This window comes from Cupressus sempervirens, chromosome 9, assembly GCF_028749045.1.
Source record: "Cupressus sempervirens isolate cs-2001-9-10 chromosome 9, ASM2874904v1, whole genome shotgun sequence".
Taxonomy (NCBI): Eukaryota; Viridiplantae; Streptophyta; class Pinopsida; order Cupressales; family Cupressaceae; genus Cupressus; species Cupressus sempervirens.
In genome coordinates, this window is record NC_143126.1 from 45,835,934 (window position 1) to 45,908,022 (window position 72,089).

Below are 72,089 nucleotides of genomic sequence, written 5' to 3' on the forward strand. Positions count from 1 at the left end.
TTCTAGCCCATGACACTCATATGAATTTGTAATGATGAATATAGGTGAAATCTCCATATCCTTTGGTAATGCAACTTTGTAATCATTCACAAAATCAAACTTCCTCATAATATTACAAGGTCCAAAATTCCTCATCTTCAATTAGTTATAAGTTCCCACTAGAAACATCCCTTTCTTCTTGTCAACCGTAACTTTGTCTCCTATAGAGAAATTCTTATTTTTCCTAGTTATGCCAACATTCTCTTCTTCTTATTTATCACCTCCAATTGATGTTTAATATCCTTAAGTAAATCTTTCATGTGATTTACAAATTCCTCATCTTTAATACTTCTTTCATAATCTAATTTAAGATCCCTCAACTTTGGAGCTCCCTTAGGACTTATACTAGTAACTATCTCAATAGGTTTCATCCTTACACTCTTACTCACTGAACTATTATATGCAAATTTTTCTTATGCCAAAATCAAACTCCTTAAAAATTTACTAAAACTTGTGTTTTCTACCTCTATGTTTCCATCATTCTATGAATGAAAAGTAGAACTTAACTTCAAATTACTATCTAACTTTCTCCAAAGTGTCCTTCAAAATTACCTAGCAAACTTACTATCTCTATTTGAAACTATATTTCTCAAAAACTTGTATAATCTTACAACCTCCTTATTAAAGGACAAGTCAACTAGATGTACTAAATTCAATGGCTTCATACAAGGAACAAATTGTGACATTTTAGAAAATGTATCCACCACTACAAATATAGAATCATTACCTCTTTGTGTCTTTAGTCACCAGAGAATGAAATCCATTCTAATATCTTCCCAAGGTCTAGCAGGTATGAGTAGTGGTTTATGAAATCCAATATTCTAACTTCTACCCTTAGTGACTTGACAAATTCTATATATTTTGAACAAATTTAATGGAATCCCTATATATTTGTAGCCAATAATATCTTTTTCCAATCAAACTTACTATTTTGTCAATACCAAAGTATCTGAGAAGTCCTCCACTATGCTTCTCCTTAGTCAAAGTATCCCGCATTGATCTTCTACGAATGCATAATTGAACTCTAAATAACATATCATCCTAAATTAAATAATTCAATCATTTTCTTCACTTAACTCATACCAATTCCATACAAGCTTTCTATGTATTTGCAAAATCAAGATTTTCCTTATATGTGTAGACACCTAAATTTGATTACACCGCTTCGGTAATCTTATTTAGTTACCTCTAAAGGCATCATTAATTAAATTCTTATTTAATTAATCCTTTGCCATCCCTAGCTGATTAATTTAATTAATCATCTATAGTCCTAATTGATAAATCAAATAACCTATCATTTATCAATTAAATCCTATTCTTCTATCTAATTCCAAAAATCCCCATTTATTAAATAAATCTATTTGATAAATAAAATCCTCAAATCTAAAAACCCCTAACTTATCCCTAATCCTCCATTTAGCCTAATCCACCCCATCCACCTATGCTAACCAAGCTTATCCATTAACTCACCCACCCTCATTAATGCCATCCACTTGCACATCTCTAACATCCCTAATCTAATCCTAAACCCAAGCCTAATCCACCCCCTAATGTTGTCACATTCCCTACGCAATTTTAAGACTTTCCTAAACCAAACCAAAGTCTCCCCTCAAACATCCAACCACCAAGTCATGAGTGCTCTTACAAACCATAAAATACTCTTACAAGCCCACTCATGACTCTTACATCCATCTTCCACACTCTTCCCTCTTCCACACTCATTCCTCTTACATCTCTCTTACATACTCAACCCCACTCATCATGCTTTTAACAAACCCTTTACCCTACCCTCTCACACTCATCCTCCTTGTGACAAGTTTCACCTTCCCATTGGTGCTAAACAAGCACAATCCATGTGCTCTCCTTTGAGTGCATCCTAGCCCTCCTTAAGCCTTCATCTCTTCTTGCATCTTAGCCCTCCATCCCTCAAGCCTTTAGCCTATAAATTGAATCCCCTCCCAAGCCATTTTAATAACAATCCTTGAGCTAAAGTTATCATGCCCTTTTGAGAGCCAAAATCCATACCCATACCCTTATAATGCCAAATTGAGAGCTCACAAAGCTACCAATTTTCTATTACCCATCTCCACCATTGAAGCAACTTTGAGCATCTTGAGCATACATCCACATCAAAGGACACATCTACAAAAATCAAGAAAGCAATGAAGTGCTTCATCTTTTGAGGTTTGCATCTCTTGTTTGTTTTCTTTGTCTAAGCATATATGTGAACTTAGTTTTGGTTTGTGAATGTTTTCTTTAATGTTAATGTTCCTTGCACACTAAGATCTAGTTCTACATTTTGGCACGCCTAGTGGGACCCCGCTATGGGTCATTTTTTTCATCCATTTCAATCTACATGTTGCTTTTAAAAACTAATAATCTAATGGTTTGTTATTGTTTGAGTTGTTGCAAAGTGTGTTTGCTTGTTTTTGTAGGTTGAAGGACGCACTAAAGAGAAAGATATACCCTTTAAAATCCAAAATAATAACCAAAAAAATATAAAACTTTGGAAAAAACCCACGTCCGTCGGTTCACCTCGCGCAGTGTCATCTTCGCGTATTGTTGTCTTTGCAGACTGGCGTCTCCGCCTATCGTCTCCGCAGAATGTCATCTGCGAAAGATCAACTTTCATCTTCACCCACTCAAAATTTCGTTTGCGAGTTTCGACCTCTCCACCTATTTTCTGGTAGTCTGCTCCAAAACCTAAACTATCATCTGCGAATTTTGACATCTGCGCAGATCAGCGTCTATGAGTTTGAGCGTCTCCGTCTGGCTTCTATCGTTTGTGCTACTTCAAAAGTTCAAACTATTTTCTCCATCGCCGCTAGCAATCAACTGTCGTCTCTACCACCGCAATCCGTCAAATTGTCGTCTTCGATGCTGCCAGTTGCCTTCTTCATCAGACTATCGTCTGCAGATTTTGACGTCTGCACAAATCAGCATCTCCGCAGATTGGTGTCTCTGCCTGTTTTATTATTTTCTCGAATTTATCACCTAATTTTTGGCTCTCTTGGCCAAGTCATTATCTTTGCATGTTTTCAAAATCCTAACAAATGAACCTGTATGTTTAAAAAACATTATTATAAAATTTTTTTTTTTTTTTTAAAAGAGTATAAATCAAAATTTGGCTTTTAGTGGATTCATAGGAAATAGACCATTCTAAGCATTTTTACGCACATCAAAAATAACAAAAAAAGTTTAATTTTTTTTTTCATAGTTAAACTTTCATTTTGGAAGATTTTGGGTGACTAATCAATTTGCTTTTTTTTTTGTTTTATTGCAAGTTGGAGCAACAGATTTAATCATGTTTTTTAGGTTTTTCGTCGAATGAACTTCCATGTTTAAACACATTTTCTTTTGAATGTTTGTTGCTTAAAACACACTCTTGAATGCAATGGATTAAAATCAATCTTTCTTGGAATACATGCTTAAAACAAACAAACTCAATCTTGAATGCATAAGATCAATTAACTATTGCAATATCTCACATTGCAATTTTTGGGCATGAAAAGAATATAAATCCACATTTTTGTAATCTTCTAAGTTATAAAAACAAATAAAAACGCTTTGAGTGAGTTTGTCATTGGACTCACCCTCTTTAATCACCCATCAATTTAACCATTGGTTGCAATCTCAGCGCCATCTATGGGGATGGGTCCACCTAAGAGGGTGTTAAGTGCTCCACAAAAATCAAACTCTACTTGCTTGTGTTTTTATTAGTCTTTCTAAGTTAGAAAAATTTTTGAATGCACATTAGGTTCACTAACACTTCATTTGGGCACTAAAATTGAACAACCAATTGACATGGAGGGCCTCTGGGCGCGCGCTTGACAATCGAGTTTTACACACCTTTTTTTTGAGCTTAAAACAAACTCACACTCAGTCTTGAATGCCTAATAATCAATGAACATTGCATGGTTTTGACACATTTTCAATGACGCTCACATTTCTTATGTTGATGATCTCTCGACTTCCATTATGCTGACGATGCTGTCAAATTAGAATGAACATTGTATGCCATAATCACAAGTGTCTTCAATCATAGCTTATAAAATCTAAATCATCAATTGGAATGAACATGTGTCTTTTTAAACCCAAGATCATGTATGTGGTCTTGTTTTACACTTTTTAGGAGGCCTGCTTGGGGATTTCATCACCCCTTGGGATGACCTCAACTCCAGCATTCTGACGGAGTATAAAAATTGAGAGGTGAATCCAAATACACCTCTCTTGGAATCAAGATTTTGTCACTTGGGCTAAGCCTCAAAGAACTTTATACCCTTGGGAAGTGAAAGAGGAGAAGTGGGTTACCGCTCCTCTTGGTTGTGTGACATCTTTTTGGTTTCATCTACGAATTTGGGCCTCACGTACCTTGTGTATATCGAGGACTCCCTAGCTAAACCAAATTTCATCCTTGCAGAAAGCTTCTAAGGATGTTGGTGTGTTTGATGTGCTTGCTCCAAAAAAATTTCTGCTTGTTTGTTCATAGCTTTTGAAAGAATGTTTGCCAACTTTGGTCAAAATCCCAGAAAAGCAGAAATCTCCTAGCTCAAGGCATACTTAGCATAGTCACTACCTCATGAGAAAATCATCCAAGCTCCCCTGCCACAACTGAATCTACCTAGTTCTTTGCTTTAGAACAATCTCAAATCCAAATTCCATCCAAATCACACCCCCCCCCAGCCAACTAGAAACCCAATCCAAAATCACACCCAAGCCTTTAAAGAGTTTTTGTCACTCTGCTAGAATTTGCTATCCAATCAATCCTACCAATCAACCAATCTCACCAAGGTTATCCCTCTGATAGAGCATTGTCTAGGGTAACCCAGCTTTGTCACTTGTATCCCTCATCACCTTGAGCTAAACGTTGGGATCCACAAGTGGTCAATCTTGTGTCATGCCCATAGGATCATTAGTCTATCCTTAAGTTGACACAATCTCCACCAATCCTACACATAGGAAAGCAAAACTCTCACCTTTTGATAGCATGCCCTTGAAGTCTTCCATCCACAAGAAAGCCAAAAATCTCCAGCCAATCCTCCTTAGGTCTGTCATACAGCTTTGACTCTCCCTAAGAAATCTTTCATCAGCCAATCCAAAATCTCAGCTTAATCCAAATCCAATCATGAGCTTCCATGTTCATCCATATGCAAGACCCCATCCCCATAAAACTCATTGTCAAAGCATGAAGTACCAATCCTATCATGATGTGTTTGATCGTATCGTCCTTGCTCTTGCCACCTCCTATTCCAATGATGATGAAAATCTTGTTGACTATGAAGGGTATCTTGAGAGCCTTAGAAACATTCCACCAACCATCCCCCTAAATGCAAGAGTTGTTCCAAACTATCTAGTCATGCCATCTGATATCCCAGGTTCTCCTCCATCACCCAATCAACCAAGCTTCCAATCTTCCACCCCCACCACACTAGTTATTCCTGTCAATCCACTTCCACCTCTGACACATGAGTCTCAAAGGAATCTCCTCGAGGAAATACAAGAAAAGTCGCCTCCAGCAGTCAATAAGCTATGTCATCTAATCCAACCATGTGAAGTAGTCAGCGATGAAGCTTCCCCATCTATAATATCACCTCCATCTCCCATTGCTATCATCCCCCTACCATCCATCAAATTGCTTAAAATCCTTCCACTTCCCACAAGCATCAAAATCCCACCACCTATCAAATCCCTCCAAATCCTATTCGCATCACCCCAGAGCATTTGCCAAATCTCCCATAATGACCCTTATGCATCCATCTTCTACTCACCCATCTCCACTACCGAATCTCCCCTCTATCCCTTCGCTGCCTTCGAAGAATCCATCCCTTCACCTACTATCACACCATCCACTCCAAACCAATCCTATCCGGATCCTACCCAAAAGCATGTTGACTTCCCCCAAAGCATAAACGAAGATATAATCGTATCATGTCTTCCATCCATAGTGCACTCACCATCCCCTCCATCTCCAAAACCTCAAACCATACCTCCTCTACTGCAGGATATCTTTTCATCCCATCAGCTAAATCAAGATCCTATCCTACCATCTCCTCCACTCCATGCTTCCATCTTACCACCTATCCAAGCTATTCCACCATATAAAATCTACCCTCTTGGTTCACTTACATTCATCCATGGTGGCCTCCTCTCACCAAAAGAATTAACAACAATATCTCCCAGTCACAGTACATCTGAGAAAGCACTTCCACCATTTTTCGCAAGCAAAAAGTATCCTCAGCTAGTTCAAATGCTCAATCGATGGCATTATCAAGGTCAAGGTTTAGGACCACAAGAACAAGGAATCAGAAAGCCTATTATTGCACAACAGAATCTAGGTTTTCATGGTCTTGGATATGTATCCAAAGGCTCACCATCTAAAGGTATTGGTACACCACACCCCCAACCCAAGCCTATCTCCAAGCCCACCATGCCGGCCTCCCATCACTCCTTCAAGAAATCTTATGCCATCCCCCCTCCACCATCCTTGCAACCCAAAACAACCTACCATATCCCCCCTTCATCCACTAAATCCATTTTGGGTCCCTATGTCCCAAAATCTACCATCCTCCATCCTCTTATCAGCCATCATAAAAATCCTATTCCATCCATTCCTACGCAAGATCAACAAAGGCACATCATCCGTCATCATCCCCCTACACGCTCTTCCATATCCTCTCCATCTCACAAAGCTTCTCCTAACCATCTTCCCAAAGCTTACCACAGTAATGCAAATGCCAACTTCAAAATGCATAAAGCTAAAAATCCACATCCTAGGCAATCATATGTCTATTTTAAAAGACATACTCCAAAAAGGCAAAATCCAATCAAAGAATGAAAAATAATGCAAAAGCCTATGAAACGAAAAATCCAAAACCATGTGGATCCCAAAGAAAAAAGTTGAAACCCAATGCATAATGGCATCCACCATTGCTAATCCTCCATCCAGTGACTCATGTCCCCCATCTCCTAACTCCATCTTGGGTGCCTATATCCCTAAGCGCACTTCCACAAATCCTCCATCAATCCTGCATCTACCATCTATCCCCCATATGCTCTTTTCACACCTATCCCAACATGTGCCAATGTTGATCCTACAAGCATCCCCATCTCATGCTCCTTTCCAACCTTTTCATCCCTCTATCTCCTACCATCAATCCCATCTAATCCAATCTATTGCAAAAATCACACTTCCGGTGTACCAACAGCTAGCAATAAAATTGAACCTTCCAACAGCTAGTGAAAAATTCCAAAAAAGCCAAAAATAGTTGAAGAAAGTGAAAATCATTCCAGCTAATTCCAAAGTCAAAAAGTCAAAAAAAAAATAAATAAATAAAGCATTCACTGGTAAAAACTTGGCAATTCAAGCACCTTGGACAAGTACCATGATGAAAACTTGGCAAACAAGCATCATGTGTAATCCAACCATCCCTAGCTTAGCCTATCACCCTCATGCTTTTGGTCATCTCTTGACATCCAACTCCATCTTCCAATCTATCCACCTATCCTCCACCCTCCAGCTTCCATCTCACACCATCCACTTATCTCTTGTAGCTTTAGCCAACCATCCCAGCTATCATCCATCTCCCTAGCGCCTTCAGCTTTTCCATCCTAGCTTCAATCCTATCACATCCATCATAAGACCTCCTTCTGCATGTCATCTTCTAACTGGGGGCATTTTATTTCTTGGAGATCTTGTCTTGTCCATCCTCCCTTGTCATTGGTATCTAGCTCTAGGCTATCCTCATGCAAACCCAATGTCATATCTCTATATCCATCATAATCCTAGCTATCTACCATCTTATCCAGCCATCTCATCCTACTCCTCTAGCTATCCTTGGTCACAAAATCTCTCATCATCATTGGGATGCATCCTCCCCAAATCCATATCTTTTGCTATCCCCTCATCCTTAGCTTCTGCATCTTGCACCAACATCAAACCATCCTGCTATCCTATCATCCTGAGCTTTTCCCTACTTGTAACTATCTTGGTTAGCTTCAGCTTGTAAATATCTTGGTCTGTCAGCTTGTACATCCTCTTTATCTTAGTACCATTGTATCTATCCAGCGTTCATGTCAGTTTTTCCTTGATCAACATCTTGCACACATCGCACATCTTGGTTAGCCATTCCAATGCATCCTTTAGCTAGATCTCCTGTCACCAAAGTGTTATCCTTCTTAGTTCAGCTTGCCAAATGCATCACTCATCCAGATCCATTGGCATAGGTGCTCTCCAATAGATCCTTGTAGGATATAGCTTTCCTCATGTCTGATCTTGGTTCGTTAGTACCTCGTCCTACCCATCTCGTTGGCAAATGGTTCTCTTTTGGATTTTTGCCTTTATTTTATTTGGAATCTTCCCTTTTGGGTCTTGAAATATCTTTTCCAAGCAATCTCCTTGTTCCCTCCTCAAGGTTGCCACGATCTTCCGTATCATGGTATGCTTCAAATGGGGCAATTAGAGCATAAGGTCTTGATCATGTCTTTTGCTTGTTTTCTTTTTCTGCTTGTGGGTTACCTAGTGTCATTTCCACGCTACTTCATCTGGGATTCATGTGTGATACTGGGGCAATCCTTGCATGTTTATTTTGAGTCAATTTGTCAGTCCTTTGGATGGTTGGTGAAAAGGCCTTGATGTTCTTGGTAACCTTGGCAATTAACCAATAGTCCTATAGCAAATATAGTGCTCAACTACATGGTGGTACTTCTCTTTGAAGTATCCCCCTGCTCAAAAAGCTTCAATGGAATACCTTCATCTCCATTATCCCCCATCCATATTCTTCATCTATCGCTCCTACCCCAGCTTATGCATCAATATCTCTTTGAATCACTCCTCATGCTTAGCTTTAGGGATCCACAATCCTAGTCTTAGGGATCCGCCAATCAAATCAATCCACCAAGCCTCATCTTTCGAGATCCACAATCCTAGTCCTAGGGATCTCTGAAACCCATCTTCCACCAATCTGACTCTTTGAAATCCTGTTGCATCAGCTTTATCATTCCATCATCCATCTCCCTACAATGGATTCCTTTTATAGCGCTCCGCTCCTCCATCCTCCCCCCAATCCTGGAAAGTCTTAAGCTTGCTTTACTCTTGTGCCTCTAATTCTCCTTTATCATTCTCCCATATTGAGAGTTTGAGCTAATTCAGCCCCTTCTCTTTGCCAACCTGTGTCTCAGCTCATCTCAATTTCTTGTACTTTTCAAGAAGTCGTCGAGCCTCATTTCTCCCTGCTGCCTTCTTGAGGGGGCATCATCTAAGTCTAGTCTCTCCTCTTCTTATTCGAGACTAAGGCAACCTTGTTGCTAAAACATCTTCCTCATGTTGTCTTCACTCGAACTTCTTTAAAATAGTGTTGTCTCAACACTATGTCAAAGAGGGGCAAAATGTAGACAACTAAATTTGATTACACCGCTTCGGTAATCCTATTTAGTTATCTCTAAAGGCATCATTAATTAAATTCTTATTTAATTAATCCTTTTCCATCCCTAGCTGATTAATTTAATTAATCATCTATAGTCCTAATTGATAAATCAAATAACTTATCATTTATCAATTAAATCCTATTCTTCTATCTAATTCCAAAAATCCCCATTTATTAAATAAATCTATTTGATAAATAAAATCCTCAAATCTAAAAACCCCTAACTTATCCCTAATCCTCCATTTAGCCTAATCCACCCCATCCACCCATACTAACCAAGCTTAGCCATTAACTCACCCACCCTCATTAATGCCATCCACTTGCACATCTCTAACATCCCTAATCTAATCCTAAACCCAAGCCTAATCCACCCCCTAATGTTGTCACATTCCCTAAGCAAGTTTAAGACTTTCCTAAACCAAACCAAAGTCTCCCCTCAAACATCCCAACCACCAAGTCATGAGTGCTCTTACAAACCATAAAAGACTCTTACAAGCCCACTCATGACTCTTACATCCATCTTCCACACTCTTCCCTCTTCCACACTCATTCCTCTTACATCTCTCTTACATACTCAACCCCACTCATCATGCCTTTAACCAACCCTTTACCCTACCCTCTCACACTCATCCTCCTTGTGACAAGTGTCACCTTCCCATTGGTGCTAAACAAGCACAATCCATGTGCTCTCCTTTGAGTGCATCCTAGCCCTCCTTAAGCCTTCATCTCTTCTTGCATCTTAGCCCTCCATCCCTCAAGCCTTTAGCCTATAAATTGAATCCCCTCCCAAGCCATTTTAACAACAATCCTTGAGCTAAAGTTATCATGCCCTTTTGAGAGCCAAAATCCATACCCATACCCTTATAATGCCAAATTGAGAGCTCACAAAGCTACCAATTTGCTATTACCCATCTCCACCATTGAAGCAACTTTGAGCATCTTGAGCATACATCCACATCAAAGGACGCATCTACAAAAATCAAGAAAGCAATGAAGTGCTTCATGTTTTGAGGTTTGCATCTCTTGTTTGTTTTTTATGTCTAAGCATATATGTGAACTTAGTTTTGGTTTGTGAATGCTTTCTTTAATGTTAATTTTCCTTGCACACTAAGATCTAGTTCTACAATATGCACTTCTAGCCTCATTTATGTTAACAAATTTATTTTTATACTTAAATCATTAGCTACTCTATTGGACTATTCACTTTACTACTTCAATAAAAAAGTATAACTCTGCAAGACCTCAATCCATCTCATGTGTCTTTGATTTGACCTTCCTTGACTACTCAAATACTACAATGCTTTATGATTAGTGTACAATACAAATTCCTTAGGTAAAAAAAATATCTTCATTTATTTTAATCTTGAACTATGGCACAAATTTCTTGATCATAAATCAATCTCTTCTTAGTATCATTTAACTTTTTACTATAAAATACAATAGGTCTATCTTATTTACTCAATACAACTCTAATCATATTCCCTCTTGCATCACAATCTACAAGAAATACTTTATTGAAGTTTGTTAAGGCCAAAACTAGTTGATCTACAATATTTTGATTTAATAATTCCAAACTTTGACTAGATTCATATGTCCATCTAAAATGTTTCCAATCATCCCTCATCATCTTGTCATAGGGTTACAAACTAAGACTAAGATTCTTGATAATTTTTATGTAGAAACTACCCAATCCATAAAATGATCTAGCTTCTCCAACATTCTCTAATTAGGCCATTCCAAAATCACTTTAACCTTTTCATGATTCATCTTCAAACCTTTCACTGAAATCACAAATCCTAGATACACTATGTCTTCCCTCATGAAATAACATTTCTTGATATTGATCAACAATTTTTCTTCCTTCAATCTTTCTAATACTTGTCTCATATTCATTAAATTTTCCTTTTTGTTCTTAGTAAAGATCATAAAGTCATCCAGGTATACAATCACTAATCTACCAAAAAAAATCTTCAACACTACATTCATCAACCTTGTAAAAATATTAGGGGCATTAGTTAAACCAAAACACACAATCAATCATTCATACAACCCTTCCTTAGTCTTAAATACAATCTTTCATTCATCTCCTTCTCTAATTCTGATCCAATGATAACCACTCTTCAAATTAATCTTGTCAAAATATTTGACTCTACTCAAATAATGAAGCATGTCATCCATTAAAGGTATAGGGAAGCTATGCCTTACAATAATCTTTTTTATAGATATGGAATAAATATTCATTCTCCATTCTCCCTTATTCTTAAGTGTCAATAATGAAGGTGTTGCACAAGGAGTCACAATTTATCTAATTAGGCCTTTCCTCAATAATTCTTGTACTTTCATATTTAATTTTTTACTCTCTACTAGTATCATCCATTGTGTTTCTTTTCTTAGTAAATGTGCTCCAAGATTTAGATATACACAATTACTAATTCTCCTAACAAGTGGTAATCTATCTGTTGGATACAATTATTAATTGTGTATTGTCTTTGATGTTACACAAATTTCATATCAATCATCAGACAGAGTCTACCGAGCTCAGATGATCAACAAAACAATTTACATTGTTAACCGAGCTCTCATGATTAACGAAGAAAAGTTAATGTTTACTAAGCTCACTCGGGCATCAAAGTATCTTGTAGCAAAAATTTAGTATTAACTGAGCTCCCAAGGTTAACAAAGAAAAGTTAATGTTTACCGAGCTCACTTGGGCATCAAAGGATCTTGTAGCAAAAAGTTAGTATTAACTGTGCTCCAAGGTTAACAAAGAAAATTTAATGTTTATCGAGCTCACTCGGGCATCAAAGGATCTTGTAGCAAAAATTTAAGGTTTACTGAGCTCACTCAGGCATCAAAGGATCTTGTAGCAAAAAGTTAGTGTTAACCAAGCTCCCAAGGTTAACAAAGAAAAGTTAATGTCTACCGAGCTCACTCGATTATCAAAGGAAATGTGGCAGAGAGTTAGCTTCTACCGAGCTCACAAGGTCAGCAAAGGAAGGTTAGTGTTAACCAAGTTCACTCGGCCTCCAAAGGATTTTTGCAGGGTTTGCAATGTTTAACAAGCCTCACTTGGTTAACACTAGAAAACCATTCTGGAGTAGTGGTCACCAAGCTGGGTCGCCTAGTGAAGGATTTTATTGTTTTGATATTAAGTTCAATTGTTTCATGTAGCTGACTAATGTAATGATTTTTTCAGTTGTTGTAACTTATATTTGAGTTGACTTAATAATCTGAAAGGTATATATTTAGATTTTCAAGTTGTGAATTAAAGAGAGAGAGAGTGTGTGTGTGTGTGTGTGTGTGTGTGTGTGTGTGTGTGTGTGTGTGTGTGTGTGTGTGTGTGTGTGTGTGTGTGTGTGTGTGTGTGTGTGTGTGTGTGTGTGTGTGTGTGTGTGTGTGGATGAGGATGGAATAAGCAAATATTGAGCGAATTCTGATGAAGGATTAGATATCCTAGAGGAGCTGCAAAGTTGTATTTGATCAGTAAGGATCCAATAAAGTAGAGCAAAAAATCTGTAATCAGCAAAAGATAAGTTGCATATCATTCAGGTCACCTCATTGTTGCTTTCTAATAATTGTAACAGTGAATCTAGAATCTCTTAACTGAGTTGGTTTAACAGCCATTCTGTAAATCCTCTAACAAGGTGATAGTTTAGTTGAATTGTTCTAAAGACCTCTAACTAGGCCACTCCTAACAGGGTGATTAAATCCTCTAACAAGGTCACACCTAATAGTGTGCATTGTAACCTTTAACAGGGTTGGCTCCTAGCAGGGCTCACTTCAGAAGACTGAAAATTGGTGACTAGTTACTTGTTGGTTTTTCTCATATTGGGTTTCCACATTAAATTTGGTGTCTCTTGTGTTCATTTATTTTAACCTTTGCAAGCATAATAATAACTATGAATGCTAGATGATCAGTAATAGTTAACCTACCGAGTTACAGTATTCCTGCACTATTTATCGAGTATCAGCAGTAAGTAAATATTATAGACATCTAAGGGATTTTTGAAATTATTTTTGTGGTAACTGATTCACCCCTCCCCTCTCAGTTACTTCATCTATATTTCCAACACTATCAAGAAAATTATGTAAAATGATGTCCTTAAACTCTATCAATAACTCAGTAACTTATTCAGGATGTCCTTCTATTATATCCAAATAAAGTTTCTTCAAAATTAATGCATAATACATACTTTCCTTCTTCATACCATCTAAGAATGTCATGCCTTTATCCAAACAAATCCTTACATTAGTAATATTTTCATTATTAGTTGCTTCTCCCAAATGCTACAATACTTACTTTATCCAATTTTCCACTATACTATACCTATTTAATCTATCATCATATATATCTTATCTATCATACAACCAAGGCCTTCCAAACATGATATGACAACAATCAATCAGCATAATATCATAGAGAATTTCATCATGATAAGATTCAATCTTAACTTTCACAATGCATTTCTCATTACAAATATTGTGTGATCATCCCTTATCCAATAAATATGATATGGCTTTAGGTTCTTCATCCTTGGTTACTGTAATTCGGCAACCAACTCTTTTGACACCAAATTGTCTAAGCTTTCATTGTCAATCATGACCTTGCAATATTTCTTGCAACTTTACATCTAGTTTTGAACAAACTATTCCTCAATATCATCTATTTATTAGTTTCTTCATTAAATAATATTCTTCTTATGATCATATATTCTCCATCTTTCATTTATTGAAGGATTCTAGTGATTCCTTTTCCACATAAATGTCTAGCACTTCTAATTGTCTTATTGCTTGAATTTCCACATGTGAAGCTAAATGATCTATAGCCTTCTTCTCTAAGTTAAAAATAAGTACCTTCGAATAAACTTATGTTAGCTCTTTTGTAAACATTACCTCTATTCTAACCTCCTCCTCCTCTTTGGAATTAATTATCCTCTATCCTTTTTTATTTTCCATTATTTGGATCTAAGTAAGATCTTCCACCTCTAGTAAATGTTATTCCTCTCTAAAATTTTCCACCTCTTCCTGATTGCCTAAGTTCATATCTCTTGTTTAGTTTATTTTCATCATTGAGGGAAAACTAAGAAGATTCCTCAAGAATTTCATCTTAAGAAGACTAACTTCATCTTGGAAAGATATTGTTAATCTATTTATATACCTTATAATGTTTTCCACCACACCATCCATATGCCTCTACCTTAATATCTAACTTATATAACTTTTCAATATACTCCTTCACAAAAGATTATTTTTTCTTCAAACTCTATATTTCCCTCAACAAACTAACTTTATAATCACTAGGGAAGAACTTTTCCTTCAACATTTTCACCATCTTATACCAAGATTTGATGTTTTATTTTCCTCTCCTTTCTTTTTTTTCTTGAAAATGATCCCACCATAACGATACATTTTCTTCCAACCTAGTAGTAGCGATTTCTACCTCCTTATTTTCATTTGGAATTCACATTCAAAATAATTTTCCATCTCACTAATCTAATCAAGAAATTCATTCAAATCTAGCTTACCATCATAGTATGGTAAATTGAAATGTGGCCTAACCTTTACCTATTCAAAGTCTTTCATCTTCTTGTTATTATATAGTTTCATCATTTTTTGCAGCAACTTCCTTAGCTTCTTCATCACTTACATCATCAAAAGGCCTTCCTATTCTTTGGGTAATATTTTCTACCTCAAGTCTAATCAAATTCGGTATTAACATATCCATAATTTGTAGATCCACATCTCTTCTTCCTTGAACCATGCTTGTGACCCTCTAATATTGTAGGTCAAATCTTAACTTTGTTACCCCACAAACAAACTCAATTAGGGATTTATAACTTTAAATTTGTAACATGGGTTCACAAGGAAGACAATATTATCTTTGAAACCACCTAATATAGTCCTTGGTCACAGAGACCTCAAGGAGATCAGTCCAACTATGTAGAAAGAGTAAACACAGTGGAAACAAAAAGATCCTTTCATGCATTTAGTCATCATATGTGTTCTTACATTTTTTTTAACTCATTTACTCAAACACTTTGCACTTAATAAACAATTAATCGAATCTATCTATTTAATACTACAATCAAGGGGAAAAAATATCCAATATAAATAGTCCTTTAGTAGACATCTTAAAGAGAATTTTAAATTTGGCATTAGCATCCCTTCCATTCTCTTGGGGCTATTTTGGTCTAGCTTGAGGCCTTGAAAATTTTATGCTTAAGGGTCCTTCTTTTAATTTCCCTAATGTGACATATAGAAATTAAGGGGCAATTTATCTACATCTTTCAAAACCATAACATGTATGTTATATTTTGGTGCTTCCTAATTTTTATGTTAGAACTCTAATATAAAAATATCTATATTTGACCCCAAAATTTGTGAAATTAGGGTCACTTTACTACTTTAAACATTCATATAGTTGGTAATACCTTTTACATGTACCTATAGGTGTCAAAATAAATATAATTCTTTTTTAAAATGTAATAGTGTTCTTTATGTAACAAAAATGTGCAACTAATATTTTAACAATTTTCATTTACTTAAATGTTTCCTTAGGTCTATAATAATGAACCAAGAAATTAATCTAAAGCATGCTCCTTCAACTAGGAATGACATGTAAAAATTAAATTGTTTAATCTCAAACAAATAAAGAATATTGCCTACTCACTTAGAATACATATTTATAATAATAAATATGAAAACATTATCAACAAAAGAAAATTTTCACTCATTATAAAATAAAGATTATATTTTAGAAAGAAGCACACTTAACTAACCATGATAAAAATAAAATTATATGTATTGAAAGTGATGTGGGAGCATACTAGGTTGCCTTATTATCCTACTCATTTTTTATCGATCTGGAAGTTGGTACCGAGTTACTATAGCACTTGGTGCCAAGTTACTGTAGCACTCAGTTGTGCTAAGTTACTATATCAATTCCTTAATGTGTTAAGTTGCCCAGTGTATGTCGAGTGACCCTTTATGTGTCGAGTTCTCTTTCTTATGCTGAGTGTCAGCATTTGGACATGATTTATGCGAGTTAGCTTGTGGGATTTATTTCAATCATGATATTTATGTTAAGATCTTTTCTTGGGATGTGTCTAGACCATTGTTGAGTCAGCCTTCCTCTTATGTAATGTTCTAGAATAATCTATAAGCCATTTTGACAAGTATATATAGAGTGTTTAGGCTTAGAGCTAGGCAAGTTTTTGGGAAGTAGATTGTAGAGCAAAACTAAAAGTGCAAATTTGTTGTTGGATCTTTGAATGTGAATGTATTTGTATTTGGTCGTAATCCAGAAGGCGTTACAACAAGGCATGTATGAAGATATTTTGATGAATCAATAAAATTATTTCACTCTTCTTCATCCTTTGGTTGTTATTCTTTGTGTTTTCTTCTATTGTGTTAACTCTTGCAGGGTGGTTTGGATAGCTGGGTGAGCCTTTGGCCCTAGTTATTCTTCCCTTGCCTATGTTAGGTGGTATCAGAGCTTGAGGTTCATTCTTGTGGAGATTGGATTGTGTAGAACCCAAAGGAGAGGAGTGCATCTTGATGATGTAAGTGATGATGAAGCAACAGCACCAAACCATAATCCAGAGCTTGAAGAAGATCAAGACGAGGAAAGATTGTTGCGAGTGGTATCTAGGGAAAATTCAAAGCCTGATGTAGAAGTTGTTCCTTATGATGAAAAATTGGATACCAATGTTGTGTTAGATTGGATCTTTGATATGGAGAAGTTCTTTGAGTATGAAAACACTCCTAATAATAAGAAGGTGAAGATTACAGTCACTAGATTCAAAGGTCATGCATCACTATGGTGGGAGAACTTGGAAACTAATAGACAAAGGAGATGAAAGAAGATTAAAACTTGGCCAAAGATGGTGAACAAGGTAAAGAAAAAATTCCTTCCTACTGATTACCAAGTTAGCTTGTTAAGAAAAATGCAAAATTTGAACCAAAAGAACATGACTATGAATGAGTATATCGAGGAATTCTATAGATTGGACATCAGACCTAGACATGTGGATGATGATGTTGAGAAAATTGCAAGGTACATAAATGGATTGAGATCTAAAATTCAAGATGAAATAAGTTTTGTGAAGTTGGAAAGTGTTGAAGAAGCATATCAATATGCCTTGAAAGTTGACGAGATCTTGACAAAGAAGCATGAACAAAGACAAAGAGGTAGAGGTGGTAGATTCTAGAGAGACAGAGATAGATCTTATGGTGAAGGTGGCAGATATGAAAGTTTTGTGTAGGATAAGGCAAATCTAAATGGAGGAATGATGACAAAGGCAATACTAAATGAAAAAGTGGTAATTCTTACCAAGGATGTACTAATTCTTACCAAGGAAGGGGAAATTCTTATTCTAGAGGTGGATTTCATGGTAATTACTATAGATGTGGTAAAGAGGGACATAGGTCTTTTGAATGTAGATCCTCTAAAAGTGGAAAAGATTAAAAAAATGTTGTGATTCAAGAAGATGATGAGGGTTCACCAAGTGTACCTGAGCCTAGAGAATATTTGATGGTGAGAAGAACCTTATGTAATAAGGGAAGTGATGAGGAACCTATTTTAAGGAGAAGTCTTTTAAGACAAGATGTAAGATGGTTGGAAAATGTTGTAAAGTGATCATTGATAGTGGAAGTTCTATAAATTTGGCATCATAAGAGTTGGTTACAAAGTTACAATTGTAGAGGTTGAAGCATCCCAAACCTTATCATGTTTCATGGATCAAAGATGAGCATAAGATATTGGTAAGTGAGCAATGCCTTGTGAATTTCAAGATTGGACATTACTTTGATGAATTTTTGTGTGATATTATGCCTATGGATTGTTGTCATATTTTGTTGGGCAGACCTTGGAAATATGATAGATATGTTGTACATGATGGAAGATTGAATCAATATACTTTTTGGGTAAATGGGAAGAAACAAACATTGTTGCATTTGATTGAAAGTCCAGATGAGCTTAGTTGTACTACAATAAAATTCTACATGGTTAATGGAAAGCAATTTCAAAAGGAAATGAAGAAGAATCAAGTTTGTTTTTTCATAGTTCCTAGAGGACTAGGTGTTCATAGTAATGATCGAGTGATAGCAGATAGTGATAGTCAAGTACCAATAGAAATTACAAAATTGTTGAATGAGTATAAGGATATTGTTGCTAAGGATATGCCTGATGGTTTACCACCAATGAGAAGCATAAGTCATTGTATGCATCTGATTTCTGGAGCTAGTATTCCAAACAAAGCACCATATAGATTGACACCTATAGAGAATGAAGAACTTAATAGACAAGTGCATGAGTTGTTGTAGAAAGGTTTGATTAGAGAAAGCTTGAGTACATGTGTTGTACCTACTATATTAGCACCTAAAAAGAATGGAGAATGGAGAATGTGTATTTATTCCAAAGCTATTAACAAAATCACAATGAAATATAGGTTTCCAATGTTGAGGATGGATGACATAATGGATTGTTTGAGTGGAGCAAAGTATTTAAACAAGATCAATTTGAAGAGTGGATATCATCATATCATAATTAGGGAAGGTGATGAATGGAAGACTACCTTCAAGACAAAAGATCGTTTGTATGAATGGTTGGTTATGACTTTTGGTTTAACTAATGCACCTAGTACTTTCATGAGGTTCATGAATGAAATTCTAAAGAGATTCTTGAGAAAGTTTTTGATTGTTTATTTGGATGATATTCTAATATTCAATAAGACTAAGGAAGAACATCTTGAGCATATTAGACAAGTATTGCAGAGGTTGAAAGAGGAAAAGTTGTTGATTAATCTGAAAAAATATTCTTTTATGCAAGAGGAGATTGTGTATTTGGGATTTGTGATTTCAGCTGATGGATTGAAGATGGATCCTGAGAAGGTTAAAGAAATTTTGGAATGGCCTACCCCTAAGAATGTGGGTGAGGTAAGATCATTTCATAGTTTGGCTAGCTTTTACAAGAAGTTTATGAGGAATTTTAGTTTTGTTTGTAATGCTATGACTGAAACAATGAGGGGAGATAAAAACGAATTCAAGTGGACACGTGGAGCTGATAAAAGTTTTGAGACTTTGAAGTAAAAGGTTATTGAATTACCTGTATTAGCTTTTCCTAATTTCAATAAAGTATTTCAAGTTGAATGTGATGCAAGTGGTAATGCAATAGGAGTTGTATTAAGTCAAGAAGGTAAACCCGTTTCTTTCTTTAGTGAAAAGTTGAATGATGCTAAAAAGAAGTATTATGTGTATGATCAAGAATTTGATGCTATTATTCAAACATTGAAGAATTGGAGACATTATTTGATTCCTAAGGAGTTTGTGTTGTATACTGATCATAAAGCTTTACAATACTTGGGAAGTCAACATAAATTGAATCAGAGATATATGAATTGGGTTGAGTATTTGCAGAGTTTCACATTCGTTATTAAGCATAAGAGTGGAGTTACTAACAGAGTTGTTGATACATTGAGTAGAAGACATTCTTTTTTGACTAAAATGAAGGTTGAAGTTCTTGGTTTTGATGAAACGAAAGAGTTGTATGATGTTGATCCTAATTTTTTTGAGGCATGGAGAGAGTGTAGAGCACCAAATTTGACTAATCACACAAGTAAGTATGATGAGTATTTTATTCAATAAGGTAGGTTGTTCAAAGGCATTCAGTTGTGTATTCCTAGAAGTTCTATGAGGTTGAATCTAATTAAGGAAAAGCATAGTGGTGGATTGGTTGGACATTTTGGAGTTGACAAGACATTGAGTTTGCTGAAAGAGAAATATTATTGGCCATAAATGTATAAGGATGTTTAGAAATTTGTAAAGAGTTGTGGATTTTGCCAAATTACAAAAGGAGTAATTCAAAATACTAGTTTGTATACACCTATTGTTGTTCTTGAGAAACCTTGGAGTGACATTAGTATGGATTTTGTTCTTCATTACCTAAGACAATGAAGGGGTATGATTCCATATTTGTCATAGTGGACATATTTTCTAAGATGGCTCATTTCATATCATGTAAGAAGACATTAGATGCAGAGCATATTGCTGAACTTTTCTTTAAAGAGATTGTGAGATTGCATGGATTACCAAGAAGTATTATTTGTGATAGAGACAGTAAGTTTGTTGGTTATTTTTGGAAGACATTGTGGAAGACTATGGGTACTGAATTGAAGTTTATTTCTACATTCCATCCACAAACAGATGGACAGATAGAGGTTGTGAATAGAACCTTGGGTAATTTGCTAAGATGTTTAGTTGGAAATAAGCCAAGTATTGGGAGATGGTATTGGCACAAGTTAAATTTGCATATAATAATTTTGTGAATAGAAGTACAGGGAAGACACCTTTTGAGATTGTTACTAGAATGCATCCTAGAGGTATAACAAATTTGAGACATGTTGTTGGTGAAACAAAGAGAAGTGCAGTTGGAGAAGAATTTGTTGATTTTATGGAGTCTTTGCATAAGGAAGTGAAGTTGAGGTTGGAACAAAGTAATTAGAAGTATAAGGAGAATGCTGATTAGTCTAGAAGACACAATGATTTTCAAGTTGGTGATGGGGTGATGGTTCATCTGAAGAAAGGAAGATTCCCAGTTGGAACATATAGCAAGATAAAGATGAAGAAATTTGGACCTTGTAAGATCTTGAAGAAGTTTGATAATGGTAATGCTTATGAAGTTGAGTTACATAATGACATGGATATATCTCCTATATTCAATATTGTTGATTTGTATAAGTATCACAAGTCAGAGGATGAAGTTGTTGTATCATATGACTATCCTAAGAAGCAAATTGAAAAAGTTGAATAGATATTGGATTAGAGAGTTGGCAAGAGCACAAGAGGAAAAGATTACTATGAATATTTAGTGAAGTGGAAGAACAAACCTATTGAAGATGCTTCATGGATTCCTTAATTTGATTTGGATTCAACTCAAGTTGTGACATCTCAATAATTCAAGAAAATCATTTCTTTCAACCCCAGTTGTTTGATGTAGAAGCATACTGGGTTGCCTTATTATCCTGCTCATTTTTGTTCAATCTACAAGTTGGAGTTGAGTTACTATAGCACTCAATTGGTGCCAAGTTACTATAGCACTCAGTTGTGCCAAGTTACTGTAGCAATTCCTTCATGTGCCCAGTTACCCAGTGTATGTCGAGTGACCCTTCATGTGCCTCCTGCTTATGCCAAGTGACAGCATTTGGACGTGATTTCTGCTAGCTGACTTGCAAGATTTATTTCGACCATGACATTTATGTTAAGATCTTCTCTTGGGATGTGTCCAAACCATTTTTGGGTTGGCCTTCCTCTTATGTAATGTGCTAGAATAATTTATAAGCTATTTTAGCAACTATATATAGAGTATTTAGGCTTAGAGTTAGGCAAGTTTTTGGGAAGTAGATTGTAGAGAAAAACTAAAATTATGAATTTGTCATTGGATCTTTGAATGTTAATGTATGTGTATTTGGTTGTAACCCAAAAGACCCTACAGCTAGGCATGTATGAAGATAGTTTGATGAATCAATAAAAGTATTTCACTCTTCTTCCTCCTTTGGTTGTTGTTCTTTGTATTTGCTTCTGTTGTGTTAACTCTTGCAGGGTGCCTTTAGCCTTAGTTATTCTTCCCTTACCTACGTCAAAAAGTATTGAATGCAACAACAAAAAATTATGCATTGGTTCTATTAGTCATACACTAATACCTTAATACATTTAAGCCAAAAATAAATGTGGCAAAAAGAAATACCTAACCATAATCACAATATTCTAATAAATCATAACAAATAACCATGGTGACATTAATGGCTGAAGAGGTTCAAAGTATAATCTTCCTATACTAGTATAGTGTATTTGATTTTTTCTCCAATTAAGATAACTATAATCTTGTGCACTTTTCCTTGCATTAGTCTAACCATTATGGGAGCAAGTGTAATCTCTTGTCAAGAAATGCTTAGAATAGAGGATAATGCATGCAAAATTAATATTTTTAACATGTTTCTATAACATCATGAACATAAGTGCATCATGAAGAGTATTAAATAAGAAATTAAGGGAATAAAATGACCATTGTGCAATTGCAAACATGCAAAAGTCTCACAAGAACTTATTATTCTATAAAAATCTTAAATACATACTTAGAAAAGATGTACATGTTCTTCAAGGTAAGTAACAAATGCACTTACCATGTCCTAATAACCTCACAAAAAAGGAGTGGAAAATCATCCATAGTGGACAATCAAGGAGATTAAGTCCATCCCCAATGTTGGCACTCAAAATTGCAGCCCTGCTTTTGAGTACCATTGAGAAAATCAAGCCCCATGAGTGCTTTTAAAATGCATATGTACCCGGCTATTCTTTTGAGACCCATGAAGTGCTTAATGTTTCTAACACCATGCATTTAGTGTGCCTACTTGTTCCATGAAGATACATTGTCATTCTGAGCCATTTCGTGAAGTCTTGTTTTGAGCAATTGTCAAATCTACATTTTTCCCTAAGTGTCAAATAGTGACATTATGCCTTGTTTGCAGTTGAATATCTTGTAACCAATAATGTTTCATGACTCACCTCTTTGCGAGTGTCTAATTTACATACCAAAGAGCCTATGTTTTATATTTTGAGTCATTTCGGGTTTGTTTGACTAGGTTTTGAATCCCTCAAAGTTGCTCTTTCAATGTTGTCATGTTGATGCAATTAGTTTTGAATTCTGGGAAGCCTTGTTTGACTTGTTATAAATTTGACCTAGTTGACCAAAATGAGAAAATTACTTTTGTGTTGCATTTTAGAGGTCAGAGAATTTCTATGTTTCAAGTTTGAGATTATGACAAATCCATTTGATCAGTCTTCAAATGTGATTCCATTTGCAATTTATGAAGTTTTACTAGTGTTAAGAAGTGTAGATTTTTCAGAACCCTTGTTCGTGATGTTAGATCTCAAAATTCGTAATAGGTGAGGTCAAATGATTGTACCACTATGTTTTACTCTAAAAATACTTCAAGTGTACCAATTTTCAAGTCTTGACAAATCAATCTGCACACTTTCCCAAGTGGTTTCCATTTGCAAAAAACTCTTTTATAACATTGTTTCCAGTCTGCAAAATCTGAGTAGCCCGCTTTGACTACTTCCCATTTGTGTCATGTTATTCATCATGAGCCCAAATTGTAGACTTATACTCTCCTCATGACAGTGAACCAATACCCCAATTTTCATTTCCCCAAGTGTCAGTTTGCCTAGTTTTTGAAGCCAAAACCAAATGCATTTTCCATATTTTTTACATGTTTGTTTGCAGGTGATTTTAAGTAAGAAGCTTTGGAGGTCAATATCTTTTGACTGAGAATTCATCATGAGACAAGATTTGATGGGGTACAAGAGTGTAGAGCAGAGAATCGGTATGTTTGATTTCAGAGTCCGATCAGATGTTTGGGTCAGTTTTTAAAGCCAAGTGACAGGCCCTATTAGCAGAAAGTTGCAATTTGTAGATAAGTGGTAAAATGATTTTTAGTGATGTTTTAGTGATGGATTTTGATTCAAATCAGTGCCAGATAATCAATGGGATAGTTTGAAACTTCAGGTGTTTGAAAATGAAAAAAAAATTAGTCAAACCCACTTTGGGGCCTAATTAATTCTATTAGATTAATAAGGCATTGGGATTTTAAAATGTTTAAAGAAGGGAAGAATAGAAAGTAGGGGCTCAAAAGATCCATCTAGAAGGAGATTCCCAATTGATTTTACAAGGCATTGTAAAAGGAGAAATGGAGGCCTAGTATCTCAATAAGTACATCAAGAAAATCTGATCAAGTACCTTTTAAATGAATTTGAAAGATTTTAGAGTAACCCATGTCCTTAGGGAGGCCAATGATGTAGCAAACAAGTTGTCAAAGCTTGGAGCAAGTTTGGGGCAAGTACAATCAATATGACACTCTTCAAAGATTTTTGGGATATTGCTTCATGTAAGCTGGATTTTTCTTTGTGCTAAATCCACCTCTTATTTCATCCCATACTCAAGAATAAGTTGGCTTGACACCTCTTTGTGTGTACTTGTACTTGTGGTACATGTGAGCTGCTAGTGTGCCACACCATTCATAGAATAATCATTGTTCACTCCCCCTTTTTGAGGCCTCAAGAGCACTATTTAGAGCCATGCTCTCTTTCTATTTTTCCACATTACTACTAAGGTATGTATCGATGGGCCTGTCTGAACATGGAGTTTAATGTTTCATTAAGCATGAATGACTTGATTCCAACATTTGAAGGCTTGATCTTTGTGATATGGATTTAGAATATGTTCAAACACGATGATGAGATTTCTTGGGAATCCTTGAAATTAATTTTTGGGGAGGACTTTCAAGGTTTTAACTAGAGGTCAAAATCAAATCTTGACATATATCTTAAGAATTCTTGACAATTTCCTTACTGGCTATGGATTCTAAGTTGAGGGTTCTAAGCGTGGCTCGAGCGTGCATTGAACCAAAGTGAGAAAGGGGTTTGGCTTCTATTATCAATAAGTGAGTTTGTTCAGTGGTAGTTGGTGAGATTGGTGTTTCTTTTGGGTGGATTGTGTCATGGATTAACATTTTTTTGCATCCTACCTGTGAAGTAAATCCTGAGGTTTCTTATCAGAGGGGCTATGGTGTATCTAGTGGACCTCACAATGATCATTCTATGGGGGCATCAAAAAGTTACATCCATAACTTTACTCATCAGGAAAGGACTAACTAGTTCAAGTGAACCGATCCTCCTTGTTTCAAGTTGTGTGGCAGAGTAGAGCACATTTTAAAACACCAAAGTAGGAGGCAAAGTAATGGATGGGCAATGCATGCTTTTAATAGGCAGTTGTACAAGAGAGATGTTCTTGAAGGCAGAATATCATGCTAAGTCATCCATGACTGCTTGCAAGGATACATGTCCAGGATCAAAGGATGGTAGGTAGTTGATGCCAAGGATAGCAGATTTGCTGAAGGTTTTCATTATATGTATGAGGAGATTTGAAAATAGAACTTCTTGTCATTTTGTCCCACATCCTTCATGGAGAGTTTTTAAAACATGTTTAAAGCTATGAGCACTCAATCACTGAAATGTCTTTAAAACTGCTACCTTTTGGAAAGGCAATGGCTATGTTGTGGGCCCCAAACATGGATGCCAACTAGCAGGTCACCCAAGAAAACTTTTAAACGAGCATGCAAAACAGAGTGCCAAAAAAGTTGCATCATCAGAAAGTTGCTAAAAAAGTGGAGATTTCTAGTGGTCGCTATGTCACCACCAGAAAAAGGAAAGATTTTCTGGCAAGCAACATAGCAACCTGCCAAAAAATCACAAATCTAACTCGAAAAACTTGGAGATCTGGCAAGAGCAATGTGTAGAGTGACTGGATGTTGATGTAAACTTGAGAGCTAACTACATGATGACAAGTGGTAGCATGTGGTGAGTAGGGAGTGACTCAACGGTGATGTGGCAAGCTGATATCTTTGACACACTAGATCATGGCACGTGGCAGATCTAACGGATGTTGCTATGTTGCTAAGGCGAAGTTGCATGCCAATTAACATAGCGACATCCCGACCATGACATGGCATGATGATGTGGATTGATGACTAGGTGCTAACATGGTAGAACGAAGGATGAATTAAATGCTAACATGTGGCACCCAATTGGAGGGGTCAGATGATTATGCAAAAAGGGAACAAATCAGATGCTGACACATGTCACAAGGTGGTTAAAGTAGGTTTGAACCAAATTGAAAAGGCAGGGAAATTTCAAAGGTTTCAAATAAAAATTTATTTTTATTCTTCTCAGAGGTTTCAACATGCAGGGTTAGAAATATTTTAAATAAAATTTTATTTATCATATAGTTTGAACTATAGGAAAAGATTAAATTTTTGCAAAGTGTTATACAAAGCCATGAACAAGAACTCGATTTTCAGAGGGCCATAACAAGGGCATTTTTTGCTCAAAATGGGCACTCCAATATACCATCAAAATTGGGAGAACATGAGCTATCTAAATATGGAGTTAGTTTTTGTGTAACTATTCACCAATTTGAGTTAGAAGAAGATTTGTGATTTCTAGGGCCTTCTCAACAACATGGGTAATTTTCACCAAGAAGCATCAAGATTAGTCATGAGGAAAATATAAAAGCTTGTTGAAGTCTGAATGTGAAGAAAATTCATTCTAAGAGGTTTTCTTGGCTTTTAGAGGTCATTTTTAACTAATTTTTCACTTTTATCTTGAGTTCAAATTTGACATCAGAAATTAATTATTCTTTCCAAACAAAATATCGGAATCACTTTATGCCTTTAAGAGCCAAAATGATGAGGATTTGATATGCAGTTATAGAGAGAAGGTAGAGAGAGGCTTTTTTAGCTTCTTAGGAAAGAATTCTAAGGGGACACTTGTCATTTTTTGGTCAAATCCGAGATTTCTTTCCTCCTATATCATCCTTTCTTCTTCTCTTTTGTAGAGGTTGGTAGTTTTTTTCTAGGGAAACCAGCAAATTTCCAATTTCTACTGTGAGATCGGGTTATTGTTGGTTTTACTTCCTGTCTAATTGAGTAGAGCTCTAGTAGTGAAGGCCACACATCTACTCTTGTGTAGATTTGTAGTTCATTTCATGTATTATTATTCTAGGATAATGGAAATTGATGCTAGATCATGTGAATTATCTAGAGATTCATTTAGTTTTACTAGTTTATGTATTAAATCTTTCCAAGGATGAATATAAAAGGGGATTTACATGAATTATCTGGGTTTTCTTATTATGTCTCCTAATTCTTCATTTTCTATTGACTTTGGGATTAAATGAATAAGGTTCATTTGATTTAAGACATCTTGGATGAGTTGTATATTAGATCTATTGTTGCTTTTGATTCAAGGAGTCGAGTAAATGCTTCAATGTTCTAATAGGGTTTCTGGGTGTATGAAGGGGATATTTCATAAGAATGGAATTTGGGGATTTTAGTTGATAAACTTAATTGTAATGTAATCAAGTTAGGTCATCATGTTGGTAATGACTCTATCTCCTAATAGATAAGGCACTAATCACTAAGTCAGATGCAAGCTGATATGAATGTCGTTTGCACAAATCATTTTAATCAAATCAATTCAATTTTTCATGTTTTGTAGTGGGTTGAAAGGAATTAACCATCACTTAGCTTATGGTTTCATAGGTTATGATCTGTAGCTATTTCATTCCTATGTCATTGCATAAGTATTAGAAGATAAAAGGGGTTTCATCTGCTATTATTAGGTTTAGATTTATGTTTAATTACACTAGTACCATACATCAAAACCTCAAGGTTAACCTGTGTAGGCCTTGTAGAGCCTAAAGTGAAGAAGAAGTTATGCCTTATAGTTGGCCCAAGACTATAGTTAAGTATATCCGTCATAGGAATTTGCTAGCCTTAGATACATTGCTCTGGTTTCATTGTTATTTTCAAAACTGCTAAATCAGGAGCCAACACCCAACACATACATCACTAGGCTCATTTTAAAATTCAAATATAATATGAGTTAAACTAGGTAAAAATATACCTTAAAACATAAGTAAATATATGAAATTTCTCATAATAACACATGGAAAATAAATACAACATCTATTTTTACACAAATTGAAAAGAATACCAAACTATTACATATATGCATAAATCATGTTAAATGTATATATATATATATATATATATATATATATATATATATATATATATATATATATATATATATGGTTAAACACATGCACAGGAACATAGGACATATGCACAAAAATAGAGAACAAATACATCTAGAATTAATGGACATATGTACAACGGTGATAGATAAATGCATAGATTTGTCCAAAAAGGAGAAAATTAAAAAATCTTAATGGCAACTCTAATGAAGGCCTAATATTGAACACATCCACACTAGGGAGTACCAGATACATGAAATTGAAGCCAAACTCACTAACCATGATAAACATAAATGAACTAATCTATTGAGCATAGCAATATGATGCAAAAATATTGAAATGCAAATACAAAGGCTATCAATAAGCACATCATGCTTGGTTATATTCTATTGGAAGTATTTCACCACTTTTATGTTGGCCTAAAATAGCTATTGAAATTCCACCCAAACATGTGGTGCCCTTATACTCACCTCACTATTCTCATAAAGATAGTCACATGGCTCAAATACACAAAGTACATACATAGATATTGGGCTAACATGTACAAGAAATAATCAAGAAAATAGAACAAATATACCATGCAATCACTCATATGAAGATACAAGAATGCAAGTATACCAAGGTTAGTACTAACACATAGAAATGGTATGGTGCTAAGACTCAAGAATAGAATGATATCATAGAACATATGGAGGCCTATGCAACTTTTAAAAATCCTTCTCTCTTCAAAAAAGCTCTGATGGGAATCAAAATTGTTGCAACCATGAATGTTGATGATATTCCTATGGGGGAGTATTGTAGATATGTTACTATGATGATATGTTACTACCATGATTGAGTTTTTCATTGATGTCAACATAAAAGTTTTCTATGGTATCTGACAAAAGAATAGTGGAAAGATCAATTTGGTATAGATGGCTAGTTGAGTATTCTAACTATCTGAGGTTATGGGAGATTCTTCTGAGTATTTGGTATATTCAGTGGATGTTAGAAGAAGAAAGGATAAGTCTAGAAGAAGTTATGTAAGCTTTGGTGATGTCTATTCTGAGATAGAGTTTACAGAGGTGTGTTCTGGTAAACTTCATATATCTCTTAGCAGAGTTGATATTCTATGAATCAAGGTTAAGGACATGAAGAAGACATGTTGATGACAGCATGGCTAAGTTCACTCATCATAATATTGGATTTACATAAATTTATTCAAGTTACAAGGTGAAAGATTAATGTTATCGCTAAGTGTAACTTGTTTTTAGTGTGGTCCTATAATAATTAAATGAGAAGGTCTAACAGCTGACTTAGGGAATTATTTTGTCACAGACTCGGTATAAAGGAAGGAAATTTTCCTTTATCATGGTATGGTTTTATAATTGATGACAAGTAGCAGCAAGAGTAGAATGTGAAGTTCAACAAAGCAGTGTGGAAGTGAAGGAAACTTCATTGCCAAGGTTTTGCTGAGTGATCTAAGGTTTGATATTTGGATCCGAGGTTTGTGTCCTGGTCTACAAGTTTTGACAGTGATTGGTTTGGTTGATAGAACAAAAAAAGAAGAACATAATAGTAAATCACATGTCTAAGTAGTGAGCTATTCTTGTAGCTGAAATTTCATGTTTGGGCAATAGGCTCATCTTGCATACATTGTACTACAACTCCTAAGAGGGTTGGCATAGCTCCTAACATGGTTGGAATCTCCTAATAGGGATTCAAAGTCTCCTAAAAAGGATTGTATGTAATAAATGATGTAATAGACACCTAACAAGATCCATCCTTTAACAAGGAATACGTATATTAGTACATCATCTTGATTGGTTAAGTTTGGTTAAAGAAGATAAAAGTTTTAATTGTTAGATAACTGATTCACACCCCCCCCCCCCTAGTTATCTTGGTGGACTATTGTTTTTCACAAAAAGTGCAAGTGAAATTTGAGTACCATATTGAATATTTTTGCTAAATGAACCCCTATAAATTATTTTGCTCCTAAATGTTGAGTTGTCATTTTGAGTCATGGGATGTGTTTCAAGTTCTTGTTGTCATTCATTCAATACATGCATGCACCTCATATCATTAGTTTTAAGTTTTGAATCATTTGGTGAGGTGTTGTTTTAAGCATTTGTCAAATCTGTGTTTTTGCTTAATTGTCAAACAACAATCAAAAGGCCACTTTGTATAAGTATATCTTGGACCCTATTGAGTTTCATGACATATATCTTTAGTGATGTTTATGTTGGTTATCAAATAGCCTACATTTCAAATTTAAAGTCTCCGTGATGAGTTTTGATAGGGTTTTCAATTGCTTAAATTCTAGTGTATAACATGTTGGTTTGTTGTTTGCACATTGTCACAAATCTAAATACCCCACTTTGAAGGTTAATATCTTGTGCCTAGTTGAATCTATTGATGAAATTCATTTAATGGTGTGTTGTAGATATGAGAGACATTCTTGGTATCCATTTTGAGTCAATTTGATAGGTTTCCTATGGCCATTTATATTAAAATTTATTCTCATATAATGCTAGCATATTTTGTAGAATTTTAAATATCCCCTTCATAAATTTTTATCAGACACACTGTTGACCTACAACTAAAACCAATGATATGCCATGATTTTCTACTATTTTATCTATGATTTTTCTGATTTATAGTCCATCATCTCTCCATTTGATAACCTTTTGAAGCTCGTATATTATGCATTTTTTTAAGGTTTCCAGAACCAGTATTTTTAAATGTACAGAAAAGGCTAAATGGGAATATTTGAAAGTGGATAACATTTCCCCCCAGTATCCAAATGAACATACATTTTTTGCTTGGTGGCTCCTGATTTAATAGTGATTTCAACTACTAGGTAGACAAGATAGGATTGCATCTAAGGGCACCTATCTCCTATGATAGACACAATTTGTCAAGAACCTAGGCCAACTATAAGGCTGAACTCCTTCTACTTCAGGCTCTGCAAAACCTAGGTGGGTAGACATCAAATTCATTCATATGGTACCAGTTCCTAAAACATACATCTAAATCTAGGTAAATCATATTAAAACCCTTATTTCTCATATACTTATGTAATAAAAAAAGGTATGTAATAGTAGGTTGCAAACCCTATGAAATCCACAAGCTGAGTGAGAGTATCCTTTTAGCTCTTAAATAGAAAGGGAAATAGATAATTGATTTTTGATTTTTGAATCAGCAAAACCCCTTATGTAGCAACAAATTGAATTGATCATGTAGTTGATCAGTGCCCTATCCATTGGGTATTCTATAAATCACAATACACATCTAGGATATCACAGATATATCACATACATCAAGATATCAGATCCATCCTATCACTTTGTGAATCAGGCATCAATGTTCAAACTGAATCTCATACTTATCAAACATCTTTCTCATGAAACTCGCAACCCTGTCAAAATGTGTCAAGTATTTATATGACTAGTTGAATCAAAGGAAAATCACATCAAGACATACAACCTAAAATGAGATGCAATTGGATTTATGTTCTTTGTCCATAAACTACAAAAGATTGTAAACAACAAAGGAAGGAGACAAGAATTAGAATGAAACTAAGTAATTTTTTGTTCTTTGTATTCATTCTCTTGAAACAAGTACATTCAAGATGCATGAAAGACTCATAAAACACTAAACAACTCAGAACTATAGTATGTTCTTCATTATTGTTGTTCATATAAAAGAAATGTTGAGGAGAATGGTGGAATCATAGCTATGGAAACCTGTCCAAAAGTCTAGAACCAACCCTTCCATAAGTTTGGATACCCTTTCCATAAGTCTAGACCCAACCCCATACCATGAGAGAAGAAAGAAAGGTATAAAAGAAGGAAGGAATCATGTATTTGATTTGGAATTGACACTTGTCCACTTGAATTTCCCTCCAATGTTATTGCAAAGCCTCTCTCTTCTCTCCAGAACTAAAAGCTAGATCAAATCTCATCATTATTTTCCAAACTCACACATATCTCCCAAATTGATGAGAAAACCCTCTTTCTAATAAAACATCAAATATGCTATCAAAAGTTGCTGAAACCTTTATCCAAATGATTTGGAGGTGAAAAGATATTACTGCTAAGATCCTCTCAAAATTTGACACCTACACATTTCACCATTTTCCCAGAAATAGAAAATGAACTACATGTACCAGAATGTGATTGCATAAGGAGCACCTCAACCAAAACCTAGTATAATTCTTATCAACTGGTACCTATGCAAAAAAAAATTGGGAAATCTAGAAACTAGACTCCAAGAGCTTTTTGTCAAGATATGATAAGCTTATACTTGCTTAAGAAAAATGCCCAAGGTAGCCATTTGAAATTCTAGGTATAGAACTTATTCATAGGCCTCTAATTGGTACAAATATTTCCCTTATGCTAAAATTAAATTTTATCATAAAACCCCTTTTAATGTAAAATATTTGCACATTCAAAGAGAAAAATATTTTTTTAAATGATATTTCTGAACTATGGATTTTCCCTCCTTTTTTGAATTTGGGTCAACCTAGGTTTGACCAACCTATGACACATGTCACCCTCCAATTGGTTGGCCCCTACATAGTCACCTACTCTATCAGCACCTTTTGGATAGCTTCACCACTTAGGCACCAGATGGTGCATTCTTATTTGCCCACAGATAGCCACCTCTGACTGGGCCTACTGCCATGTAGCGTCCTCTAACTGGGTCACCATGTCACTATCCCAGTCAGTAATCTGATCATGTCATCATGAAATAGTGATGTTAGGATAGATGGCACCTCGATCCACATCACCACCTTGATTTCTATGCCACATCGTCTATGCCACCTCATCACTCCTGCCATGTGGTCATGTGTCACTATGTCGTTGTCCCAATCATTAGTCTACCACATCACTAGCGACATAAAGACATAACACCAAGTGTCCATCCATGCCAATCACTATCTCAAGAAGCATGCCAATTCTTGAACTACATGTCAAGTGTCATCTACTAATAGGTTAACTAACTGCCATATCATCTCAAAATCAATGTCATTTGTCGTGCTCTTGTTGGTCAAAATTTAGTCAATGTTCAACTGGCCCCTGGCCCCACATGCTCACTCAAGCCTCTTATAAAAAGAATCCACTCATTTTGACATCTCATGTGTGAGTGATCCCATATAAAAAGGCAATTTAGTCCTTAGTCACAATGAATGTGGGACAACTCTTTTGAAATAAAACTTTATGCAAGCCTTTGTCGCATGATCAAACATGGATATCCTTCCTACGTATCATCCCTAAATTGTGTTGCTCTACACAAAGCCAAAAAAAATCTCATTTTAGATTTCCTAGAGGACATTGAAAAATAATTTGCTTCTATTCTTTCAAATGTCAGCAGATTGGGAGGGAATTCTAGCATGGTGGAGACGCTCCATTTTACATATTACAGATGTAGAAAATGGTGTGCCCCCTATAAACAACCCACTTAATGAATCTAGTCTTTTACCAAAAAGGGCAATGCTCAACTACGTATACCCCCTTTTTAAGCATGCCTATGGTGATGTTTTCTCCTATGCATACACACTGGTCTAAAAGGATTTCTCTTTAAATTGGTACTGAAGATCACTATCCTGTGGCTTGTTTTCAATTGGAGATGGCCTTTCATTGATTTTCCTCCAAAAAATAATGGTCTTGTTGTGTCTACATTTCCCAATATGAGCAGAGCCTAAACTTATGGTTTTTAAGATAATGGAGAGAAAGGCACTCTTCAATCTAGTCTGATCAAGCATCCTTTTCAAAAGAAAAACCTTATCTTCCATTTCCACTAGGTTGTGAGAAAAAATTTCTTTGGTGGTTTATAGGAAAGGTCCCATAAATACTCAATGGGGTGATTAGAAACCAATGCAAATACTCCCATAGTGTATGTGTCATGGTAATAGAGGATCGTGTCCATTTTGTGAGTAAACTTACTTGTTCATTTATGTCTTATGACTTCCACGCATTCTATTTAGCATCTCTGACAGCTCTACATTAAGTTTTCTAGAGGCTCCATCAATATCTTCAAATGCACAATGATGTCATTCAAAACTTGATAAGCATTTTGTTAGAGAGGGATTTAACAAGAAAAGTTGGTTTATGTCAACTTTGTGGTGCTTCTTCAGTAGCTACTCTAGTAAGTTTAGTGCTATATCCTCTTTTTCTATTCCTTATGTTTTCTCAATGGATGCTTTAAGCAAAAAAATATTACAAGTTGAAGGAGGAGTATGATTTCTGGTCATGGATTACCTAACAGATCAATTTACAGGGATTCATTATTATAAAATCCCTATACACTTCACGTTGATTCTCCTTATGCCAAATAGGTGAGTAAAGCACTATTCCTCATCTTTCTATTGTCATTTATGTTCAACTCTAATCTACTTCCTTGACAAACATGTACATTTGATTTTGTTCAGTTGGAGGTTTTCAATTTTGACTATAGCTATGATTAAAAAGATGCATCTTATGTATATAATACCCAATATTTTCAAATACAATCTCCAATAGATGATCAACACCAATCAAATCATTGTAGAGGATATTTTAAATATCCATTTGTTTCCTTGTGCACCTCACACAACACTCTGTTAGAATCTAGCCATAATATTTGACACTCCATATAGAATGGTATTGAATTAAATCACTTGTACTCTCCATTTTGCAACTCAATTGCACATCTTAACCTAGCATCATCCATTCAACTATTTTCATTTTTTGCATTCTAATGTGCTTCACATATCCCACTAGGTACATTGTTAAAGTAAGTAGTCCATTTATCCTTTGTCCATGTGAACAAACTAGAGAAAATTTTGACAAATGAGAGCCTTTAACTCTAGTTTGTCATGAAGAGGGCATGCACAATTGTTTATTGAATTCCCATTCAATCTCTGATGATGATATGTCCATACTAAAAAATTTATAATTATTCAAATTTTTATAATTTCCTTTTTAAAAAAAAAAATTCAATTACCCACTATCTCGTCAGTCTAGTGAAGTTAATCAAGCCCCAAAGTGGGTTTGGCTAAAAAAATTCATTTTCAAACAATTGGATTCCAAATTATGCTCTAACTAATCTACCTATGTGAGTTGAACTCAGATTCAATCACTGAATGATCCACTAAGACTCATCTTGTCCCTTTTAAGGAGCTACCCATTTTGTATTGACAGACCTAGGGACTGACTTTAAAAACTGACAAAATCAAACAGCCAAGCCTTGAAACCTTACATTTGTGTTCTTTGTAAGGAAACTTGAAACAAACAAATATAACCATTTCTACATAACCCATAATAGATTAGAAATAAATATGTAATTAAAATCCACATGCAAGAGAATAGACAACATACCCACAAAAATTGTGAGACAAGATATACATTGGGAAACCCTCATTGAGGGAAAATAACCTAGCCTCCAAAAGCATCCATCTCAATGTATTCTTCAACAAAAAATACTATTACAATACAACCATGGAAATCCATAGCCACAACCGAGCAATCTATGTGAACAAGCACGAATCCACACATCCCATTACATGCTTCCAACCTTCACAAATACCCTTTGGCTAACCTATCAAGCCTTGTCCCGCTCGACTCTTTCCCTTTTTGTTGTCTATCTTTTCACACTAAAAACTACCCTTGTGGCTGGTTACATAATAGCAAGCCCCACAAAACCACCAAGTGTTATTACATAAACCATGTGCTACCTAACACATTGACCCCACATTTAATATTGGGCATTTAATTCATTTCTCTAATTTTACATAAGTATATCAAATATTATCACAATGTTACAATACAACTCATCAATTATATCCCATCGGATCTTTACATGTTACAAGTCCATCTAGGTGCAACATTACATAATAAAATAAAATAATACAATATAACAATATTATGAAATGTGTGTAACACCCATTATCTCAACAATCTCCTACTTGTATACATTTCATAGGGCCAATATGTAGCCACATATATGAACAAGGGAAAAATCCCTCCTAGCACATCCACCATCATGGATCAAAGTACACCATGTGCTCCATCCTAGTACTTGCAAAAAAATCAAAGTATCTAGCATCTCAAACATGAATGATGTCACCTCCTATTATTCCACTACTACCAAACATACATAGAAGACATCCAAAGAGAAAGCCACCCAACCTATCACATTAGAATATCATAAAATCCTATACCAACTGAAATGCCAAGCACAAAAACTTGATCCAAAGATAATCACATGTATCTATAGTTGTCAAAATATCCATAGCTAAAATAACATCTACAGCAAGTGCCAAATGCATCCAACTATCGATACCTCCAAAGCTATACCAAGCAAATCTCACATCATCAACATATCCAATCTGTAACCTACAATCACAAGCCTCATGATCAATACCTGCCACATATATACCAAGAAGCTCCCACTGCAAAAGATAATATGAAATCTATAACCAATCCACTTACAACATCTCAAAGAATTGAATTCATGTAGTTTCAAGGACATCCACAACACATAAACCAATAACCTACAAGAATAATTCTCATAACAAGTCTCCAACACTCTCCCAAGTTCTCCACAACCAACAAAGGAAAGAGATAAAGGAATAACCATGTCATCTCTCACATGACATACATGAACACAAACTAGTGATCACAATCTCTAACCAATCTTAAATCTAATGTAAGCAAAACTGAACATCCAAGAAGATAACCAATACTGAAGAGAAACCATGTAAATTATAACCTATATCATGTCCTTCTATACACACCTCTTGATGTAAATTGTGCAAGTATGATCTCCTCTATAAAACCTCAACCAAGAAGTCTCAACAACACCCAAACCATACCATATAATTAATCATGGATGTAAGCCTCTCCCAAGAAGATCAAACTCATAAACCATTTCTAATCCAAGGAATATGCTCAATATAAAACCATCTCCCAAACTCAACTAGCATAACAAAATACATAAATGGAGATAAGCACTATTAAACCATCTCTCAAATGAACCCTCCAAAACTAACTCATGTACCATAGCTCAAGATCCATAACCATGAAAGACAAGCATAAATATAATGCACGTAAGAGAAATAATGGGCTATACCTCTCAAGTAGCAAACCACTAAGTAGAACAAGAGTGGAGAATGAGAGTGCTCGTCAAGATATCCAAGTCCCCAACCAATACTCATCTAAGAAAAATTTCCTCTCATGTCCATATGAAGTGAATGCCCCTTGGACTTCTTGCTGAAATCAAATAATTATCCCAACAAATAATTCTCTAATCCAAGAGAAATCAGCATCACCACCATCTCTAAGTATCCATGAGCACCTATAACCAATCAATCCATGCCAACTCCAAATGAAACATAGCAATATCATGAAGTATCAAGCTTATGATCAATATACTCAATACCAAGAAACTAAACCAAGATCAATGTCAAAGTTCCAACCATGGCCTAAGGAACATAAACATGACAACATGATCTAACCATCTCAACAAAAGAGATAAGATGCTTCATGTGAACATAATATAACATATCAAAGCTCTAAATGTGTATCAAGAGTATACCATGACATAATAAAAAAAACATCCTCACACCAAGGTTAAAATGCCAAATAAAAGCATAAACCACACCTTTACCAAAAACCTCATTAGTCCTTGAGATGAAACTATCTCCACACACCATGAAGAAAACCATCTCCACATACCATGAAGAAAAAACCATCTCCACATACCATGAAGAACCATCTCCACACACCATGAAGATAACTAATAATCCCATGAGTTATTAAAATCTAACCATCTTCATACACCATGAAGATAACAAGTGCGCCATGCAAATGTCAAAGATGCTTCTGTAACAACAAGATCTAAGACAAACCTCCAACATCTGCAAACACTCAATGAATATATCAATGCCAAAAAGCTCCCACTAAAATATGGTACCAAGTCACCTATGGCATCATAAAATCCATCTCCTACTTGAAGATCTTCCAGGTCTACACTTACACAACCAAAGTGTCAGTGCCAAGTGAAACCAAGATCTCCAAACCAAAAAGATACAAACCAAACTAGGAACTAATCTTGCACTATCACTTCAACATTGTCACAAGCTCCCAATAAACCCTGTATCTAAGCTATCCATGACATCATGATGAAAAACCATCCTCTAATCATGAGAATCAACCAAGGTATCAAACCATCAAAGAAATCAAAGTGCACATCATGTTTTCCTCAAAAGAAACTAAATATCCATGATCCTCAACCAAGAAGATATACCAGCATAACCAAATTAGGAATCCAAACCAATTAACATCAAGGATGTACCTCTATATCCAATCATGTCATGCCAAAATCTATGGCACCATGATCACATCCATGAACTAAGTATCTAACTCTCAATATGTCCAACCTGTCAGCATAAAATAGTCAACCAAAATCCTCAACCATGATTGTACCTAGTAACAACATCTCATCCCTTCTACATGAAGAAAAATTAGAAAATCATGTGACTTAGTGCATAGACAACCCAAATCCAAGTCACCAATTTGAATATGCATCAATAATGAAAAATCAATGGGAAAAGACAACCCATAACCAAGCTAGAAATGCAACCTATAAGTATAGACCGCTTACAACACTACACAACTTGTAGACCCAACAAACCATCATACATATCCAAACCAAACATTGATAACCATATCATCATGAGATCAATCTGAAATATGAACTGAGTATACAATGACATCAAGTTTAGATGTCCAAAATATACAATGTCATAAACTCATAATGCTACCATAGTCAATAAATATTATAAACAATTCAGATTAATATATCACTAAATAAACCATGCCAAACCTACACCAAATCTAAGCCAATGTGTAAAGCTCTCCAAAAGCTTTATGTTGACTGCTTGAAGTACAAAATCAAACTCTGTATGCAAAAGTTATGCCCTAATTTATGCTCAAAATAAACAGCATCTAACTTTTGGGCTCTTAAAACCTAATAAAGTGTCAAAATCACATAACCAAAACTTGAATTAGCTTTCCAATGCCTGTAAGAAGTCTGAAATCCGAAATCCTGAGAGAAAGTTATAATTTTTTTACTAAGACAACATTTTTACCATTTTCACTAAGATTTTTTTCATGACAAAAATTTTGACAAGATTAAATTTGACGGCCATCACGAGCTGAAAATAAAAAATCTTTCATTTCCTCTGAACACAGCCAAACTAGGGCATGTTATGTATCAAAATTTATGAAAACATAGACCTAGATCCAATGGTGAGGTCTATTTTTTTTCAAGAGGTCATTTATGCAAGCTACCCCTAAAACCCTCATTTAAATGAAACATCCAAAAAATCCTTCTATCCAATAATTTCACATGCCCAAAATCTACCAATATCCCATCATAATAGCAAACCCAAAACCCTCAAATCTACAATAAAAAAACTCATTTATCTTGCCCTTTCTTTTATCCTCTCATGCATTCCCATGGATTCAATTTAGGGTTACAACAACACAACCATAGCTCTGATACCACTTGTAAGGAAACTAGCAACAAAAGAATATAATTGTTCCACATAACCCATAATAGATGTGAAATAAATATGTAATTAAAATCCACATACAAGAGAATAGACAACATACCCACAAAAATTGTAACACAAGATATACCTTGGGAAACCCTCATTGAGGGAAAAAAGCCCAGCCTCTAGAAGCATCCATCTCCATGTATTATCCAGCAAAAAAAACCGTTACAATACAACCATGGAAGGCTTCAAAACCATAGTCACAATCGAACAATCTATGTGAACAAGCATAAATCCACACATCCCATGCCATGCTTCCAACCTTCACAAATGCTCCCTTGGCTAACCTATGAAGCCTTGTCCCACTCAACTCTTTCCCTTTTTTCCTTCTATCTTCCTACACCAACTACCCTTATGGCTACTTATATAGTAGCAAGTCCCACAAAACCACCAAGTGGTATTACATAAACCATATTCTTAAACCATGTGCTACCTAGCCCATTGACCCCACATTTAATATTGAACATTTAATTCTTTTCCCCAATATTAAATAATTATGTCAAAAATATCCCTTGGGAATCTTTACATGTTACACATCCATCTAGGTGCAATATTACATAATAAAATAAAATAATACAATATAACAATATTATGCAATGTGTGCAACACTCATTATCTCAACATTCTTTGGTCCACATTCTTTTACCCTCTCAAATTTCATCTCATGATGACTCAGGGGTCAAAATATATTGACCCTCAAACTTGCTCACTTCAAACTATTCTACAAACAACCATGTCTAAAACAATAAAATGCATTTAAATTGGGCTTTGAAAACTAGTCAAATCAACACTCGAGGGCATGAAATTTGGGGCATTAGTGTAAAGTCACATGGAAAGTATAAATATGTGATTTGGTCTCATGATTAATAACTAAGTGAATTTGGTAGGTGTTCAAATTTGGGTATTTAGAATTGCAGAACTAGGAATCTTAACAGAATAGTGATTTTCACAAATAGAATGGACCTGGAAAAGTATGCATATGGATTTTCCAAGACTTCAAATTGGCACACTTGAATTATTTTTAGAGTAGAAGATAGTGGTATAATATATTTGTCTCAATCTATCATAGTTTAAGAATTATGACATCCCAAACAGGGCTACCGATTAATCTACACTTTCATAGACCAATAAAATTTCAGAAGTTTCTTTTGGAAACACATTTGAAAAATAGTCAAATAGATTTTTCATAGTCTCAAATATGGAACATAGAATTTCCTTGATCCCTAAAATTAAATGCAAAAATATTTTTCTTAATAGAGTCAACTGCGTCAAAGTTACAACTGGTCAAATAGGGCTACCCATAATTCTGAGTAATATGCATTAACATGACAACAGTAAACAACTTGAAACTTGAAAACTTGGTCAAAACATATCAAAACAACTTGAAATCTGAAAAATAGGTTATATTATATGCATATTAAACAATCCCAATGTGGTGAATCATGAAACTTAATTGGGTGCAAGATATTCAATTGCATACTAGGCTTCATGTTGTTTAACACAAGCAAAAATGCAGATTTGTTCAATGTTCAAAAAGAGGCTTCACAAAATGGTTTGAAATGACAATTTATAATTATGGAACATGTGAATATACTATCTAAAAGGTTTTAAACACATGAAACACTTCATAGGCCTCAAAATGACAATCAGGTACATATGCATGAAAAGCTCTTATAGGGGTTGAAATTTGACTCAATTTTAAAATGGTAATCAAAATCAGGGCTTCAAGTTTGAGTCCCAATATTTTTGTGGATTATCCATGTGAAATAATATCATCATGAAAATCATTAACTTTTGAGAATGTGGTTTGGTCACTTTTTGGAGTCATTTCCAAAGACTACTTAACTATTTTCAGCATTATAAAAGTATTGTTCAAGGAATTTATCACACATTCATCAAGTTGAGTGTTCTATTAGTGTTTATATGTGAAAGTGAAAAAATATCAAATGTAAAATATTAAGGGCTTTTGATAGTGAAGACATGTGCACATGAAGCCTAGTTGACTTGATGGAATATGTCTTTGACCAACCACAACTTGACACTTGGTATATGATTAGAGGTGACTTGGCATGATGTGGACCATTCCAAATGTGTGACGTGGTGCTAACTAACAATGATATGGAATACCAAGTACTCGTGCCTGTGGAGATGTGGATATGACAATTAATCTCATGATTTCCACACTTTGTAGTCAATTACTGACAGAGGTGGAGAATTAGAGATAAAGGCTAATCTTGTGATATCCACAGTTTGTAGGCAACTAGTGACAAACATGGAGAAGTGGAGATGAAGGTTAATCTCTTGATCTCCATGGTTTTTAGGTGGTTAGTGATAGAGGGGGGAAGTGGATATGAAGGTTAATCTCTTAGTCTCCATAGTTTGTAGTCAATTGGTGATAGAGGCGGAGAAGTGGAGATGAAGGTTAATCTCTTGATCTCCATAGTTTGTAGGCGGTTAGTGATAGAGGTGGGGAAGTGGAGATGAAGGTTAATCTCTTGATCTCCACATTTTGTAGGTAGTTAAGAAAGGAGATAGAAATGTGGAGATGATGCAAGATTCAGGGGCCTATCAAATGACAACATGTGGCATCTACAAGTTGGTCAACCCAATTTGACCCAGATTTAAAAATGAGGGAAAATCTCAAAGTGATAAAAATAATAATTTTTATTATTTTTTCCATTTGAATGAATGTAAAGTTTGAAATAAAACTGGGTTATGTTATCAAGTTTTGACTTTATAACAAAGTAACTTTTTTGTAAAATAAGGGCATGGTAATCAGTTTTAAGCTTGAAACCTCAAACACACACCCATGGCATCATTTTTATCCTGATATATGAGTATCATATATCTTTAAAAAGGGGAGAAGATGAGGAATCCATTTTTGCCATCAGTTTGTGAGTAGTTCCAACTAGGTAAAAGTATTAGGAGATTTGTAAAACTAGGGCCTCTTGAATAGATGACCTTATTTTTACCTTGAAGGTTCAATTTTAGTTTTAGAGAAAATGGTTATTTGGGTTTGTCCCAAATTTAGTGGAGATGTTCATAATAGTGTTATTTTACCTTGGAAACCTTTTGATGTGATTTTTGGCACAAGTTTTTGACAACATATCTAGCATCTTTTTGGCATTTTGGTTTATTTCATCATTGAGCAGTTCAGGTTTGTTTTTCAACAAGAATGATGAAGATTTGATATGTAGTTGGAAGAAGAAAAATGAGAGAGGCTTTGAAAAAATAACAAGATGAGATTTCAAGTGGACACATGTCACATATAGATCAGATCCAGGAATCTCCATTCTTTATATATCTTCTTTCTTTTTCTCACTATAAAGGGTTGGTTGGTTCTAGTCTGTTAAGCAGAGCTCTAGCTGTGTTTCCAAATCCTCGAGATTCTCTCTTGTACGAGAAACAAAAATAAATTTATAGTGTTTTAGTTCTAATCTATTTCATTTTTTTGAGTTATCTTCATGCATTTTAAATGTATTTGTCTCAAAGAAATGAGTACAAAAGCAAGAAATGAACTTAGTCTCATTTTGATTCTTGTCTCCTTTCTTTTTTTTTTTGTAATATTTTGTGATTTATAGAAAAAGAACAAAAATCTCAATTGCATATCATTAAGGTTGTATGTCTTGATATGGTTTTCCATTGGTTCAGAGGATCAAGTAAATGCTTAGTATATCTTAATAGGGTTGTAGGTTTCATGGAAGGATTTGATGAGTATGAGGTTCAATTTGACATTGATGTCTGATTCACAAAGTGAAAGGATAGATCACCAATATCTTGATGTATGTTGTGATTTATGAAATGTCCAATGGATAAGGCACTGATCAGTCAAGGGATCTACATGTTTCTTGTTGTCTCATATGTGGGTTATGGTGATATCATTTTATAGTCAATATCTTTTTCCTTTCATGTTACAGAGCTGAAAAGGCTCACTTAGCTTGTGAATGCGTTGGTCATGTTATTATCTCTTTCATGCCTCTATTATTACATAAGTATAGAAGGATTTGGGGTTTTATCTATTGTGTATAGATTCATATTTATGGTTTTTGGACTGGTCACATAATAGAATCTAAGGTCTACCTGCCTAGGTTTAGTAGAGCCTGAACAAGAAAGAGTTCATCCTTATATTTGTCCCCAATGTTTGAATAGGTGTGTTGAACATGGGAGTTAGCTACACCCTAGATATATTTCTTCTTATCATTGGGTTATTAAAAAACTATTAAATCAAAAGCCAACAAGCTCTGCTAAGCCACATTGACATTCTCAAATCAAAATTAGATTGTCCTTACCATATCGAAATCCTCAAATAAAAACAAGGTGATATGCCATATCAATATCCTCAAATAAAGATAAGGCAGAGAAATATCATATCAATATCCTTAAATGATAACAAGGGTAGTGACATTAATTATTGTTATTATGTTTTTCCTCATTAATTATTAAGGTAATTGATTCTTATTAATAACTCTACCAAGGGTTTCCCTAGGATCCCTTTATGTCTCATACCACTTTTAAGAGCCACACCATTCCAATACTCTACACCAACCATCTATCTTGTCACAACAATGAGGAAAAATGGAACACCCAAATAATTAAACTAGATGTAAAAAAAGACTACAAGATAATAAATAAAAGGAGATAGATAATCTCAATTAGACTCTCCAAGAGAATGAGTCACTCAAATTCATCAAAGCACTATAGCTCAAATACGTATCTAGATGCAATCTCAACACCATACATCTACACAAAAATTACTCTCAACGTGATATATGGTGAATTTATGATCAATGCAAAGGAAATATTTATAAATACAAGACATTAAAATACAAGTTTTAGATCCACTTATAGACCAATGAGTACTCAATCAAGGATCACACAAGAGTAGGGACCTCTCATGATCCTATTGACATGGGCATGAATTATAATGTCAAGAATGTGATCTCACCACCAACCCTCATGAAATAAAAATGGACACAATATAAAAATCAAATAAATCATCAAATTCAAATAAGATTATACACATGAAATACAATCTTGTGGTTCAAAAAGTGAGCAGATGGTCATGAATCATCACATAAATAAAATTCAAAATCCTTAAATTATTACTCCATAAAATAATCAGTCATTGAAATATGGAAATTCCAATTTTCACAAAATCACAATTGTAACCAAAATCAATCCCAATGTCAAAACCACTATTGAAGGTAATGAAAGAGCTCAAAGCTTCAAAATCTACAAATATCATTTAGCTTAAAAATACCAATAATGCAAAAAAGAAATCAATTTCACTTTTCAACCAGCCAAGAAAAATTGAATAGAATAACATTATGTAATCAATGTTCAAATTCAAAGTAAATTAGCATATGCAAATTGAAAAATAAAATAATCCAAAAATATGGCAAGATACTAATTCTCACCTGACCAACTTATTGCAATAAGCATTAAACCTATAAATGAATTAAAATGAGAGATATTAGTATCCCTAACTCACCTAATGTTGAAAACACCAAAATGAAGAGAAATTTTTGAAAAATCCAAGATATCAATAAAAAAAATCTTAACAAAGAAGAGAATTTTTGACACAACTCCAATTGTTGGCATAACTATCAAAAGTCTAAAGGGATGACAAATGATGGTACCTATTTGACCAATTATGATATGGTTATCATTAATGTCGAGGTAAAGATAGAACATAGACCAATATAAAGCCATGGTCAGTGAAGCTTTATGAGCACGTAAGTGTGACTCTAGTTTACAAGTATGACTAGAGAAATAAGAAGGACAAGCCAAGCTGAGGTACTTAAAAGAGAATCCATACTTTTAAAAAAACACACTAATTATGTATGGATACAAGGGATGTTGTCAAAGAAATAGACATGGTGATGTGACTAGTTGGCACGAAGAAAGGTTGAGTAGGATGAAGTATAGAGGTAAGATACCCATGACTAACATGTCACAAAGAAGGTGGATCACACTTGACATTACATTTAATAAAATTGGTACTATCACATTAAGGATAGATGAATGAATTCAAATTTGTTTTATTTCTAATAGAAAGAGCTATCAAAGTTATATAACATTTGTGGCTTCTATTTTTACAAGGTACATCTAAAAAAATCAATGCAAGATAATGACATGAGTATTATTGGAAATCTAATGGGAAAGTAAGATGTTTAGAGGGGGGTGAATTAGTATCTCTAAAAATTTTACCACTTCAAACATAAACCAAATTCATGACACATTTCAACCTAAATCTTAACCATGCATCATCATGTATCTACTTGCATGAAGAAAACACATAAAAATTTAATCAACACATAACACAAGCCTTTGGAATGGAGCAACCCTCCAATGAGAACGTAAAACTATGGTGAGAATGCCGCCCACAAAATTTATACTACCATGGCAATAAAGTGTGCATGTTAGGGCTATAATTTTGATCAATTATGATGATCTACCTTCTGAGGGGTTTTCTATATTAAAAGATAATAAAAGTAGTAAGTCTACCTTGATTTAAGGATTTTTACATAATAATAAAGTGAGCACTATATTAAGAGATTTACAATAGGCCTGTTAAGACCACTATGTTAAGAGATTCATCTAATACAATAGCTAGAATGTAATCAGTACCATTATCCTTTGATTTGCACTTGATCATTGATGGCACATCTTCTCCATCCAAACCATAATCACCTCAATGTGACTAATATGCAATATTTCCTCTCTACAGTGCTTGGTCACCAGCAATCTTTCAACCTTTGATTCACCTTAAACTTCACAATCTTTATGATAACAACTTCAATAACATAAAATTATGTCTTAAACCCTTCTTTTATATCTATCTAAAGAAAATTCTAGATTTTGATCAATGATTATGATTCATCCCTTTTTCCCCTTAAACATTCCTAATTTCTAACTAGTTGTTCATAACGCATAGGGATTAATGATCTGTAATTATAGGCGTAATTACCTCCTTGATTCTCTCCACAAACTTAGAAACATGTTTCTAGCTCAGAAAAAATGGTTTACATATATTTTTGGCCATTCCATACTTAAATACAAAAACTATGTAACTTGACATATATAGCTTCTAGTTCTTGGCTATGCTTGTTCTTCATGTTGTCCCTTGGTATGAACTTGATTTAGCCAAAATTGAATTTACCATCTGAATTTCTTGGCATGTACTACCTCCTGAATCACTCGGCTACCACTAAAATTCTTAGTGACTATGGATTTCTCTATAGTTACTACTATTTGATACATGGTAAGTATATACACTTGTTCACATTGTAGCATGGCATGTATAGTAGCCCAGTCATAGTGATAACCTATATACTATGCCTAGTAAATGACTAAGTGTTTTGCACTAATAGACAAATTTCCTTTAGGATCAAAAATCTCCCCCTTTGGCATTACTAGAAAAAACACTTATCATTATAAAAAAATGTAAACATAACAAAACTTTAAAACTGTAACTCACCCTTAGGGTGTATTCCATACCTTATCTTGGTAACTATATACATTTCCCGATTTCTCAATATATCAAAGTTTCAAAATTTCCCCCTTGTGTTTCTCTATACAATATTTCCCCTTGTTTTTGTCATGCTTGCCTCTTATAAATATTAAGTTGGGGACTAGGGACTATAACAAAATTAGTAAAAAATTGTTGATGTGACATCATAATTATGTCCATTATATAATCCCAATTTATCTTGGTTGGACCAAGAATTTGGTGTTCAATCTCCAGTTAGGTAGCTAAATTCACCATATTATTTGCAATAGATAAAATATGATTGCTCTTTATTAGATCTTTGGTAGTTTTCAATTGTCTTTGCATTAACTTCAAATGAGGTGTCAATAAAGCTTGTATTTCTATGATCTATGCCCTTATTTTACATTCCTCTTCCATTAAATCATATTATTTTCCTTGCAAAAATCTTAACTTTGAAAAATGCACTCAACTTAAACTTGCATCTAAGGTCAATGTATTGCCACTCCATTGTAAATCAACATTAATCTTGTCAATTAGATCTCTTATTTTATCTGTAAGCAATGGGTCTTGACACAATTTCATAAACAATGTAATTACATTCAAAACTAACTTTTCCAAATCATTTACAAGATTATAAATTTCAACCTGTTTGATGGCAATCTCAGTAGCAACTTTCTCCTTCACCTTGTTCTCTTATGAGGATGCTCTCTTCTCAACTCCTTTTTCTTGATTTTTTTGGCCAACAAATCATTGGGTATTTTCATCTGATTGTAAGTTAAATTGTTTGTGTCTCAATTAGGAATCACAATATCCTCATCAAGTGTAACTAGCTTACCCTTTATGGCCTGTGGTGAATGCTTTACCTTCTTCTTCATTTTCTTGCTTTTAGAGTCTAGTGTGCTAGAGCTTGACATAGTTTGATGTTCTTGTATTGGGACCTCCAGACTAGTCCTTTGAGTCTACACTCTAGTTTCCCTAGCCTTCTTAGTTTCCTCATTTTTATTTTCCTCTTTAGCACCATCAATATTATTCTCATATGTACCAACTTGATGTATAGATTCATTATGTTTCTCCTTGTCACCATCAATAATGAGTTCACTAGTGGAACTCAGTTGTCCTACCTCCTTAATTTCCTCAATCAAAGGTATTGAGGCATTTAGTTTCTCACTAGTAGACTAATCTACTTTGTCATGTTGGCTCTTTTCTTCCTTTTCACCTTCATTTCTTATAACATTAGTATTTCTCTCTATGGAATAATTTTGTTGTTCAGGAACTTGTATATTCTTCTATTCATTGGCCAATAGACTCTATTGCTCAGCATGACCAGCATTTCCTTCACCTTGTTCTTGATTTGGACTAACTATAACAATAGAAATAGTAGAGGTGGTAGGTGTGGATTCTACCTATTGAGTGGGCTCTTATGCACCAATCTTTTGGTAATCTCTTACTTGCACTATCATAAGATTTGGGTCCATCAATGTTTCATGGGCTGACACTTGTACTAACTCGGCCTATATATCACCTTCACTTTGCTTTGTCATCTAATCCATGAAACTCTCTATATTTTCTACATTCCTCGCTCGCCTGTCCTCTAGTTCATCTTCAAGTACAATTTTTTTAGTTTTCCCTTCACTCTATTGTACTATATTGTGAATAGTGTCAACAAGGCTTTATGTGTTGACCATCATAAATATCTTCTTTGTTGTCCAATTCAACTTGTTCATGCTCATATTTTTCTTCCTCATCTATGTGCTCATCATTGAGATATAACTTGAATACCTTCTTCCGTATCACTTTCCTTTCCTCTACAATATTTTCTACTTTACTTTTCAAACTTAGGAAAGCTCTACTCTTAGGAATAAATATATTATTGTAATCTTTCATAGCTTTGTAAATTTGTATCGTATTCAATTTTAGAATCACTTGGGAAAGTTTACCTTCCCTTATTTAGATTTTAATCATTAGTGCAAACTTCCATTTTTCATCTATTCTTTCATATAGCTTATTAGGTACCATATTTCCTAGCTCTAATGGACTATACTTGAAGTTTTCCATCATGTCAATTAATGCTTCATCTACTTTATTCTTATCAACCTTACTCAATTTGTCAAACTTTATAAAATGAAATCTAGATAAGCCCACACTACCCCTAATGTTCTCACATACCTCATCAATATTTTGGGGCTCCTTATGCATGTCAATCCTAAACTGACTTATGTCTTCTAATTCATTTTTTTCTTCATTTTCATCATCCTTTGAGATTACAAGATTTCTCCTATTCTTCTTCATGGGTTTTCTCATCTCAACCTCATCTAAGGTATTCTTTCTCTTAGTCAAGCTCTTGCTTTGTCCTAGTATTGTTACTTTGTCCACTCCCTTCTTTTGTGGCTCAACAACTGCAGCTATAGTTTCCCTTGTTCTCTATCTTGTTAATATTTGTATGGAAAGGCCAGACTTTTCTTCCTTCTTCTTCCCTTTTATGCCTTAAGGCTGAACTACAATTATCTCTTTTCCTTTTCCTAATGGCTTCCTCTTATTCATTGTCTTCTTCTTCATCATCATCACTTGATAAATCTTTGTCTTTCCGTTGTGTCATTTGTAACAACACCTCTTTCTCAACACCTTCTCCTAGAACTCTCTCCAAATTCTCTATCATCCCTTTTCTTTTTCTTTGCAACTTAGGAATTTTTGTCTCCATAATTTTTACTATAGCAGTCTCATATGTGTTGAATGGCTCGGCATCCTTGTCAATGGGTTCATCTAGTAATATTGTTATGGCTATTATAGCCTCATCTATGTTAATTTCAAAACCTAGTGGTTTTAGCCATACAATCCTCGACATGATTGTTTGAATATACATCCTATCTATATCCACTAGAAAACAAATATTGTCATAATATTTATCAACCAATGATTTAAGTATCGTTGACCTATTCTTTATCTTCTATTTGAACTCTTCAAAATAACCATCTATTATTGTCTTAAATATGTCTCCAAACTGATCAATAAACTCAATATTTTGTTGTATTATTGGCTTCTTCTTTCTCCATGTGATATCACCTATAGTAGGAAAATAATTTTTTCACATAAAAGAATATGCAAACTCATAAGGATCCAAACTTACACATTATGTTCTTTTCTTTTTGAATGCTTCCCAAATTCTCTGCTAATTGAGTTAGTTGTAGTTCAGCAAGGTCATAGGTATGATCCTTCTTTACAATCTTCCACACTACATGTATTGCCACACATGGTACACTATCCAATTAGATTGATTGATAGAACTTGTGAGCAATAACCCTCACTGCAAAGTTTATCTCATTGTCTTTGATGGTTGAAACTATCATTCCATGCTTGTTCCAAACTACCAATGTGTTCACTTTAATTACTTCCTTGCTTTGACACTAAAGTTTCTTTACTTTATCTATAAAAGGGTATCCATTCACTCGATAGATAATATATTTTGTGATCTCAACTGGTCCACCTTCTAGCCATAATTTCATCTCGTGTACCAATCTCAACGCAATCTAAATCCACTCTATTTTGAAACCCTCAAAAATTCTAGGGCATGTGTGAGTCCTATCTCTGCAATATTTTTATAATCTTCCTTCAATTTCCCATCAATTCACAACTTTTCATACACACTCCTTAGTTCAAATTTACTGACTTTACCAATTTTACACATATAATAGGATCTTATATTGAGAATTATGATAATCATCTGTAGGATAGAGGATAGGGCACCAAACAATATCCTTTCATAATAATCTTAGGATATGCCTTAAATTTAGGTGGTTTAATAGCCTAATTTCTAATCAATTGAACATTACTAACCTTTGATGCTTCACCTTTCTTTGCAATAGTCAAACTTGATGCCATTTTCACGTTAGGGTGTGATCATGAAAACTATGTTTTTCTTGGCATCAACACAACCACTCCACATCACTCTCAATGCCAGCAACACACTATAAGATCTTCACAATTTCACTCAACTATTCTCATGAATCTCTCAAACTCTATTAGATCTTGAAAACTCAAATGAAAGGTTCTCAAAATATTTGACAAAATTTGTTATATAAGTCAAACAAATTAATTTTAGGGCCTCATAAATGTTTTGTACACATAGTGGGTGCAATACAATGTCCCAACCAATATTACAAAGCTTGCTAGTATTGCTTCACATTCCTTCAACTCGACTAGTACCATAACTCAGTCAATACTAACAATCTTTTCTCGGCCACTTAACACTATTGGAATTAACAAGTGGGAAGATTTACTTCTGAGAGGGGGCGGGGGGGGTTGAATCAGAAGTAACTAACTTTAACCAATTCAAAACCTTTTTAGCTGAAAACATTCACATGCATCTAATTCATCTAATAAGCATAAAGTAAAGACATGCATGAAAATAGATAACACACAAATTTGGTAACCTAGAAACCCTCCAAAATGAGAAGGTAAAATTGGGGTGGAAATGACACCCACAAAATATCACTGTAGCAATGTGTAACTATTCAAGGTTATAATGTTTGACCACTTCCAATGGTCTGCCCTATGAAAGGCCTATCCTGTTAAAGACTTTACACCCTTTTAAAAGTGACCTGGTTAAAGAATTTGACTACCATGTTAGAAGTGGGCTTGGTTAAAGGACTTTAGTACATTCACTTGGAATGCCACCCTGTTAAAGGATTTACAAATGGCTGCTAAGCCAACCTAAGCCCATAGGATTTCCATGTCTAATACAATTACTAGAAAGTATTAGAAAGACTTGACCTAATAATTTGCAATCCTCAATTGCTAATTCTAGATCCTTGTTCTACTTTGTTTGACCTGATCCTTGCTTGATCTAATATGTCACTCTTCGAAGTTTTGATACTATGTTCTTGATCAACTAGATTCTACAATACTACTCTATTCTTCACTAAGTCTTTACACCCTTTTTCACTTCGCTATAATTCACCCATACACTTCTCTCTCACGCATCCTCTCTCATGCATAATGGGGTATCATCCTCCTTTTAAGGATTTCAAAGACCTAGGGTTAGGTATGAATCTACGATCAATATTAAATCTTCATTTCCCACTCATTTCTTGCACTTTTCCTATTGGTTGCATGCCTTCTCCATTTTTGTCATTGGTTGCATGATGATTACATAGGTAATGCAAAAGATTTGATCTTATCTTCAAGATACTTTGAGATTCATCCCATGTCGGCTTCAAAAATGATTTACATCTAAGTTTGTGAAGATAAAAACTCATATGTTGATTTTTTGTTACTTAGCACTTACTAGGTGTTGATGCTCAACACATATAGGAAAACTAGCTCACTCGGCTCATATATTAATTCTATTTCACTTAGCATCTATAGTGACTCAGCATCTATACTTTGCTTGGCACCTATAGTGACTTAACACTTGAACTTTTCTTGACACCTAAAGTTCACTCGACACCTGTTGAATTCTCTGGCTTGGCACACATTGTAGCTTGGCTTCTATATTACACTTGAGATCATCTTGAGAATTGGTTAAGTGTGTTGACACCCAATTGTCAAAACCAATCTGAGACTAGCATACACTTTCATTCTTTAATATTGATACCCAATTGCTATTGACCTTTTTAACTCAACATCCATACACATGGCTTGGTTCAAACTTCAAATTTTTCCTTATGCATCTAATCATATGCTAATTTTGACTTTCATGCTTTCAATATTAGGAACTGATGTAGAATTTAGCAATTTGAAATAAAGTTCCATACATACCTCTTTATTTAGTTTGAGGTGGGGGAATCCCCTGATCCATTGGATTGGGTACACAACTTCATCATTTAAATTGTTGTCTTCAATAGATTTATTCTTCTAGATTTGATTCATCTAGCTTCTCACTTCTTCATCACTAACCTTATCTTTGCCATTTTTTTCTTCATTATTAGGTGTCGGTGCTCAGTTCATATAGTCTCTTGTTAGGTGATCAACCTTCTGATAATTAAAACATATTGCACCAAAGTTTATCTTATTTTTTGTTCGTCATTTGAGATGTATCCTTGCATAATTTTCTGCAATATGTCCAGACTTTCCACATAATTGACAATTGACCCATGTATTGTAATTCCAAGTTATAGTATTTCCTTGCTTAGTTGCATTTCCTTGACCTTTAGGTGTCCAACTATGTTTTTCATTAGATTTACAATCTTGTTCCATATGACCATACTTCTAACAAGTATAGCAATAACTTTAAAATCTAAGTGCAACTAGTGTCTTACTAGTCTTTGATCTACACTCATATGTTTGGTGTCCATGTTTATTGCAATTGAAGCAATTACCATTGAATTTAGGCTTAGAACTAGACTTACCAGTTTTTCTCCTGTAGACATTTGTTGTATGACCTTATTTTCCACAATGATAGCATGGATGCTTCTTATTGTTTGATCTTTAATTCCTTTGTTCTCCATATGTTTATGACTCTCCTTGCTTGGTAGATGACATGAACTCAATATAGCCTAATTAAGTAGTATCATGAGGTCTTCTTTGTGCTTTTGGTTGTTCATCAAGTTGTCTCATAGCCTCTCCTAATATATTCATTCTTTCAATGATTTTCTTTTCAACTCCCAACTCAGTTTTCAATTGATTATTCTCTAACCTCAGATTTACAATCTCTTCTACTTTTCTACTAATTTCATGATTGACACTTAATAGTTGATTGACCATGTTAAATTGACTTTGTGTCATCCTTTGTACTTCCTTGAACCTCTCATCAAGACTTATAGCCATTTATCTTTTATCTTCATCAACCATCACCTTGTCTTCTTTAGCCTTTTTCTTTTGTTCAGTAACTTCACATAGTCTTAGTGATTCTATTTCATGATCTCCTTTTAGTGATCTTACTTCTTCATTTAGGATGTTGTTCTCCTCCAATAGAATCACTACTATTTAATTAGTTTCACTGGATCTAACTTCACCACATAAGTCCTCAATGCTTTCTTCTTGGTATTGTGTTTCAATTTGTTGTATTTTCATCTCCTTCCTTCTTTTCAAGAATTTATTCAATTTCTCCTTTGCAGCCTTAACTTGCTCGAATGCAAGCTACAAATCAAGCTTTTGATTCTCAATTACCTTTCCTAGTTTGTAGGCTTCCATTGCCAAGATCTTTGACTCTCAAATGGATAACTTCTTTCTTGGAGAACTCATCTTTTGATACCAATTATTGGAAATCTAATGGGAAAGTAAGATGGAGAGAGGAAGGGGGGGTGAATTAGGATCTCTAAAACTTTTAGCACTTCAAACATAAACCATATTCAAACTTAATCCACCACACATCTTAACCTTAACCTTAACCATGCATCATCATTTAAGTAATATCATATCTAACATCTACTTGCATGAATAAAACACATAAACATGTAATCAACACATAACACAAGATTTGGTAATGCAAAAGCCCTCCAATAAGAAGGAAAATTTGTGGTGGCGGTGGCACCCACAAAATTTTTACTACTACAACAATAAAGTGTGCCTATTAGGGCTACCATTTTGATCAATTTGATGATCTACCCTATGAGGGGTTTTTTCTGTTAAAAGCTAATAAGGCTATTAATTCTATGTTGATTAAAGGATTTTTACATCACAATAAAATGATAACTCTATTAGAAGATTTACAGTAGGCCTATTAGGACCACTTTGTTAAGAGATTCACCTAATATATTGGTTAGAATGTAATTAGTACTATGATCCTTTGGTTTGCACTTGATTGTTGATAGCAAATCTTCTCTATCCAAACTATAATAACCTTAATGGAATTGATATGCAATATCTGCCCTTCGCATTACTTGGTCACTTTCATATTTTAACCTCTAACTCACCTTCAACTTCACAATCTTCATGTTAACATCTTCAACAACACAAAATTCTATCTTAAACCCTTCTTTATAAGCATCTAAAGAAACTTCTAGATATTGATCACTGATTAGGATTCGTCCCTTTTTTGCTGCATAGTCATTCCTATTTTTTGATTGGTTGCTCATAGCACATAGGGATTAATGATCTATAATTATAGGCATAATTACCTCCTTGATTCTCTCCTTAAACTTAGAAAAAATAGTTTACATATGATTTTTTGTCATTCTAGACTCAAATACAAAACTATGCAACTGGACAATATGGCTTCTAGCACTCATCTATGCTTGTTCTTCATGTTGTCCCTCGGCATGAACTTGACTCGACCAAAACTAAATTTAGCTTATGAATTTTTTAACACATGTTACCTCTTGAATCACTCGACTACCACTGAAATTCTTAGTGACTATGGATTTATTAGTAATTACTACTATTCCACACATGTGGAGTATATACGCTTCTTCACATTCTAGCTTTTCTTGTTCAGTGGTTCGGTCGCAATAATGACCAACCAACTCTATCTAGTAAATGACTACATGCTTTGCACTGATAGACAATTTTCCTTTAGGATCAACAAAGTACAAGCTAGGCATAGGATAGAGAATTTAAATTTCTAATTCTTAGATTAGTGTTTACAAAAGAGCACATAATGGTCATACAAAAGACTTTTTAAAAGAATAGTGAGTATTACAGATTAAAAGGAAAAAGTTCCAAAGAGTTGAGCTAACTATAATCTCAAGAGGAAAAGGGTAATGGATAAGATTCAAGAGTAGAGTGTGAATAGATAATGCGTATTGTTCAATGCAATGAAGAAGTGTGGACTAGCTAGCAAAGCCAAACACACTAGCGATCATGTTTGAGTTACAAAGCTAAGAGAAAACAAGGTAAGTTGTTGATTGGTCTGAAGGAGAATTAAAGTGATCTATATCAAGAAAAGTAAAGTAGTTATTCTATTTAGATCATTCTTTGCATTGTTTTCTAATCATTACAACAACAAATCCCATTAACGATGGACTCTAACAAGTTATTTGAATCAAATTCTCATCGGGCAGTGCATTAGTTTGTGTTCTAAAATCCTCTAACCAATACTCTCTTAACTGGGCAAGAATCTCATAAGTATTTACTAAATTTCTTGATTAGGTAGTGTCTTTTTAATCTTTTAATAGAGGTAACCTCTTGATGAAGTGCACTTTAGGAGAGTTCAAACTTTGTGAGGATCATCCCACACATCATGGTTTTCATCCTAGTTGGGTTTCCACAAGATAAAAGCATGTGGTGTGTGATGTTATCTTTGTCCTAATTATTTTTACTTAATCCTAATAGGTTAAGTTATAGTCATCATTAATAGTAGGTCAGTGTGTAAGTGAATTTAGGTGAAAGAATTTGAAGTTACCTATGATTCATTTATTCACCCCCAATCCCCCCCCACCCCAATATATTCAGTTCTATTTGAACCATCACCAACAAGTGTAAAAGGTTACTTAAAGAATTTAATTATAATTTAATAAAATAATCCAACTCTCATAAAGGTCAATGTGGTCCAATTTCATTATTTTGGAATACACTAAGAAAAAATTATTAGAAATAATAAAATAAATAACATTTTTAACTAGCACTTAACTCTTAAGTTCTGACAATTGTAGATGACTTATGATGTACATAAAAATCATAACAAGACAATAATATAATGAAGTTTAGATTTTAACCACACATTACTATAGGCATAACATATTAGTATAAATACACCACCCATACAAGGGAGATAAATGTAACTATATCTAGAGGCATCACATAATGCCATATGATCACAACATACAAATAGTAAAAAAAGAAAAAGAGTCTAGCTCAAATTAAAATAATACAAAATATAATATAACTACAAAAGACGATATAGTTAAAAACGTTAATGATTTGAACAAAACCATTTTCACAATCCTCATATTCATCATTTTAAAAGAAACATCCCAAAAATGTGAAAGCTACTATAACATGTAAGGTCATTCCCATGAGAACCAATTATATATCTTTATCTAGACCCATAAATATTTATTTCCATTCATCACAATTCTAGATCTAGTGTGACATAATGTGGTCCAAGTGTTGAAAATGATATTGTATATGTCTCATTAAAGGATGGTGTTAGAAAATACCATACAAATAAGCAAAAATTGCACTGAATGTAATATGAGAAACTCATTTTGCTTTTCCATTCAAAATTTGTGCCTATATTACAATTAAAGAGTTTCTAGTGCCATTTGATTTTATTTATTGGTTATATAAATTAGTTAAGATGGTTTTAGGGAGTTTTCAATTATTTCTTCTTATCAATGCAAACACCAAGAAAAAAATGCATTCTTTATAAACAAACAAATTTTTAAATTTATTTTAGTCTCTTTTTTTTTTTTTTGGGGGAGGGGGCGGGGGTGGACTCTAAACAAGAAACCTAATGTTAGTCTCAGGAAAAAAAGTAATTTTGTAAGTCTACAATAAAAAGGTTAAGTCAAACAATAAAAAAATGTAGGATTTTTTAGACTTGTAAAAAGAATCCGGCTTAGCTTAGGTGGAGTGACCTAATAAGATAGAAATTATTATAAATTATAAGGAAGAAAGGGAAGTTAAGGCAAGCACAAAGTTATTCTTAGTAAGAATTTTTTTTTTAGTTTATATAAATTTAAACATTTTAATATCAACCTAAATACTCGAATGATTTTTAAGAAAAATTGGTAACTACAATATATTCTATGTATGTGGCATATAATAGAAGACCATTCTTAAAAAATTAAATAACTTGGGATCTAGACACAAAAAGTTCTTAAATAGTAAAAAGTAAGGTGAAAATCATAAAAGATACTTGAAAAAATGATTTGATTAGATTAAGTCTCAAAAAGATCTGTTTGGAGATATGTATCTCTTATTGACACAGAGAATCCAACTACCACTATAAGTAGACTAAAACTAGAAAATTATAAAGGAATTGATACTATGTTACACTTCATTGCATCAAATGGAGTCAATGATGCACAAACATGCATAATATTGGGAAGAAGAATACATGTAGAAGATGAGAGATTATATAAAAAATGCCATGGAATCTATAGATGAATATTGTTGGAAATATAGATGAAGTAACTGAGAGGGGAGGGGTGAATCAGTTACCACAAAAATAATTCCAAAAATCCCTTAGATGTCTATAATATTTACTTACTGCTGATACTCGGTAAATAGTGCAGGAATACTATAACTCGATAGGTTAACTAATTACTGATCATTTAGCATTCATATATTATGCTTGCAAAGGTTAAAATAAATGAACACAAGAGACACTAGATTTAACGTGGAAACCCAATATGGGAAAAACCACAAGTAACTAGTCACCAATTTTCACTCTTTTGAAGTGAGCCCTATTAGGAGCCAACCCTGTTAAAGGTTACAATGCACACTATTAGGTGTGACATTGTTAGAGGATTTAATCACCCTATTAAGAGTGGCCTAGTTAGAGGTCTTTAGAAGAATTCAACTGAACTATCACCTTGTTAGAGGATTTACAAAATGGCTATTAAACCAACTCTGTTAAGAGATTCTAGATTCATTGTTACAATGATTAGAAAGCAACAATGAGGTGACCTGAATGATATGCAACTTATCTTTTGCTAATTACAGATCTTCTATTCTGCTTTACTGAATCCTTACTGATTGAATAAAACTTTGCAGCTCCTCCAGGATATCTAATCCTTCATCAAAATTCACTCAATATTCACTTATTCCATCCTCATCCATATACTCACACACACACTTTAATTCACAACTTGAACATCTAAATATATACCTTTCAAATTATCAAGTCAACTCAAATATAAGTTACAACAACTGAAAAAATCATTACATCAGTCGGCTGCATGAAATAATTGAACTTAATATTAAAATAATAAAATCTTTTGCTGGCCGACCCAGCTCGATGACCACTGCTCTAGAATGGTTTTCTAGTGTTAACCAAGTGAGGCTCGGTAAACATTGCAAACCATGCAAAATTATTTTGGAGACCGAGTGAACTCGGTTAGCACTAACCTTCCTTTGTTGACCTTGTGAGCTCGGTAGAAGCTAACTCTCTGCCACATTTCTTTTGATAACCAAGTGAGCTTGATAGACATTAACTTTTCTTTGTTAACCTTTGGAGCTTGGTTAACACTAACTTTTTGCTACAAGATCCTTTGATGCCTGAGTGAGCTCAGTAAACATTAACTTTTTGCTACAAGATCCTTTGATGCCCAAGTGAGCTCGGTAAACATTAACTTTTCTTTGTTAACCTTGGCAGCTCGATTAATACTAACTTTTTGCTACAAGATCCTTTGATGCCTGAGTGAGCTCGATAAACATTAACTTTTCTTCATTAATCATGGGAGCTCGGTTAACATTGTGAATTGCTTTGTTGATCATCTGAGCTTAGTAAACTCTGTCTGATGACTGATATGACATTTGTGTAACATCAAAGATAATACACAATTAACAATTGTATCCAACAATCTCCCTCTTTAGCATTGATGGCAACACAACATGTCATAGCAGAATGAAATTTGAATGAAATTTGAAAACAAGTTTAACAAGCCTTTTTCTATCAAAACAACTTTCTCTATTAGATAGAAAACTCTCCCTCTTTCAGTAATCTCCCTCTGTGAAGGAATTCTATAGCAAACTCTTCTTCTCAAACAAATTTCAGAAAGATATGATAGTAAAACTCTCCCTCTTTGACAACACATGCCAAAGACAACACAATTCAAATGGATTTTAATGTACCTTTAGTACTGATTCATATGCAATATTTCCTGATTATGCTACATCAACTGATAGATCTTCAACTTGGTATGCGTTGATGCATTTCTAAAACTTCATTTTAGTGAACTTTAGATAGGGCAGTGACCCCTAACTTACCTCTTAGATACAAGAATGCATCCTTAGGTAATGGCTTTGTGAATATGTCAGCAATTTGTTCCTTTGTATGAATATATTCTAATCTAATATCCTTATCTTGCACCAATTTGGAATGTGCTTGGTTTTGGAATGCATCACTGGATTCTTAGATATGTTTATTGCACTTGTATTATCACAGAACATAACAACTGATTCTTTGATTTCCACCTTCATGCTTTCCAACAACTGTTTAAACCAAACAATATTAGAACAGTTTACTGCAGCAACAACATACTCTGCCTCTGATGTAGATTGAGATGTACAACTTTTTTTTTTGCTTGTCCAAGAAATCAACCTCTTTCCAAGAAAGAATGCTCCTCCACTTGTACTTTTTCTATCATCAAGGTTTCCTGCCCAATCAACATCAGTAAACACTTTCAAATCTAGATTACCTCCAAATTTGTACCATGAACCATAATCTTCAATTCCTTTCAAGTATCTCATTATTCTTTTGATTGCCATCATGTGATTTTTTCTTGGTTTTGCTGAAAATCTTGCTACAATACCAACTGCAAGGGCAATATCTGGCCTAGTATGAACTACATACTACAACTTTCCAATCATAGATCTATACAATGTTTGATCTACTTCTTTTGATTCATCTTCCTTGGTAAGTTTTAATCCAGTACACATAGGAGTCCCAACTATTTTACAATCTTTCATACCAAACTTTTTCAATATCTCCTTGATGTATTTTGATTGAGTGATGTAGATACCATTTTTATTCTGCTAAATTTGAAGACCAACAAAGAATTTGATCTCTCCAAACATAGACATTTCAAATTCATTGTTAATTTGCTCTCAATTTTTTTTGCAAAGATCATCATTCCTTGTGAAAATAGTATCATCTACAATTATTTGTGCCAAAACAATCTTATTATCTAGTCCTTCCTTTATATACAAGCTACTGTTATCATTAGTTCTTTGAAAACCAATCTAAATAAGATAGTTATGCAATCTTTCATACCATGCTCTAGGGGCTTGTTTCAGACCATACAATGCCTTGTGTAATTTGAAAATCATGTTCTTATCTAGATCAACAAAACCTCCAGGTTGTTCAATGTAAACCTCTTCATCTAGTATACCATTAAGGAATGTTGACTTGACATCCATCTGATAAACTTTGAATCCTTTGTGAGCAGCATATGCTAGTAAGGTTCTGACTCCTTCCAATCTTGCAATAGGAGCAAAAGTTTCTCCATATTCTATTCCTTCTTCTTGAGCATATCCTTTGCATACTAGTCTAGCTTTGTTTCTTGATACCTTACCATCTTCATACAACTTGTTTTTGAATACCCACTTAGTTCCAATCACATTTTTATCTTTAAGCCTGGGTACAAGAGTTCATGTCTTATTTTTCTCTATCTGTTCTATTTCTTCATTCATGGCCTCAATCCAACTATCATTTCCCAATGCATCATTGATATTTCTAGGTTCAAAATCAGCAAGTAAATAAGTACCTTTCAACTTACTTCTTATCATGGTTCCTTCATATTTGTCTCCAATGATCTAATTTGCTGAATGATGTTTCCTGGCATATTTTTCTAATACAAGTTCCTTGCCTCTTAAAAGAATTTCATTGTTATCCTCTTGTACTTCAACTTCAAGTTCTGGTTGTTCTGGCTTGGTAGATATTGGCTCGAGTCCTTCAAACTTGGTAGACACTTGCTCGGTAGCATCTGAATGTAACTTGGGTTGTTGTAGCTCAATTTGAACTTCCTATAACTTGGTTACTGATGACTCAAGAGTAGAAGATTCCTAATTGACTGGTACTGTATCAGGTTCAGTGAAAACAAACCTTCTATAATCTTTTGGTTCCCTTTTGCTTTCTTCTTCAGTTCTTTCTGCAAACTCATCAACTTTCACATGTGCACTTTCTATGACTTTGTATGTAGACAAGTTCAAACATCTATATGCTTTAATTTTGCAAGAGTATCCCAAAAATATTCCTTCATCACCTTTTACATCAAATTTTCCTTTTCTAGATTCTTTCAAAATGTAACATTTACTTCCAAATACTTTTAGATAACTTACATTAGGTTTATAGCCATACCATAGCTCATAGGGAGTTTTGAATGAGTCCTTTTTAATTTGTACTCGGTTCAAGGTATGAACTGCAGTACTGATAGCTTCCTTCCAGTATTTGATAGCAATGTTCTTTTCAATAATTAAGGTTCTTGCACAATCCATGGTAGATCTGTTCCTCATTTCAGCTATTCCATTTTGTTCAGGAGTTCTAGGGGCTAATACCTGTCTTTTGATTCCTCTCTCAATGCAAAAGTTATTGAACTCATGTGAAATGAATTCTCCACCTCTGTCTGACCTCAAGCATTTCAATCTTTTTCCTATTTCCTTTTCTACTCTGGCCAAATACCATTTGAATTTCTCAAATGCTTCTGATTTGTTCTTTAGATACATGATAGTCATCATTCTTGAGTAATCATCAACAAAAAGAATGAAGAAATTTTCTCCAGTATAGCTTTCAATTCCAATGGGTCCACATAAATCAGTATGCACAATTTCTAATATATCTTCTGACTAATAGTTTTTACTTTTAAAAATAGTCTTTCCCATTTTACCAATCTGACAATTTTTGCATAGACCGACCTCAAGTTTTTTTATATTTGGAATGCCTCTTACTTTCTTGAATTTTCTTATCTTCACCAAGTTATCAAAATTTACATGACACAACCTTTTATGCCATAACCAACTTTCTTCAACTTGAGCAATAAAACATGAACATTCACCAAGTTCAAGATAAAATAACTTACCTTTTGTTTGAGTGCCTAATCCAATCAGTTTTCCTTTTCCATCCAGCAGTCTTGCTTTTCCATACATGAATTCTACTTTGAATCCATTATTGAATAGCTATGCCACACTCAACAGATTATGCTTTAGTCCTTCTACCCAATAGGAATTATCACATATAAGTTCTTTGGTTAGAGAGATTCTTCCTCTTCATTTTATACAACAAGGTTCCTTGTTACCAAATCTTACACTGCCACCATCATAGTCTTCAAAGTACTCAAACTTAGTTTTATCACCAGTCATGTGATGAGAACAACCACTATCTATGATCCATGTATCATTTTTTCTCATATGAGAAATGAGTGCCATTTCTTCAAAATTATCAGACTCATCTTTCACAGCAATGTAGACAATTTCATCTTGTTCTTCATCATTAGAATCATTAGAATCTTTAGCCATAAAACATGTTTTCTTACCTTTATCCTTGAATGATTTGAAGTCTTTCTTGCCATTGTACTTGAAACCTTTCTTCTCATCTTTGTTCTGCTTGTTTGGGCACCTACAAGCAATATGACCAATTTCTTCACATGAAAAACAGATTAGAGGAACTTTACCTTTACATTTTCTTCTGCCTCTAGAATTTTTTCTTGCTAGTAGAGCTTCAATCACCTCAAGATCACTGTCTGAACTTTGGTCTAATTCATCTTCACTTCCTGACTGAGCTTTCTTTTTCTTTTTACTTTTCTCCTTAAGTGAAAGCTTGGCTTTAAATGCTGATTCAATGTTTTTGGAAGCTGGAACGTAGTTGTCAAAATTGTCTAGTTCAAATGTAGTTAATCTTCCAACTATGGCCTCTAGATTTATCTTATGATTTGCTTCACATCTTCTTTCTTGAATTGTAGAAACTTTGATTGCATAAATGGGAAGTAGAGTTCTAAGAACTTTACTTATAACGGTCTCCTCCTTGATATCTCCTCCAAATACTTTGATTGCACTAACACATGCTTTGACTCTTTCAACATATTTTGCAATGTTTTCATCCTCTCTCATCCTCATCTGATCAAATTGTCCTCTCAAACTTTCTGCTTTGGCTCTTCTTACATTATCATCTCCTCCATAGATTTCTTTAAGCTTTTCTCACATTTTAAAAGCAGATTTACAGTCCTTGATGTCATCAAATTCTTCATAACTCAGAGCAGATGCTATATCTATCATCATAATGGTGTGGGTCTTCTTTTTAGCAATATCATTGACAGATAGTGTACCAGCTAGTTCTGCATATTTTTTGTCAAGGTATTTTAGTCCTATATCTCCAATAGAAGCTAGATGAAGTCTCATCAACCCTTTCCATGCTGAGAAGTTGTCCCTATTAAGTCTTCAAATTTCCCTCTTATAAGACATCCTGATCTTTGGCTTAGATCCTTGAAATCTTGTCCTCCAAGCACCAAAGGCTTTGATACCAATTGTTGGAAATATAGATGAAGTAACTGAGAGGGGAGGGGTGAATCAGTTACCATAAAAACAATTTCAAAAATCCCTTAGATGTCTATAATATTCACTTATTGCTGATACTCGGTAAATAGTGCAGGAATACTATAACTCGGTAGGTTAACTAATTACTGATCATTTAGCATTCATAGTTATTATTATTCTTGCAAAGGTTAAAATAAATGAACACAAGAGACACCATATTTAACATGGAAACCCAATATGGGAAAAACCACCAAGTAACTAGTCACCAATTTTCACTCTTCTGAAGTGAGCCCTGTTAGGAGCCAACCCTGTTAAAGGTTACAATGCACACTGTTAGGTCTAACCTTGTTAGAGGATTCAATCACCCTATTAAGAGTGGCTTGGTTAGAGGTATTTAGAACAATTCAACTGAATTGTCACCTTGTTAGAGGATTTACAAAGTGGCTGTTAAACCAACTCTATTAAGAGATTCTAGATTCATTATTACAATGATTAGAAAGCAACAATGAGGTGACCTGAATGATATGCAACTTATTTTTTACTAATTACAGATCTTCTATTCTACTTTATTGGATCCTTACTGATCGAATACAACTTTGCAGCTCCTCCAAGATATCTAATCCTTCATCAGAATTCGCTCAATATTCACTTATTCCATCCTCATCCATATACTCACACACACACACTTTAATTCACAACTTGAACATCTAAACATATACCTTTCAGATTATCAAGTTGGCTCAAATATAAGTTACAACAACTGAAAAAATCATTACATTAGTCTACTACATGAAACAATTGAACTTAATATCAAAACAATAAAATCCTTCGCTGGCCGACCTAGCTCGGTGACCACTACTCCAGAATGGTTTTCTAGTGTTAACCAAGTGAGGCTTGATAAACACTGCAAACCCTGCAAAAATCCTTTGGAGACCGAGTGAACTCGATTAGCACTGACCTTCCTTTGCTAACCTTGTGAGCTCGGTAGAAGCTAACTCTCTGCCACATTTCCTTTGATAATCGAGTGAGCTTGATAGACATTAACTTTTCTTTGTTAACCTTGGGAGCTCGGTTAACACTAACTTTTTGCTACAAGATCCTTTGGTGCCTGAGTGAGCTCGATAAACATTAACTTTTTGCTACAAGATCCTTTGATGCCCGAGTGAGCTCGATAAACATTAACTTTTCTTTGTTAACCTTGGCAGCTTGGTTAATACTAACTTTTTGCTACAAGATCCTTTGATGCCCGAGTGAGCTCGGTAAACATTAACTTTTCTTTGTTAATCATGGGAGCTCGGTTAACACTGTAAATTGCTTTGTTGATCATCTGAGCTCGATAGACTCTGTCTGATGACTGATATGAAATTTGCGTAACATCAAAGACAATACACAATTAACAATTGTATCCAACAGAATATGTGATTTTAAGTTATAAGTTCTCAAAATATAATTTTAGGCTAAACCTTGCCAAGAACATCCATGACACAAGTGCATGAATGGAGTGGTTTATCCACTTGATTCTATCATAACTTAGCCAACTAAAGTTGTTGATATTCCTCAAGATAGAATTATTTAAATCACCAAGTTATAATAATTCAATGCTTCCATGTGCATACAACTAATTATAAATACTACATGAAAAATAATACTCACTCCACTATTATACTTTTTATTATCATGAAGCCATAAATAATAGGATTTGTATACATTCCATGATGCATCATGCATACATATAGTAGGACGGGTCAAGAAAAATAAATATAAGGCAACAACATCAGTTATGGATGGAAGTAAACATATATAAATTCATTATTCATCCTAAATATTCTTTAATTTTGATCTAAGTAAAGAAATAAAATAGATCTCCATCTCATGCTACAAACAAAAAATTTCAAAAAAAATTCTTAACATAATCTAAATGAAATTATCTTTTATACTAAAATAGGATTCTCCAATCTTAGGTGTATTTTCAAATGGTTACAACATGCTAATTTTATTATTCACCTATGTGTTTCGTCTCAACATCTTCAAATTTAAATGTTGAACTCTTATAAAGGTGATATGTGAAGTGAGATCCTACACCTATGTATCGAAAACTTAAGATCCCAAATATCCATGACATGTCATTGAGATTGTACCTAAGTTTAGATACAATCTTAAGAGGAACGATGAGCTCTTGAGGGTGTATAATTCATTTTATTGTGATAGATTGTAGATTGGGAGGTCTAAGTGAATAAACTAGGTTATTTGATAACAAAATAAAAATATTTAACATGAATAATAAGATACAAAATTAGAAATCAACACAAGTAATAGCTCAAATTTAGAAATGAGATACAAAGAAGAACCTCAAGCTACAATATAGAGTGGAAATCATAAGACATTATTATTGTGCAGTCTAGATTAGGAGGTCTAGTAGGCATGTCTCACCAAAAATTAACTAAAATATATTGGACATGGTTGGAGGTACCCTAGCCTAGGGGTTTTTCCTATTACAAAGTCAAAACTTATCTTTTATTATCTATTCTATGCTCTTGTAACCTTGTATATAGTTGATTCTTAACCTCCCCAAATAAAAATAGGAAAAATAGCTATGGTGTATATTGGCTTTCCTTAGTTAAACCCCATGTTGGTATTCCCACCTTAACATAAATGATGGATGAAAAAACATAGATTTTCTCTTTCATAAGAAAGAAACTAAATCATAATTAAAATAAAAAGTCAGCAATATTATACCTTAAGATCGATAATGGTAGTGGTATTATGTTATTTAGGCAGATCATCCAATTGTTTATACAATAACATGATAAATCATAACATTGTCACAAGTTAAACTATATTTGAAGATATGTTGTAGCTTAATGCTCATTGAACTTATATCTTTCCCTCATTGAATTTAATTAGGAGTTCTTAACATTATAAATTCTCACATGGCTTGTAAATGATAAAATATTTATTTATTTAGGGTTCATAAGGTCTTTAAGCAATTTAGGTTGACATCTAATGATCAAATAAAATATCACCCAATTAGATCATAAATGATAGAGGCTATCACTCATACATGTTTTAATTTGAGCCAATTTGATAAAGATATGGTTTCCATAATGCACTCAAGATTGGGTACTAGGTGTCCTCATCTCCTAAATAGGGATGAAAGAAAGAAGTTACATCGTACTAGGACCTAGCACACAAGACCTAGTCTAAGAGAAATATAATGATATTAGATTAAGATGTGGCTTAAAGAGGATTAAGATGACTATAAAATGGCACAATAAAGTAGAGGCCCAAATAAAGTGTGAAATAATAAATGTCCTAATTTATTACATGTTGTTATGTAGAGCCTAATTAAACTCATGGGTTAATTTCTCCCTACTTCATTCGGCATGGTCACCCCCCCCACCCTTGTTATTCTACAAGTGTTTAAGGGAAGTAACCCCAAGAGGGGTCCTAGGGAAAAGCCACATGCACAATCCCTATCACAATATAGGGTGGGGTCAAAGGAAAAAGCCCTTATGGGGGTTTTTGAGGAAAACACCCTTGAAAGATCGATTGACTTTATTATTGTAAAAGGTGTTGGCTATTATTTTTCTATTGGACAACTTATTCTAGCCCTAATTTTCTAAGTGGCAAAAATCTTGTATAAAATGGCTTAGGGTTAGAGATTTCATTATCTATGATGAGGTTGTAGCTTCTTGCAAAGGTATTGAGTTGTAAGGGATTATGGATTGTAATCAAGTTGTAATCACTAGATAATAAGGATATCAGACTCATTTTGTAGGCATAGCGCAAGGATTGGATGAGCCATGTTAAATATTTCTATCTTGTGTTCTGTTCTATGTGTTTTATTATTTTATGGCATTTTTTATATTTGCATGTAATTATTATTTTTGTCTTTATAATCCAAACAAGTGGTATTAGAGTAAGGTTGTTTCTAGTTATCCTTTGCAAGAAGGTCTCACGATGAGGTGGAAGTCTCATGGTTGAGTGGGAGCGATGGAAGATGAGGGTAAGTTGAAGGTAGAGAAGTTTAATGGATAAAACTTTCAGTTATGGAAAATGAAAATGGAGGACTATCTTTATCAGAAGGATTTATGACAATCATTATAAGGAAAATCCAAGAAATTGATTGCTTTGATAGATGACAACTCGATTATTTTGGATAGAAAGGAACTTGGTAATATTCAATTATGTCTAGCACAATTGGTGACATTTAATATAACAATAGAAAAGACGACTAAATTTTTTATGCAACCCTAGAAAAGTATGAAAATCCCTGTACTTCAAACAAGGTATTTCTCATGAAGATTTTATTTAATATGAAGATAGCAGAAGGACAATATGTTCTTGATTATTTAAATGAACTTAATATATTTACCAGTTAGTTATCTTCTATAAATGTTAATTTTGATAAAGAAATTAAGGCTCTCTTGATTTTGTGTTCTTTGCTTGAAAGTTGGAATGGATTGGTAATTGATGTGAGTAATTTTGTTTCTAGATCTAATATCCTAAAATTTGATGATGTGATTGGTGTTATTCTTAGTGAGGAAACTCATAGGAAAAGCTTAGGAGGATCTACATCAATAAGTGTTTTGAACAGACAAAGTAGAGGTAGAATGAATGAAAGAGGAAATAATTTTAGAAATAATGGGAAATCAAGAGGAAAATCAAAGGGAAAAAGGTCTCAATCAAGAGGACCAAGAGGTTATTGGTACTATGGGAAAATAGGGCATAATAAGAAAGATTGTTAGACTTGAAAGAATAATGAGGGAGACAAAAAAGAAGGGAATAGGGAGGTAGACATGGTAAGTAACAAATCTAAAGAGGATTCTTTGCTTCTTTCCTAAAAATGTTGATGATTCATGGGTTTTAGGTATAGGGGTTTCATTTGATGCTACTCGTAATATAGGTTATTTTCTTGATTATGTCCAAAGGAATTTTGAGATATTTTATGTAGGAGATAATGAACCATGTCAAATTGTTGGAAAGGGGAAAAATAAGATTAAGTTGCAGAATGGGAATCATTAGCTACTACAAGAGGTAAAAAATGTTTCAAAGATGAGCACCTAGATTTAATTTCACCAATGCAATTAGGTGCTAAGGGTTGTACAATTACTTTTAATGATAAAAATTGGAAGGTTGAAAAAGGTTCTTTAGTGGTAGAAAAAGGTGTGAAAGTAGGCAACTTACATATTTGTACAAGTCATATTGTTCTTTCTATATTAATTATTTTAGAGAGAAATCAATGTTCAAGGATGGTTGTTGTAGTTTAATAGGGAGAACAAACAGTTGTTGGTGATTTTGAAACAACACTATGGAAAAATAGACTTGGGCACATGAGGGAGAAAGGAATAAAATTAATTCATTCAAGCAAAGTTTTACCAGGTCTAAAATGTGTCAATATGGATTTATGTTAAAGTTGTGTGTATGGAGATTAAAAGAAAGTGAGTTTTGTGAAGAGTGGAAAGGAAAAGAAAAATGAGAAATTAGAGCTTGTACATACAGATGTATGGTGACCATCTCAAGTGTCTTCCCTTGGTGGCTATCATTTTTATGTTACATTTATTGATGATGTAACTAGAAAAGTATGGGTTTGTTTCCTTATACATAAATCTAATGTATTTGTAAATTTTAAGAATTGCAAATGCTTGGTTGAAAATGAGATTGCTTAAAGGTTCAAATATCTCATATTTGATAATGGTGGTGAGTATGCAACAATGAGTTTGAATATTATTGTTCCACTAATAGTATTCACATGTAGAAAACTATTCCAAGGACTCCACAAGAAAATAGAGTGGTTGAACAATTGGACATGACAATAATAAAGTGTGCAAGGAGCATGAGGTTGCATGTTGGGTTGCCCTTAAACATGTGGGTAGAGGTTGTCAATATTATTGTATATTTAATCAATAGATGCCTCTCTACCCCTTTGGACTTTGATATTCTAGAGGAAGCATGGACTAGTAAGAAGGTGGGTCATTATTTTCTTAGAACCTCTGGCTGTGAAGCATTTGCACATATAGATTTGAAAATAGAACCAAACTAGAAGCTAAGTCAAAGAAATGTGTATTTGTTGGATATGGCATTGATGAATTTGGTTATAGGCTTTGGGATTTTGAAAATCATAAAATTGTAAGTAGGTGATGTAGTACGATACGACCACACAACAGAAACACAAGAACAAGGAGAAATAATACAAGATCTGATACCAAATCACAATAATATATTCATAAAATATAACTGATTACATGCAATGTGTCGGGTTGTAAGGCCTTCCCGGTTACTGCCAGATACAAAGCAAGTAATAGTTATGCAAGATCCCTCAAGATCCAATCCCAAACCCTAGCTAGTCTAGATCCACACTCTGGTAGAAACCTCCAAGGAAGATCTCAACTTGAGCTCGCAAGCCCACCAAGCATTCTCCTTGTTTTCCAAGCCGCAACTACTAGCCCTTCTCAAAATTCACTCTCCCAAGCTCCTCCTTTTCTCCACAATGGATCATTAATGCCTAAAGACTCCCCCCCCCAACCCCTCTTTATACCAATCTAAGCCACAAGTTGACCTAGAACACAAATTAAATACAAATACATAAATTAAATGCCACAAGTTGGCCTCCTACAACAATTAAATTCCCAAAATCAATGTCTTAGTAAAACTGTGATATCTCCTAGCTCCAAATGAATTAGAACTCAAGCTTTCAATCATAGGTAGAAGTCTAGGCCCTCTTCAATATCTAAAATTTTCATCCTTTAACTCATTGTGAAAAATTAGTTATACAACCTAAAATAGACACCAAATTCTTAGACCATGTTGAGCAACCAAAGACCATGTCGAGCTCCATAGATCATGCCGAGTTCCAAAGACCATGCTGAGCAACCAAGGACCGTGCCGAGATCCCAAGACTATGCCAAGTTGCATAGACAATGACGAGCTCCCTAGACCATGCCGAGCTCCATAGACCATGCCGAGCTCCCTAGACCATGCCAAGCTCCAATCCTTCTTTGACCGAGTACCAATCCAAACACCCTCCAAAGAAACTACTGAGCCTCCTCTCATGAACTCCAAAGTAGTCAACAAGTAAATCAAAGATGTTCCTACATCAGTAGGGATGTCATATTCAATAAGAAAGCGTTGTACAAAGATCTATTGCAGCAGCATGAGAAGAAAGAAAATGATTATGTAGTATAGAATAATACTCAAAAGGGTGATGTTCTACCAATCCCTCATGCTTCATAACAACAACAACAACAAATACCATAAACCTTAGTGAATGTTAGACGATTAACAAGGCTAAGTAGACCTCTAGAAAGATTTTCTCCCTCTTTGTATTCTATTTTAGTATTAGATGCTAGTCAACTAGAATGTTATGATGAATTTGTGTATGTGGATACAAAGATTTAGTGGTACTCTTCTATGACATAATAAATGGACTCTTGTTGAAAAAATAGACTTGGGATTTATGTAAGTTTCTTGCAGGTAAAAGGGTTTGTAGAATAAATGAGTTTATAGGCTAAAAGAAGAGGATGAAGGTAAGAAGAGTTTAAAGTTAAGTTACTTGTAAAATGATTTGCACAAGAAAAAGGAATTAATTTTGATGAGATATTTTCTCAAATTGTTAAAATGACTTATATTCATACTATTTTAAGTATTGTGACTACTGAAGATTACATTTGGAGCAACTTGATGTTAAAACATTTTTTCTTCATGCTGATTTAGATGAATAAATATAAATGGAACAACCACAGTGATTTGAGGCCAAAGGTAAGGATAACTTAATTTGTAGATTGAAGAAAAGTTTATATGGCTTGGAGCAAGCACCTTGACAATGGTATCTTA